Raw genomic sequence first — 72,089 nt, 5'->3', positions numbered from 1 at the left:
TGAACTAGTTCCGCTACGTCGAATTAGTTAGCCAGCATTATATGTGGCCATCGAAGTGGTATATTTTAGATGATTTTATTTTTCTCAAATCTATTTTCAAAAACTTAAGACAAATATCTGACTATTGTTTATTACTGAATACGCTGGCGAAATGTAGTGCAAATGATAACCATTTAACTACCACTTTAGCAGCCACAGCGAACTAGTTTTGTGTTCAAGTACTAATATGGCTAGTGTAAGGTTGTGACATGATAAGAGACCTTGTGAATTGACCAATTGTGTACAAGAACAGGGAAACTCACAAGATCCGGAGACCATATACAGTATTTACAATACATAACATGTGGAAAATGTTTTCAAAATTCAATCGTTCAAAAGAAGAACATTAACTACCCAATTTTATGTATACCAAACAAACAACTAAAATTTTGTGAAAATGAGCGAATTCACTTAATTGTGAATAAATTTTGTTGCTATTATCTATAGAATTGAAAAATTTAAAATAAATAAAGATGATGTAGTCGATGAGTGAAAATTTGAATTGATAAAATTATACCAAGATACACCCCAAGGAGAACATTTTGGAGTAAGAAAAGCTCTGTTAAAATTAAAACAAAAATACATGTGGAAAGGCATGGACAAAACTGTAAAAAAGTATTTATCGAAATGTGAATTGTGTCAGAAGAATAAACAAATCAGCCACACAAAAGAACCACTAAAGGTGACCCATACACCGACAAATAGTTTTAATACTATAGTGATTTACACTGTTGGTCCATTACGTCCAACAAATAACTTTAGCTATATACTAACAATGCAATGCGAATTAACAAAGTTTGTAGTTGCTTGTCCAATGGAGACAAAATCAATAGCAAAAGCATTAGTAGAAAACGTATGAAAAACAAAAATAAATTTTGATAATGTTTGCTATCCACATAAATATCACTTTGGTAGTTAAAGTAGAAAATAGGAAAAATAATGAACCTCGTCAAAACGGCTGGACATATTCTGATGAAATTTTTAGGGAATCTTCAGAATAGCCCATCGTGTAACACTGTACAGTTAACGGCCATTTTCACAATGTACGATTATTTCATTTTTAACGGAAAATTAACTAACTGTAGGTTTGTTTAACGGGGACCATTTAACCAACGGCTATCGATTTACGTTTCACCATCATTTGATTACTTAACGAAAGCATTCAGTAGAAAGTATGGCAATACTGCATGCATTTGTTTACGAAAAATAGTGTAATGAATGATTGAAATATAAAAATTTTCTAAAAAGGCGGCAGCCATAGCAGAACAAGCAAGGTACAATTATTAAAAAGTACGTTCTCAATTATACATTCCCTATAACGTCAAACAAAAGAAAATTAGAAAAAAACAAAACGAAATGTCTAAGACAAAAATAAATAAATTAATTAAACAAATTTTTGTGTATCTACTTTTTTTCGTGAAATATTCAATTCAAATTAAATTTTTTCCAAATAAATATGTGTTAGTTTTAATATAACGTGCAAAACATTGCGAAAACAAAATAAAAAGTGATGAGAGTAAATGCGTTATTTGACGTTGTAGGGGTAAATATTGAAAACTCTCCATAATAATTGTACCTGGTTGGTTCTACCATGGGCGGCATCAAAAAATAATAATTTGAGTTTTATTAGTTAGATAATAAAAACAAAGTTATAAAACTCAAAAATATTAAGGGGCCTAAATGTAAAATTTAAAGTACATATAAATATTGCGCATTTATAGCCAGAAACAAAAGCGGAGTTCACTATTAAGTGCGAATGGTCTTGCATCATTGCAAATGCAAAATTGTATGTTTTTGTGTGTATTTTGTTATTGGATTACGGTAAAATTTTGTATTTGCAAGACCATCATTCCCTCTTAATAGTGAACTCCGCTAAACTGAACAACAATTATTGAAAACCAACAAGGAAAAGTGCACATCTGTTGTTTGGTTTCGGGTGGTATCTGGATCACGACGTGCAAAATTTCTTTTTCTGCGCTTTACATTTTTAAAAATTATAAATATTACAAAAATACAATGTTGTTTTTCCATGTTATTTTATAATATTTCTTACAATTAGATGCTAACCGGCGAAGTTTGTTCGGTTATATTTAACAACAACTTTTTTGTTAAATAGTGTCAGTTAAGAATTAATCGTACATTGTGAAATTCAGATTAGCCTAACTTGCGGTTAAAGTTCGCGTTAACTTTGATGCGTACATTGTGAAAATGGCCGTAAGTCACCTTTTCGCCCAAAAACCAGCTATTTTTTGAATTTTTAAATTGAGAATCGTATATTTTTGGATCCATAATTGATATTGCTCTGAAAACTTTTGTATATTATTGGTAATTTAGTGTAAAATACCCAGCAGATAAATTTACCTCACAGGTAACTTGACATTAATTTCAAATCAATATCTACCGGTAAAAATTACCATATATTTTAACTCCATAAGTAACTAGGAACTGATAGATATCTATTTGTTGAAATTACGGGCATAAGTAACAAAAAATTTGTATCCATTCGGTCCAAAAGAGCGCAATATATTTTTAAAAAGCCGTACCAAGGTATGCCAAATTTAAAAATTTCAATGTTAAAATGCCATAGAATGAAAATGCACATTCGTAAACATGTCGAAGGCACCCTACTTTGAGCCCCCATAGCGCCGCCCCTTGAGCATTTGCTAGGAACATTTTAATAACCAGCCGTTTAGAAATGCCAGATTTATTTCCAAAACATTTTGATTCTGTAAAAAACAGAAATATTTATGATGACATAATAGATTCTCTACAACGTAAGTATGGTAAGAAATATACCGAAAGGAATTGGGTGGTAGAGTAAATAATGCCAATGAGGCGCTATAAGACTTTGCGACTGAAATTGAACGTTTGATGCAGCTGATCTAATAAATTGAGGCATTTGTGAATGGCTTTCGTGGCCCTGATGTAAAACATGCGGTCACACAGAAATTAACATTTGCGGAAACCGTTTTATTCGCGTTGGCACAAGAAAGGTAAGAAATGTCGAGATAATCGCCGAAAATCAGAGAAATATAGTCGACGATTTTAAAAAGGTTTTTGGAGACTGTTAGCGCCACAGTCAACTATGTATTACTAATTATCGATTATCGTTATTATTGTTTAGTTATTACTTATCGCCTAATCCCATTCGCAAATATTTGAATTGCATTATTTTATATTTCCACGCGGTATTGTAATGAATTCATTTTTAAATCGTATAAAAAGCCATTTTATTATAAAATACACATAGATCGTGTTTGTAATATCATAAAGAAGTTTTGCTCTTGGTTTCCATAGGAAAAGTTAGTACATAATAATTTGAATTATAGTTGTTTAATTTTATAAAATAAATTTTGTTAATTAATGTATAAAGAAATAAATAATAGAATTTGTTCCTAAAAATTCTTGTGCTTTTCGTTTACAATCTACAATTGGATACAAAGAGCTTGGGCGCTTCACCTAACAGAGACGTTTAATGACAAAGAAAGAAAAGTCAAAATTAAATGTTATAACTGCGGTATAGCCGGTCATAATCAGCGAAACTGTCGAGCACCAAGAAAATGTACCAGATCTGCTACGCCTCCAAGAGCTAGCACTATGGGGCAAGAGATAGCTCCCACATCTGAGGGACCCACAATCTCCATATCCGTATGCAGCAGTAAAATAGCAATCTTACTGCTTGTGGGTCAGAGATCAGCAATGAGTCACTTTTTTGCAATTCATACGCACTTATGAAATTATAAGTATAAGTGAGTAGACATCATTGAAATTAAACTACTCTGAAGTACTCATACTCACAATAAAATTGATTTATAAGGATGCGTAGCATTGAATATGAATCCGACGTCGACATCATACTCATACGAACTCATATCTGTTTGATTCATAAATAACCTCAGTCTGACTTATAATATTTTGGAAAATACCATAGAGAACACATAGAGCGGAAACTCTGCTGTCAAAGACCTAACTCAGTTGTCAAGAATGTATTAGTAAAAAAAACTATGTGAAAACAAAAACAACACTCGTATATGTAACTTTTTTGAGTAATTTTTTTGTTTGAGTTTTTTTCTAGTTTCCGCTCTTGTATATTTTCTCTATGGAAAATACTCATAAAACTTACTTACTTTGATTCAGCACATTCGACTCATGCATGTGTAATTTTAGTTTTATAACCCTAGGTCTCCACGTAGCAATATTTATTGCTGCAATTGTCAAATTTGATTGCGTCAATGAAATTTGCGAGTGTAGACCGCAAATTGCCATATGTAGCAATCCATTGCGCAATGATTGCTCTACTGATTGCCTGAGCAATTATTGCTAAGCAATAAGCTGTCAGATCAGTTGTCATTAATGTAAAATTTCTTCTTTCTATGATTCGATGCGATTAATTAAGGGGGTAAAGGTTGCAAACAGTGTTACCATAACTCTTTAAAATAAAGAAAAATATCATTTCAACTCGTTCATGTATTCTTAAAAGTTTAGTCATTAAACAGTTTGCAACTAGTATAAACTGTATAAAAATATACAAAAGCATAAAATTGTAAGTTTATGCAGAAACATTTCGGGTAAATCATGGCAGAATCAACCAGGTACAATTATTAGGGAGAGTTGTCAATATTTACCCCTACATCGTCAAACTCTTCATGTTATCATGTTATGTTATCATTTGATTTGTGTGCGTTTTTAGAAATTTTTTGCGTTAAATTTTTCATATTTTTATATCGTAAAATTAATTTTTTTTTCAGAAATAAACTTTTCAAATGGATTTTTTTGAACAAAACTGGAATTAATTTTATTTTTTTTAGACATTTATTTTGATATTTTTAATTTTCTTTTGTTTGACATTTTAGGGAAATTATAATTGAGAACGTACGTTCTAATAATTGTCCTTGTTGATTCTGGCATGGGGTAAATTCATTTTTTTTTATTATTTATCATTTTTATGAGCAGGTTGTGAAATGGATAGCATTAGTGAGATTGAGGAAAAAATAAATAGCAGAGTTTTTCAATTAGTGCAAAAACGTAAGGGTAAAAGCGCAATATGGGAAATTTTTGCTTTAACCTTCGCTTTACCAAAGGTTTTTTATGTTCATGGTTTACCAATACCCACCCGGGTGACACTACTCTTCTATAAATATATGCAACGAACGAAATTTTAAAAAATTTAAAAAACCTTATAAAAAGTTTAAAATGTTTCTATTAAATTCTATAGAACTCTAAAATTTGTTCAGTGAGTACAAATTTCATTTAAATCGAAACAAAATTAAAAAAAATATTAATCCAATAAAAACGATGTGGTCACCCGGGTGGGTATTGGTAAAGCGAAGGTTAATTCTAAAGGATGACGAAACAATTCTAGACGGGTTTGTATGCTGCCGCTCCTGTAAAAATATATTTAAGTATAATGGACGACAGTCATCCAATCTGAATCGTCATAAATGCCACATTTTTTTATTTTTTCCTACACACATTTTTATCAGCTATTTGTACTTTCGGATTTATTGCAGATATTAATCCGCAAATATTGGACGCTTAAACTAGCAAATAAAAAAAATCGGCAACCCAAAAAACAACATCCGCAGATTAAACTTAATTTAATCTCCAATCTTCTAGTCAGAACCCCGTCTGAGGCCACCATAATTACATTATGCCGTTTGCAAATAAGTTTAATAGCAAATGACGCAGTATGTATCCATTGAATCACCACTACTTTTTAACAAATTGTATAAAAAATTGTGTCAAAAAGAGATCAAAATTCGGTTTATGTTGTGAAAAGTAGTTTTTGCACTATTCAACCCATTTTGGCATAATTTATACATCAATTTGGCACTAAATATAAACTCATAATGAGTATTTTAATGTTCGTAATTCGACAACACTGAAACACACAACCTCATATGAGTATTTGAATGTTCGTATTCGAATCATACTTATTTTGCTTTGTCTATACAAATTGAGTTCAATAGAGTCGAAATCAAAAACGACATAAATGTTGTTAAAAGGGGGGTCAGACGGCATGTATTGCTTGTGTTTTGTGCCATGTATTGGGACATTTTTCCATATGTAAAAATATACATACCGTGTGATCCATATGAAACTTTATGTATGTAAAATACATGTGTATTACTCGTGACATTTTTGGCAATTAGAGCATGTTCTATTTTCGTGTGTATAACAGAGTTGTATTTTGAAATACAACACTGTGTGAGTGCAAAATAAAAAAAACAAAACAAAAAAGAGTAAAGAAAAATCATAACAAAATTAATTTCATTGCATTAAATATATATATTGTGATTTAAAAATGTTTTAAATAAATATATTGTTAAAAACAACAAACATATAAACTAATAGAGGTTATGTCACATGCAATTACATATGTACGTTTGAACGTGGAAATTATGAATCATATGTATAACGTGAATTTTGACATACACATGGAATTCCATATGTATCGAATACATGTCCCAATACACAAGCAATACATGCCGCCTGACCCCCCTATAAGTATGAGTATGATGATATGAGTCTCGACAACATTGTTATAAACATAGGGTAACATAGATACGAGACGTAATTGTCAAAAACCTATGTCTGTTGTCAAAAACCTAACTCTTGCAACAACAAAATACATGCTAGTCAATGTATTTTGTTATTGTATCAGGCAAATGATTTGTTGTATTTTTGTTTGACAAATCGGAGTGTCTCGTCTCTATGTATAATTCTCTATGGTTATAAATATGAATGCGTATAAGTACTAGAAATTTTGAGTCATGATTCGATTCTACTCATTTTTTCACTACTCATTGCTGATCTCTGTTGTGGGTACACCAACGGTCTATCGTCAGGCCAGATTTAGTCAATAATAAAATTGCACCATTATACGGGGTAAGTCTGAGCACTGCAACTGGGGAGCCTGTCACTATGGTAACTACGGTAAAGTAATTGTGAAAATAACCATTGCCAACATTGTTTACGAAGTAATCATTGGTGCAGATTTCATGATTAGTCACGGCATTAATCTGCATATGGGACAAAAGGTTAACCGCCCGTTGCCACATGAAAGTACAAGTTCGAATAACTCAATACACTTACAGTTTTTTACTAACACAATCACATTTTTCTTACTTGCAGCTCAACTTACAAGAGAATTAGATTGTATTTTTGCCACTTGTCGCAAGCAAAATAACAAATGAAGAAACAGTATCCAAGACTGAGTTGTATGTATATCAATTTACTTGAACTTAGTAAAAGAAAATAGCAAAAGAAATCTGTAACCAAGACCAATAGGACTTAAACGTACTTCATGAATTCCTACGCAGAAGAATTAAAATGACCAGTGACAAAATGGAAGCCAGATTTGATCGAGAAGCGAATTCTTTTGCTATTGTATAACCCACAACGAAAAAGAGGGATTGTCAATGTGATTAAGAAATTAAACGACGCACAGTGATGAGTTGATGAGTTATTATAAGCACATAAAAACACAACATTTTAGAAAAAACAAGTAAGAGTGCTATATTCGGCTATGCCGAATCTTATATACCCTTCACCTTTGTTGTGGATGCATTATTATTTTTTATAATTAGTATATGGGGCATTTCATGTCAAGTGAACCAACTTTTGAAATCGATGTCTTCCGATCGGGAAGAAATTTGCACCAAGGTTAGCTCTATTGGATAGTAACTCAGACACAATTTTTCAACAACATCGGTCGAGAACTCTCTGAGTTATAGGGGGTAAAATTTTGACAATTTGGTCAAACAGGGGTTTTTTCTTATCCATGTAACTTATTACCTATTGTTCTTAGCAAAATGTGTCCCAAATAGTATAGATAGCTATTTCTTCGATCTTTCGAAAAAAAATATTTAAAAAAAAAAATAAAAAATTTTTAATATTTTTTTTCCGAAATCAAAAACTTTTTTGACTTTTTTTTAAAATGGGTCCTTTTTTTTTTTTTTTTTTTTTTTTTTTCTTAAAATAAAGTTTAGATATTTGAGTTACAAAATATTTATTTTGATAGATATCCTACTCGCATCCCACTAAGGGACTAAAAATATCTTAAAGGAATGGACCTAAGCTTTCTTTTGACTACAAAAAAAATTTTAAAAAAAGGGCCCATTTGGAAAAAAAATCGTATTTGCAAAAAAAAAAGTCAAAAATTGTAAGTCTTGAGTTAAAAAATATTTATTTTGATAGATATCCCACTCGCATCCCACTAAGCGACCAAAAGGGTCTTCAAGGATAATATCTAAGCTTTTGTTTGACCTAAAAAAAAAGATTAAAAAAGGGTCCATTTTGAAAAAAAAAAGTCAACAAAGTTTTTGATTTTGCAAAAAAAGTCAAACATTTTATGTTTTGAGTTACAAAATATTTATTTTGATAGATATCCCACTCGCATCCCACTAAGCGACCAAGTAGGTGTTCAAGGAAAATATCTAAACTTTATTTTAAGAAAAAAAAAAAAAAAAAAAAAAAAAAGGGCGTATTTTAAAAAAAAGTCAAAAAAGTTTTTGATTTCGGAAAAAAAATATTAAAAATTTTTTATTTTTTTTTTTAAATATTTTTTTTGGAAAGATCGAAGAAATAGCTATCTATACTATTTGGGACACATTTTGCTAAGAACAATAGGTAATAAGTTACATGGATAAGAACAAACCCCTGTTTGACCAAATTGTCAAAATTTTACCCCCTATAACTCAGAGAGTTCTCGACCGATGTTGTTGAAAAATTGTGTCTGAGTTACTATCCAATAGAGCTAACCTTGGTGCAAATTTCATCCCGATCGGAAGACATCGATTTCAAAAGTTGGTTCACTTGACATGAAATGCCCCATATATATATGTACATTGCCCACTTTCAGCGTACAGCATCCTAAATTTATCAAGAACACAAAAAACAACAACAACGCGAAACGAAACAAAACACCAAAAGAAAAAACCAAAACAAAATACGCATGCCAATGAAACCAACACACATCCAAACATACGTTTTGTTGCTTTTTTGTCAAAACAAAACCACATACGCAAAGCAAAAAAACCAACACACAACCAAACATACGTTTAGTTGTATAAAAAACAACAACAACGCCAAAAGAAACAAAACACAAAAGAAAACAAAATACGCAAAGCATGCACACACATACGTTTGTTGCTTTTTTGTCAAAGCATGCAATACATTGTGTTTTTTGATGAAATTTTTATAGGTTGTCTCGGATTTTTGCTCATATCTCCGTTATTTATGGACGGACGAAAGTATGTCTGACAGAATTGTTGAAGATTTGGATCCCGGAGATATCTGGGGCCTTCAGAAAATTGATTTCAACAGACAGACAGACTTGGCTTAATCGACTCCGCTATCTATAAGGATACAGCATATATATACTTTATAGGGTCGGAAAATTATATTGTGGAAATAACAAACGGAATGACAAACTTATATATACCCTTCTCACGAAGGTGAATGGTATAAAAAGGTTAAAATAAAATTTTTTTTAACCTTTTAAGCGCATTATTGTTTTTTGGAAAAAAAGACCTTTGTTCACAATTTATGCTGTAACTTTGGAATGGAAAGCGATAAATTATTAAATAGAATTGGAAATTAAAACATGTTTAACGTGCTATTAAAAAATTCAAATTATAAATTTATTGTATGTATTTTTATTAATATAAATTTAATTTAAAATCCAATTTTTGTTTTACACAAAATTGTATAAATTTACAAATTTTTTCAAAAAAGTCACAAAGAGAATATTATAATTTTTTAGTAATGAATAATTATAAATACATAAAAACACAACATTTTAGAAAAAAAATTAAAAAAAAAAATTTTTTTAACCCGTTAAGTCCATTATTGTTTTTTTTAAAAAAAAAAGACCTTAGTTCACAATATATGCTATAACTTTGTAATCGAAAGCGATAAATTAATGAATAAAATTGGAAATTAAAGTGCATTATTGTTAAGTGCATTATTGTTTTTTGGAAAAAAAAACCTTAGCTCACAATTTATGCTATAACTTTGGAATGGAAAGCGATAAATTAATGAATAAAATTGGAAATTAAAGCATACTTAATGTGCTATTAAAAATATCAAATAATAAATTTATTATATGTATTTATATTAGTATCAATTTAATTTAATTAAAAATTTTTGTTTTTCACAAAATTATATAAATGTAAATTTTTTTTCAAAAAAGTCACACAAGAGAATATTATTAATTTTTGTAATCAAAAATCATAAATACATAAAAACACAGCTGTAAAAAAAGGGAAAACAAAATTTTACACAATGTGTTGAGAAATAAGACCATATGACGTTATTACCACCGAGGGAGTGAAATAAAGTAATTTTCAATTATTGGTCAAAGTGGAAATAAAGCCATATCAGTGTAAAATAGCTTGTTATAGTTATTTTCTCGTGACAGGCGACAAAAAAATATTTTATAATCATTTGCAGAAAAGGCTTTATTTAGCGAAGCCGCCTGCCGCGTTCCATGGAGGAGAAAGCCCCTAAGAGCGGCCGCAGGCCGCCAATAAAAAAAACCGAATAGTTGCATGCCATACTACTAAGTGCAAAAAACTTGTCTTCGCAAATACAGTTTTTCTGCGTTGCGGCCTACGGCCGCTCTTAGGGACTTTCACCTCCATGGAACGCGCAGGCGGCTTCGCTAAATAAAGCCTTTCTTGTAAATGAATGATTAAAAATACTTTTTTTTTGGAGTGGATGTTCTTTAATTTTTCATTGAACTTTTTTTTGTTAAATTAAATAATCATTTAAGTAAACATAAAATTGTCTAAGAGGCAATAATGCCACAATGGCTTTATTTCACTTCTACCATGGGAAATAAGGTCATATGGTCTTATTTTCCAACTAGTTGAGCAATAGAGCCATATGGCCTTATTGCCTATGGACTTATTTCACTGCACCATTAATGACAACCAGAGTTTTACACAAAAATTAAAATTAAAAAAAATGGCCGGGCATTGTCTGGACTTTTTTTTCTAAATATAAGCTGATATCCTATACTATTCTAAAATCTATAAAACTAATTTCAACTATTACTAACTTAATACTTGTCACCCATTAACTTCGGAAATTATCCCAATTTTGGACCTTTTTTAAAAAAATTTTGAAAAATATATACACATAATTTTTATAAAAAAAAAATTTACTATATACATAAATACCTGATGTTGAAGGTTCCATTATAAAAGATTTACAGTGAAAACAGTAATAATTTGCTAACTTTGACCGCTCAATGAAAAGAAAGTAAACAAGTTTGTTGATTTATTTTTACAGCTAGTGATGTAGAATTTTATCTACTTTTACCTTATATCAAAATTTATTATAAAAACTTTATTTCTAATTTTCAATTATTCGCCACTTTTATACCCAACGTGCGACGTGGTGTACAGAATACAGATAGAAAAGAGTCCGATATCTAAAATGAAGGTCGTACTTCTAGAACGATTAGCTGCCTACGGGAAAGGTTAATCTGTGCCTATGCAGGACAGTATTAGAAAATTGCACTATCAATTTGAATTTAACGGTCTGTAACGACTGCTTGCAATATTCATCATATTTATAAAGATGTCGATCAATAGAAGATTCTACTTATCAGCAATGTTGATAGCATGCAGTTATTAGCATTGTTTGTAAGAATTACAACACTAAATGTTTAAGCTGCTAACATTAACATTGAAACTGCTGAAAGTTCTAGAAATAATGCATGCTAGTTTCGTTCGTTAAGATAATTCATCAAGCTACTGGTAGGAAGATGGCGCTGTGTATAAATAGTTGCAGCAGTTGCAGTTAACATCAACTGCATTATTGTACATTGTAAAGTGTAATTTATTGTGAATTTTAAACGTGTATTTGTATAAAAACACATAGTGATTATTTAAACAGTTGTTTTGTAAATTTGAATAAATAAAGAGTTGCTGCAATTGTAATCTACTAAACTAATAACATTATGGTCTAATTTGGTCAGATAACATATGGTTAAAACGTTAATATGAACACACAAACGGCAACTCACTAACGTATTATAATACGTTATTGCAAGTACATAATATGTAAAATTAGGACAAATTGTTGCTATGGCGATCCTGCGTGTAATTTTAGGAGCTAGTTCACAAAACTTTGTCAGTTATCAACATAACTTAAGTATTTACTAAGCAATGATGCTATTAATATGGGTTTTTTGAATTATGACGTTGTTGCAGCAAATGAACGATACGTCCAAATTAATACTCTAAATGAAAAAGTTTCGCGAATAAATGTACGTGTTTAATTCATACAGTTTATATAGAAATTCATTCCAGATATGATTTTTTGATTTACTGTGAAGAAACATTTCTATTGAACAATTAATTGGAAAAAACATATTTTTGGGTTAGACTCTTTACTTACAAACAAACTCTTTATAAAAACAATAATTTTCTTACATAAATAAACATTGGTTTTACCGTTTTTTAAAGCGAGTTATTTTTGTTTTTGGTCTGTGCAAGTCTGTTTAGGAACTCTTATGTAAATTTGTACCTACATACGTTCTAGCACTTGTTAACATTAAACATTTAAAAAATGAGGTAATTTATGAATGCAAATTCCTTAAAGTCTGATTGATTTTCATTTCAAATGTCTTTAATAGAAAAATATGTATGTATGTATGTGTTTTATTAAAATCATCATTAGTATTCATCAAATGTTAATTTTTCGTATAAAACAATAGAAAGGCTGTTAGACAATATTCATTTAGATGCTAATGAGGGTCCAACATGCACGACAAAACACATTGATACTCCTTTGAGATGGATGCAGGCAACAAAACCACGGACGAAGTTTTAGAACAATTAAAAAACACACATTGCCACACGTGTAAATATATACATACATAGTATGCAGGTATTCCGACATAAACGAACGGAAGGAAGTATCTAGATCTAATAAAGGTGACCAAATAAATACAGGTTAAATGCTGTACGTACGTACATATGTATGTACTCGTAGATGGATAATTTCTCTATGCATTTCTGTTTGCTTATGTTGGTGTTTGTTTGTGTAAGTCAGTGTCACACAAATACAGATGTAAATTAGGAGTAGTGCTTCCAAACTACTTCATTTTTTTTTTTTAATTTCCGTTTGGATATACGACGGGGAGCACAAATGGGGAGCACTTCTTATGGAATAAAACTAATAAAGCAAATCCAAAAATTTTATCATTCATTTATTTTATGTTTAATATGTTACAAAATTAATTACAATTCAAAACAAAAAGCATCGAGTTCTAAGTAAAAAACTGACAAAACTAAAATAGCTCGCATGTACTCAATTTTTCATCCCTCAAAAAAAAGAATTGTATTTTTTATATTTTTTCAAAATCTGCTATTACGTAAATAAATTGTTACACGCTTTGGCATATTTTCTACCAATTTTTCATTTACTTCGTACAAATTGGTAGGAGTTAATCGTTATTGTTGCAACCGCCACTTCACGAATCACCACAAATTCTCAATAGGATTGTGCTCGGGACCAGTGTTGCCAGTTTAGCCTTTTTGAGGCTACATTTAGGCTTTTTATTTACTCTTTAGCCTCGAAATTTTTGTTTTGACTTTTTTCTAGCCTTTTTTTAATTTAAAAAATAATTTTAAAAAGGCTAAAACCAAAATTTCGAGACTAAATTTATATATGTGAGCCATTTTCATTTTGATTCATTACTGTTTTTATGTAGCTTTTCAACATACTCACGAATTGCGCAGTACTAAAAGTGCTTCAAAATTAAATAGAGTATTTTATATCTGAAAGCTAAAATGCCTAGCAAATTCTTTATCAAGACAAAATTGTTATTACACATTAGCTCTGTTCAATAACTAAAAGTTGTTACTAGTTAGCAGCGTTGCCGCTTTGGTCCAATTGGACCAAAATTGGTAGTTTGAAGTTAACAAATTGACTTTTGGTAGTTTGGTTGGTTTGTTCCGATATTTGTCGTATTTTGGTAGGCTACGATATTTCTGAATACATAAGTATTTTTAAGAACAAAATAATTAAAATAGTAACGAAAAAACTACTTATGTTAAGCCAAAATAATAAAACTACATATTTGCAAAATATGAAGATATCATTTTCTTAAATATTTACAGCCATATGCATAAACATTTACAAAAGGTTTATAAACCAATTATAGGAAAATGTTCATAAAGTTGTATTCATAAACGATTAATATCTTAAAATACCTTTATTAAACAATTGTTAAATGTACAAATTTTAAAGTAGGTTTGACCCTACTTTAAACCTACTATAAGGAATTCTTTTTACTTTTTATCTTAAAAAAGGGGATTTTAAAGATAAATTTGGAATAATTGACGATACTATTGCAATTGCTAAACACAATTTCCATTCCGCTGGTGAATAAGTTCCATTTTAATAGTATATGATTTTGTTTGATATTCCTCCGGCAGAGAACTACATGAGGTTCACAAGTAAGTTTGATTGGCATTTTTGTCATTTACTTTTAACCTGCAACGCCATATAGTAATAAAATGTGTAGACATTGTGGAAAAAGGTCCATATAATCTAATATTCCCACTCCGGAAATAAAACTATGTGTTTCCACATAGAAATTCATTAAATTTTGTTAAAATTTAACAAAATGTCAATAAAAATAAATTAATAAAACAAATTATAACACAGTGATGTTTATTTTATCACAGAATATTCGTCATTCGAATACTCTTAATAACAACTATATGAAAAGTTTGTACATTAATATATTATAGCTTAATATAAATTTAATAGAATCAGATATGTATACATTTTTTATCTAAAAATTAGTTGTTATCTTCAAAAATGTATTATTACTAAAAACAATCAATGAAAAAAAGAAAATTAACGAATATTTTATTCTAATTGAAAGCAACACTAACAACGAAAAAGGGAAAATAAATGAGAAGCATTGCCAGCTTAGACAAAAATCAGTACATTAGTTATTGTGCCTTTAACAAACGTTTATGAATAAAATACTTTTATAAATGATTTTTAATGCTAAAGTGTTTGTTAACTAAATTGTGTTTTTTTAATCTACAATAAGGTTTTTTTATGCATATAGCCGTTAGTTTAGTCAGGTAAATGTGTATTTATTTAGTAGTGTTAAGTTCAAAAAATGCCAAAGGGCTCTCAAAACTTTTATTTTCTAATAGTATGTGTTAAACACTGCTTCAATATTTCTGTTTCATCTGACACTTTAAGAGCTAGTTTCTTACTTGTCAGTTAAACTCAGCTTAACACGCTGTTATATTAATCCTGAAACATATTTTGCCGGAATTTAACCAATGATTGTGTTTCTCACTAGTGGATTAATTTTGTTAGCATAGCCATACTTTTCAGTCAAATCACATGTTTATTCTTCAAATTTTTTCATATAAATATGGCAATACTATACATTTTATAAGAAAAAGCAACCGCGTTACATAACTTTTTTTGTAAATTTTAACCTTCTAAAAGAAAAAGCGACATAAAAGTATATAAAATGTATATTAAAAATGATATTGATGTTAATAAAGCAAATAAAAACAAAGAGCTGCTGTGCTGAATTGTTTATTTTATTTTCCATCTGTTTGTGCTTTGGCATTTTATACTTAGGTTTAACTCACCAATGATGCTCAGTTAAACCTAGATTATATAGCGTATAAACAATAAGTGAGGAACACAATTTTTAGTTTAATTTAGGTTTAAGCGAAGAATGTAGATTATCTCTCTCCCAGAAACTAGCTCTAAATGTCCAATTATGGAAATTAGGACACGTAATTTATTTCTATATGAAACTTATTTGTGTTGAATTTTTTCGGGATACCAACACTTTTAGGAGTTTTATGCTCGTTTAAGTAATTTTCGGAAGAGGGCCTTATATGAAAGCTATGATCAATTATGAATTGAATTTTTTGGTGTAATTTATTTGTAAAAATGTTATTTAATATCTATATAAATCAAGCATTTATGACGGATAATGTCTTAGTTCTGGAGGACATTTATATGGGGGCTATGTGAAATACATGGACAACCAGCCAGACAGACGTACGGAAGGACATCGTTAAATCGACTCAAAAATAAAATCTCGAAAACTGAACGATTTTAATATATTTATGATTGTAGTGTTATTTACTTTCTTCCTCTGGGTAATTTTATAGCAGCAATATATAATTATATAGTTAACTATTAATTTTGAAACGAATCCATATAGCATTTCTCAAATATTTTAAATTTGGTAGATTTTGGTAGTTTTTAATTAGAAATTTGGTAGGAAAAATTTTTTATGAGTGGCAACGCTGCTAGTTAGTAGCAATTGTTACTGGAAAAGCGCTCATTAACTCAAAAAACTTGCAAGTAGAGAAAAAATCAAGATCGTATAAATTTTAGAGAGTGTTCTCTCGTTGCAAACTATTACAAGTTCTATTTGGAACTCGTAATAGTTAGCAGCTTATATTGCAAATGTTTTGTATTATTGTTTATTTATTTACAATTTTATTTTTGTTATGAAAAAATGTCAAAAAAAGAATTTTCAATAAAATTTAAGGAAAAGTGAGTATTTATACATTTTAAAAGGAATAAAATATGAAAATTGTGTGTATAAAACAATAGTTACTGGAAAAGCGTTCATTTACTTTTTACTATTATTGAGAATTTAAAAGAGTAATTTTGTAAATTTTGATTTTATTCTCTCGTTGCAAGTATTTACTGGGAAAGTAAATGAACAGACCTATTATATTTATCGTTATATAATGGACAAGAGCCCTTACAAACTCTCGATGGCTTTCAATAGCCGTTAAACGTATTGTGGATCTATGCTTCGAGTTAAAACCCATTTTGGTTTAATTTCGTCAAACCAGCAATGCTACAAAGCCATACATTTAAGTGACTAATATGCTGATTATAATTTGGCCTACCATCTTTTTTTAAAACCAGTATAGCACAAAGTACAAAAAGTAAGCAATTCAGTAAGCATCAGCTGTTTTCTGATTTAAAATTCCTTCTACATAGTTTGTGTTTTGTGAAATTGTAATACAATGTAACGAATTTCATCCATTATCGTCCCCAATTGAAAATTGCTTAATGTTTTCGCCACATTGTTCATACATGTTTGAACAATGAGAGATAAAATAAAGAACGGTTTAATTAGTGAAGATTATGAAAAAATAAAACAGCAAATTAAACTAATTGAGAAATTGCGACAAAGATTACCATATGAAAACTCTTCGCAAAATCGATTTTTTATCCGTTGATAATACACTTACTCCCATTAACACGAAGTCTGGTTATGCCTTAACTTATAGTTATACTGTCGGTTAAAATTATTTTTGTATGAAAACTGTCAGTATAACTATTAGTTAAAACATAACCAGACTTCGTGTTACTGGGGGTTAAAATAGTAAATATAATATCATATTGATAGTGAAAAATTAACCTGCTAATGAAATTTCGAAGCTTAAGGCTCAGGGGCAGAATGTTTTAAACTACAAATGGACAAATATAGAACCAACAATGTCCATTTTCAGACATGGTTAATCTAGTATTTAACTTTTTAGTACTTTTTGTAAGTAATGCAGAGATTGAACTACTTTTTAGTACAATGAAAATTGTAAAGTTAAAAAATGTTTAATGCGTTATTGAATATTAGATTATCATTAAAAAAATGACATAAATATTATTTATTGTATTTTATTTATATTTAGGCAAATTCTAGTTCTGATTCTTCCGATTATGATAAATAAGTTTGTTATTCCGTGTGTAACATTGAGAAATATTCATCTGAGACCCAACAAAGTATATATATTATTGATCCTTATGATATTCTAAGTCGATTGAGCCATGTTCGTCTCTCTGTGTAAAAAACGCTCACGTCCAAAATAGATATACAAAATTGGTAGACTTGCAAAAAAATGTTTATTGTTCTCCTAAGCAGTGTGGTATTGAAAATCAGCAAAATCAGTGGAACCAGAGTTATGAACCAAAATGTGATACAATCTAAAAAAATTGATAATTTTAAAATAGTTTTTATTATTTGTGCAAATATATTGCAGATAATACCATAAAATTTTACACACGTTGCTTTTATGTTTAAAGGACAAACTCTGGTAAAAATTATAAGAATCGGTCCATGATTTCTCCTAGCCCCCATACAAAAAAAATTGCAGCTTAAAAAAATCACAACACCAAATTTTTTGTGGATCGGCCCATATTTAACCATAGCCACCATATAAAGTTTACTTCCGAAAATCATTTAAATAAGCATAAATATCTTATAAATATCGCTATTAAGTTGAAATTCGTCATAAATAATACCCATATATACCAAAATCGCTGTACTTAATTATATGTAGATCGGCCCATAATTGGTTATAGGTCCCATATAAGGACCACTTCCGAAAAACACATTAACCTACATAAATATCTAAAAAATATCAATATCAAAACAAAATTTTACACAGATACGTAAATTATATTTATAAATCATACTACAGGATTTTTTGAATATCGGTCAATATTTGACCATAGCACCCATATAAGGTCCACTTCCGAAAATCAGTTATGTACTCAAAAATCATTTATAAATACCTTTATCATGCTAAAATTCGACACAAATAATACTCATATACATAGAAATCACTTTACCAAATTTTACGCAGATTGGCCGATAATTGGTCATAGCTCCCCTATAAGGCCCATTTCGAAAAAGATATTAACCTTAACAAATATTTAAAACAAATCGATATCAAAATGAAACTACGCACTAGGTATATAACTAAGTTGGCCAATGTTGTTTGTTTGCATTTGTAATCAAAAACATCACGCACCAACACCAATTTCTAAAATAAACCAAATTTTTTTTTCTCCGAAAAATTATATAAATAAATTCATAATTTTTTTTGCAAGTGTGAGGATACTTCCCTTTTTTAAAAATTATCTTTTGAAGTATGTCCGCAGTTATTATTAAAATAAAATATGTATATTGTTTTTCAACATAATTGAAAAAATTGAATAAAAAACTTTATTGCGATTGGTGCGTAAACTTTTTTAACAACCGCGAAAAAATAATAACGTGGTTTTTCTTATTTTTTAATGCTCTATCCGACTATGCAATGCCAATTTGCATATTTGCAATAATTGTCAATATATCCCTACTACGCACAGATCAGTAATTATTATCCAGCAATCATACTACTGGATTTTGTGAATATCGCTCCATATTTAACCATAGCTCCCATATAAGATCCACTCCCGAAAATTACTAAAATCCTTATAAATTTCTTACAAATATAGTTATCAGGTTGAAATTCGAAACAAATTTGTTCAATATATACAAAAATCGATATGCCAAATGTTACGATGATAGGCCCATAATTGGTCATAGCCTTCATATAAGTACCACTTCCGGAAAACACATTAACCTGCACAAATATCCAAAATAATCTGTACTGAACCAAAATTTTGCACCGATCAGTAATTTGAATCCAAGAATTGTACTACAAGATTTATTAAATATTGGTCCATAATTCGGCGTAGCTCCCATATAAGGTCCACTCTTGTTAATAGCGTTGTTTATATGAAATTCTACAAAAATAGCCCTCAAGGTCATAGCTACCATATATTGAACCTAAATAGTACACAGATCAGTAATTTGTATTCAAAATTCATACTACTGAATTTTATGAATATCGGACCATAATTGGCCACAGCTCTCATATTTTTAAAAAAAATCACGTTAAAATATTTTATTACAATCGAATAATAATAGGTCATAGCTCCCACATAAGTCCCACAACCCAATATTTTGAAATATGTCTAAATATATTTGTATACCCTTCATCTTCGTGAGAAGGGTATAATTTGTCATTCCGTTTGTAATTTCCACAATATAATTTTCCGACCCTATAAAGTATATATATTCTGGATCCTTATAGATAGCGGAGTCGATTAAGCCATGTTCGTCTGAAGACCCCAGATATCGCCAGGATCCAAATCCTCAATAATTCAGACATTCTTTCGAGAAGTTTCCTATTTAAAATCAGCACAATCGGTCCACAAATGGCTGAGATATGGGAAAAAAACAGGACAACCTCGATTTTTGACATATATCTGGATTACTAAATAACATGACAAAGTAAGAGTACTATATTCGGCCGTGCCGAATCTCAAATACCCTCCACCTAAATATGATGGTATAAAAATTGAAATAATATAACAATTGTTAGAAAGACTAGTTTACGCAGAAGGAGCTATGACCTATTATGATTTGATTGTCATAAAATATTTTAACGTGATTTTTATGGACTTATGTGGGTGCTGTGGCCAATTATGTACCGATATTCACAAAATTCAGTATTATGATTTTTGAATACAAATTACTGATCTGTGTACTATTTTGGTTCAATATATGAAGCTATGACCTATTATAATCCTAAGTATTTGAGGGCTATTTTTGTAGAATTTCATATAAACATCGCCGAATTTTGGCGATAATACAGTTTTTGGGTCATTTTGACCCAAAGGAGATGCAGGGTTAACTTCCAAAAAAAAAGTTTTTAATGTAATATTCATTAATATAAATAAATCTATACATTTCTAGAAAACAATGCAGAAAGTTAACGAGTTTCACCTATTTATTCCATATTAACAGTATAATTTTGCATATATCTGAACTTTGACCTCGATGCGCGTCCATAAATCGTTGACCGATTTGGCTCAAATTTTCAGCATTTAACTTTTAGGCCTAGTGTCACAATATTCCACCCGGCACTCTTCAAAATTTTAACAAAAAATTTTTTCCATACAACTGATTGTCACTCTAATGGTGGTGGAGGGTATAAAAAGCATAACCACTTTTTTTAACAAAAATTTGTTTGACGTGTTTACTCTTACAAGTGTTTTGTAAGATCAAACAGCATCAAATAAAATAAAACTAAATTTTTTATTTTGTTTCATCCTAAGTAAAATAGTTTTTGAAATAAATAAACGAATTCAAATATATTCTAGTTAGTGGTTACTTTTTTTTCGTCAAATATTTGTCATGTGTGACCCTATCTTAAGTCATTAATATAGACAATATGGATATCTAATGATAGATATTTCAAAGACCTTTGCAACGACGTATATAAGACCATAGTAGGTTGGACCCACAATGGGTCAAAATCGGAAAAAATATTTTTTAACTCTATTTAAAAAACAAAAAAAAATTAAAATTTAAAAAAAAATTGAATAACAATTCGAAAAAAAATCTTCCAAAAACACAAAAAACAACTTTGGAAAAAAATTGTTGTTTACCTAAAAATATTTAAAATTTGTATTTTGATGTATAATTTGGTGAAGGGTATATAAGATTCGATTCTCTTACTTGTTATACTCTGTTTCTTCACTTGATGTTAAAAAGGAAAAATGTTGATATATTATTAAATTTCATACGTTTTAATAGGAATTTCAATTATAAATTGCTGAATTAGATACAATTTTAGTACATTTGAAATAAAATATCTTCTGCGTAAACTAGTCTTTCTAACAATTATTTAGTATATTAATTCAGTTGTTATTACCATCATATTTAGGTGGAGGGTATTTTATTTACTTTTATTAATTTTATGAACATATTTTGTAATTTTTTATTCAAAAATAGTAAATGAATTCTAAATTCTTAATTTATATTTTAGCTTTTTTTGTCTTTTATTTAAAGCGGTTTAGTTTTTCCTTTTTTTTTGAAGTCAGTATTGCTTCTTTTTTTTGCCAGCTCCTGGCAACACTGCTCGGGACATTGACACTAAATCAGTAAGATATTATGCTCAGAACACCATTCTTTATTATTTTTGATGTGTATTTTGGGTCGCCATATCATAGTGAAATTACTTCTTCCCCAGGATAAGCCCTATTATCTACAATGTCAAAAATGATTCTAAGAAATACAAAGAAGATTACGTATTGAGGTCGGGTCTTCGTACTGGACACTATTTCGGTAGGAAATTTTGCTCGCTAAGCAATTTTTTACGGTTTTTTATGAGTGCTTTAATTTGCCGTCCTGCTGAAAAATAACTTCTTCGACAGGTTTGACGCTCATATCAAAAATATCGGGATGGTGAGTCTATAAATTCGGGATGAAGAATTTTAAAAATACGCAGATAGTCTTCTTAACTCATTATTTCGCCGATTGCTCAAAATTGGTGACACAGTATGGAAATAGTAAAATACTGTAATGGCATGGGGTTGCTTGATATGATGCCACCTTGGTCCAATGCAAAGAATCTTTGAAATAATGGGAAAAGAAAACCATCTGCGTATTTTGCAGACTCATCATACTGATTTTGTACTCTCATCATCACGATTTTGTATATAAAAGAGGCAATCCTGCAGAAGAAGTAATTTTTTAATGGGATGACGACCCAATGCACACGTCAAAAATCGTAAAGAATGGTGTCCCTAGCTAAATTTCTTATTGATGCAGTTACCAGCTCAATGTCCCGAGCTCAATCCTATTGAGAATTTGTGTTGAATCGTGAAGTATCGAGCTTTAGCAGCACGAAAGAGAGAGTATTCCAAATGAAGTAAATGAAAAATTGGTAGAAAATATGCCAAAGCTTGTAAAATATTATTTACGTAATGACGGATTTTGAAAAAATTCAATTCTTCCCTGAAGCACACCACAAATGCTTTTTGTTTTGAATTGTAATTCATTTTGTTACATATTAAACAAAATAAATGACTGAACAAATTTTTGGATTTGCTTTATTCCCAGTATGCAACATTTCGAGTCAGTTCTTTTTATCGAACTTATTTCGAATTAAAATCGAAAATATGAATCTATCTAATCTACATTTTTTAGAATATCGTATTTTAATATTTTATAGAAATGGCGAATAATGTTCGATTTTTTTTTTTAATTTCAAATTTTATTTTTGCACAAATTGACAAATTCATATAAATTGTCAATTTGTGAGAAAATAAAATTTTATTTCTTATCCTAACAATAACATATTCATAAAAATATAGTTTAATACGAAAAATGGATCAAAGACGTCTTAAAAGAAAAGCGCAGCCAATTATTGATGTCGTTTTTGACAATTCGAATCTCATAATCAGCAAACATCAGAAATATGTGCAGAGTTTATTGCATTTGAAAATGAAAACACATCTAACGCAACATTATTGGATAATAATAAAGGTATTGAATACACACAAAAAAATAATCGAGGCTATATTAACTAAGCTTAAATAGTTAATTTCTTTTTATATGAAAACTAAAAACTAAGTTTTATTATCTATGCCAATAGGTAATTCAAACAATACACTTTACCTAAAAACTATGTTAATATAACTATTGGAATTAGTTATTTGATATTTGGTATCTTTTTAGATGTTGTTTTTGTTTATTTCATTGTCAATTGAAAATATTTTTGGTGCAAAAGGGTATGTATGAAATTATCTAAAATTTTAGTTATATTTTAACTAAGAAACTTTGTAAATGCCATTCTACCCTTGCGCTTAGTTAAATTTATACTATATTCTTAGGAAATATAACCTATGGATTTGTTTGTGTGTATGCATTATTTCAAGAAGTATAAAGTATACGAAATTGTTCATATATTTAATCGAAATCGAATCTATTTAGAACATTTTTAATACCGAAAAAGGTATAGTATATCGATAAAAATTAGAATCAGAATAATAAATAATTTTCGACTCTTTATCGCTCTGCACTCTACTTAGGAAAACACGCACATTCTCGACATTATATCGAAGTCGATATCGATAAAATTTTACGAAAAAATTATTCATTTTCGACATAACTTCGAATCATTTTGCATACTGGGTTAGTTTTATTCCATAAGAAGTACACAAAGTACCAACGTGTACTGATTTGTGCTCCCCACTGTAGATTCGAATCGGTTACAATGTAACGGTAATGCCTATTTCCATTATTTCGGTAAAGATATTCAAATTATATCGATAATTTCTGTTTGACTTAAATTATTTATATAATTTACAAAAATTAGTTGCCGGTATTTTATTACATTTCAACTTATGTACACATATCGCACTCGTTCAACAATACAATACTGTATTAACTCAAAATTTTTAAAAATTCACTTTTTGCAAGTAATCAACTAACAACATCAATATCTATTTACTGCAATGATGTTCATTTCATTGTGCTTTCGCGCTGAGTAACAACACACATATTCTTGTTCTCTTTAAAAGAGCGTAACAAATGTCTCATTTTTTCAGAAATTCATTAAGCATTGTTGTTGGTTGGTTTTTGGACGAAGCAAAGCAAACACACGCGTTTCAATTACAAATGAACACAAAACAACAAAGTCAGAAATAAATAAAAAAATTTAGAGAATTTCGGTCGTATAATGTGTATTCTTTTATTTCCTTAAAATTTAAATTACATTCATTTAATAAATCGGTTATATCTGGCAAAAATTCTAAATCTAAACATTCTTTATTTTGTTCTTATTTTAAGTGTTTGACATTATGTTTGCTGGGTAGCTCTCTCACCAATACATCTTCATTTATATTTTTGAACATCACTGATTTACTGTAAAAATTTCAACGTATTCCGATTACTCTTTCAAATCGAAAACCACATTTGAGACCATTTTCTTGATAATTAGTGACTACCTTGTATCAACAAAAATGTATTAATTTGAGTTAATACAAAATTTTAAATAGAAATACATCGTATATTTTCATAAAAAAATTTATCATTTTGAATTAAGCCTTTATTCAAGTTAAAAATAATCAAATTGTTTTATATAAATTTGGTTGTATTTTGAGTTGATACTGTTTTGTTGATAAAATAATACAAAAAAAAATATCAAGAAGTTTCAGAGAAATGGTATTAACTCAAAATATAGATATATTTTGCAATAATTGCAAAAATTTTAAAGAAAAACAATGTAAATATATTTTCAAATGGAATTTGCTTAATATGATGTATTCGGATTTTCAAATTCTCTTAAAATGTAATCACAAACAGTTTTTGGCCTCTACTGAACATGTTAAAATTTTGAGTTAATACAGTATTGTTGAACGAGTGCGATATGTATTTCAAAAAACTTAATTATGAAAAACAAAACCGTGTATTTTCATAATTCAGAATTATTAAACGCAATCTTAAAATTATAATTATTAATGTTCAATTTGTTTTATCTATTTATTATATTATGTTTAATTTATATTAAGTGAAAATTTTACTCTAATTATTAATAACTTATCGGATTCTAATGCTGTAATTTATAAGATATTGTATCTTGTTGTATTAGAAAGGCACTTAATAAATACAAATACAAATTTATAAAATAACGGTAACGATACTTTAGAAACTGTATTTTAGAGGCAATGGAAGTCTTCTAGCTTTAAGAATATTTAATGTACCGTGTTGTCAAAACTAAATTAGGAAAAATGCTAGATTTTTTCAATAATTTTTTTTTTAATTTATTGCAAATATTCTTTGCTGATCAGAAAAGTTTGATATTGAAAATGTGAAATATCGGTCAAATAAAATCAGATTTATAGACTAAAATGTGATTCAACCTCCAAAAAAGTTGATATTTTAACTTTGTTCGGATAGCTATACTCATTTTGATTCCAATAACACATGAAAAACTAAAATTCATATCCAATTACTAAATTCATAAAGACATCTGAATATTTTATTGAATGGGACCTATCACAAAAATCTCAAATCAAACAATACAATTTTTATATCGTCACCTTAAAAGCAAACATATGTAACAACACTTTTATTATTTTACAGGAGAAGCAATCAATAATAATAAAGTCAAACGTCCGTTTGCATTTCATTAATAAAGTTGACATTTTTGACCGCAGGGATCTCAAAATTTGCGTGTATTTTGATAAAACTCGATTTTGAATTTTTGTATAGTTATAAATTTTCTTTTAAAATATTGAAATAACTTTCCCCAAACATAAAATTTCGTGTATATCAAAAATTAAAAATGATGCCAAATTTTTGTTTGCGATCCGATTTGAAAGATTTTTATATATATGGAATGTACTGGACGAGATCTACAAAATTAGATTATCTCTTATAGTTTACGAGTTATTCGCATTTGAAAAGTAAAATTTATTTTGTTTGCCTACCTTGGTCTGCCATTTTGCTAATAACGGATCCAATTCTTTCCCGATTTTCTTGAAGTATCTTTTTTTGAATTAACAACAAATTTATTAATAATCTTAAGAAAGAATTGTTAAAAAATATCTACTGAGTCAAAAGTTATGTGCATTCAAACTTAAAAAAAATAAAAAAGTAGTTTTTTCGCCATTTTTTTTCGAAAAAAGTACCTACATTAATTTTAGGTTAGGTTAGGTTACGTGGGTTGCTCGCAAGTTAGCGAGTTCACTCGGAGGCCTTGCGGCCCATTGTGGTACCCTTAGAAGTACTATTCCCTTATGCTGAAAATGTCACACATAAAGTGAGAATAGTTTCCCTCCCTAGTTTCGTCTATTATGTGATTTCTGTGGTCCCTATGGGAACCAGCCGGTACTTCTAATAAACCCAATCATATTCACTAGTGACACATCCCTGAGACAGTCCAGATCATGGAAAAGAGCTCTACCAAGATGTAGTAGTCTATGCTCTTGTAAGGCTGGGCATTCACATAGAAGGTGCTGTACCGATTCCTCCTCCTCTTCATCTAAACAACTTCTACAATAGCCATAACGTGGGTAACCCATACGTTCAGACATATGTCCAATCATGCAGTGCCCAGTAATTATACCCGTGAGAAGTCTAATCGAATTCCTACTATTCCTTAATTTTAAATTATACAGAAAATGAGAAAAAAATAAATAATGTGTTTATATTTTTCTGAAAGATAACATTTCGGGAAATTTATAAAAGCAAAAAAATATCAAAATTCGTATTATTGCGAGGTCCAGAGCCTTCCGAAGTAGACCTATTTTTAATGTAAATTTCAACTTTAGACAACATATTCTAAAATCGCATAGCTGCTTTCAAAAAATTAAGACCAGTTTTGTATGTCTTCAATATCATGCAAAGGAATTTCATAGCCCCGAGCTTGGTACCTTCAATAGATCCAAAAATCAAAAAAATCCCAATTTTGGGATTTTTGAAAAGTTTTTTGGGAATTGTGGGATTCTCAATAACAAATCTAAATCTAAATTTTCACTTTTGCATTCCGACAAAAAATGTCTATATAATTGTAAAATTTAATTAAAAACTATTCATAAACAAAAAAGTTATAGCAGTTTAAAAATTTAAATTTTCAACAAAAAATAAAAAAAAAAATTTATCTTTTTTTTTGCAAAAACTCTTCTATGAAGTTTTTAATTTTCAATATATTTAAACATTTTTGGAAAGAAGATGCAATTTCCAAAATATTGATGTATAATATGTCTACCTTATTTTGTCCACGTGTCACAGTAATGAACGAATGATTAACATGTCTAGTGAAATTTCATCACCAAGTTATTTTCTTCCATAACAACTTCAATGTTAGGTACTTATATAATACATAAGTACAAATATTAAGCGATTGCAACTCTTTTTTAACAATGAATCCCAGGTATAATATGAAATACCTGGGATATCCCTAAAACATATTTCATACATACTATTTTTTTACTTCAGGTAATAGAACAGGTAGATTTCATAGCATACATTTCATGTGAAATATTTGATAAATAAACAAAAACTAAAGAAACAAGTAATGTTTTTTTGGGAAAATATTTTTTATTTTTAAATTTATAATTAGCTTAATTAGGTAAAATAATCAGAAACAGAGCAATCCATATCTAAAAGATAAAGCAAATCTTTAAAGTCATGACTATTTTCAAACGTCAAACTTCTGTAGCAAATCCAACGTTTCCTCATAGATGAGTAGACTGGATCTGATGATAAAATTAGATTATTCAAAATGTCTTCATTTTGAGATTGTCGAGAACACTTTCTGGAGCTGAACTGCTGAACATATTTGAAGTCCCTATTTCTCGATTCTTGGGGTTCTTCTGTAAGTTCTCCTAAGGGCAAAATATTATGTTCAATTATGATTTTTCCATGACATAATACTTTATGTACTGTTGGTGTCATTTATTTCCAAGGGTACAACGATAATAGAAGTTTTGAAATTTCTGTGGAATACTCGCCAAATTTTGTTGCATTCACTTTGTGCTTACTATTTATTGCCATTAAAATAATATTGACTTTTTTCAGTAATTCCATATTAATTCCCGTTATATCTGAGGTTGTTTCAAAATCTTTGAAAAATCGTCTAGCTGTGTTTCCATCATTTGTGCTTCCATATCCTACGAGTGGTTTATCAATGTTTAATCCAATCTGCTTTTTGAATTCTTCTTTTCTCCGTGGCTCTCATTTCCATCAGTTCTTCATTTTTATTTACTGATTTATTGATATTTTCTGGTATGCTTCTATATTTTAAATCATATGCCAGATGTAGAAAATGTCAAGAAATCTTATACGGGCATGTAGAGGAGATATTCCGAATTTGAGCACTTCCTCGTTAATTGTTCTTTCCTTGGATATATTCGAAAATTCCGATTTTTTTTCACCACATATGGAACAGTTCCAAGTAGATGATGTTCCTGTTATGGCGTTGCTGACTTTTCCATCGATCATCGTTAGTTTCATATTAAAAGAAACGTTGAAGGAATATTGAGCTATTTGGAACCGGTACCAAGTCTTTAATTTCAGATTCAATTAAGTTGATCAAATCTTGTGTCGTAATCTTTGTTTCTTTTGTATATTCGAAACATATTGGCCTACAAAAGGCTTTCGATCCAGGAGTTGAATTAATCCATATATCCTCACATCCCCACTTACAGATTAGTTGCAGATCATAAGTATTTATTTTGTTTAGCTGTTCTATAGAAAAGTCGCAAGCAATCATTAATGCTGTATTTTCGAGTAGAGTGGAGAGTCCAATTCTAGCTTTCCGATCAGTAACTTCAATAGGTGATGGTATAATACTCTTTTTCTTTTCCTGAATTGAGCCATATGATGGTAACACTTCAACTCCTTTTCCCAACAATGCCTTTCTTAAAGTTATATAATTATCACGGCTTAGTCCCAGCTGCAACATAAGCGCAATAGCCTCTTCTTCGGTAAAAGCAGTATTAGATGATGGTGTAGGTATGCTCTTAACAATTCGTTTTAATCGTCTAGGCGATGCATTCGGAAGAATATTAGCGATTTTAACAGCTTCCAAAGGCTGTTTTTCTTGCTTTAACATAGCCTTAAATGTATCCGAAACTTCCTCAGTAGACAGGGTTGATAGTGAATCCGATAACAGCTTTTTCTTGGATTTTGGGCACAATTCCATGTATTCCTTACGGGGAGCACCAAAGGCAGACGTGGACACATAAAATTCTATATTTTCATCCAACCAATCACAATATTTGGATTCAAATTTCGTAGCAGAAAATTTTACGGTTTTCCATTTTATGTCAAAGGATTTAACAAACTTTTCGATTTTATATAATTCCGTTTTATCCACTTTATTATTATGCGTACTTTCGATAAATTTCAATATGAGGTTGACTTTATCTTGAAATTGATCAGTTTTATGTTTAAGTAAAATGGAGGACAAAGTTTTTTTTATGTGATCGTCATCTTTAGCTAATTATAACTAATGTCAATTGTGGATTGAGTATGATTATATATTAATTATTCTTCATGAGTTTCATATAATAGGTTACCTGTAGTCAACGTTTATATAAGTGAAGGTATATTTGGAAATTTACCTGTTCTATTACCTGTAGTAAAATAATAGTATTATGTATGAAATATGTTTAGGGATATCCCAGGTATTTCATATTATACCTGGGATTCATTGTTAAAAAAGAGTTGCAATCGCTTAATATTTGTACTTATGTATTATATAAGTACCTAACATTGAAGTTGTTATGGAAGAAAATAACTTGGTGATGAAATTTCACTAGACATGTTAATCATTCGTTCATTACTGTGACACGTGGACAAAATAAGGTAGACATATTATACATCAATATTTTGGAAATTGCATCTTCTTTCCAAAAATGTTTAAATATATTGATATTGAAGAACAGATTGGGACATACAAAACTGGTCTTAATTTTTTGAAAGCAGCTATGCGATTTTAGAATATGTTGTCTAAAGTTGAAATTTACATTAAAAATAGGTCTACTTCGGAAGGCTCTGGACCACGCAATAATACGAATTTTGATATTTTTTTGCTTTTATAATATTTCCCGAAATGTTATCTTTCAGAAAAATATAAACACATTATTTATTTTTTTCTCATTTTCTGTATAATTTAAAATTAATGTAGGTACTTTTTTCGAAAAAATGGCGAAAAAACTACTTTTTTATTTTTTTTAAGTTTGAATGCGGTCGTAAAGAAAAATTAAATTTGCTATATTATTTTAGACTTGAAGTAAAATTTTACAAAAATAATCCAAGTAATTAAATAATAAAGTGAAAAATGTTTATACAAATTGTTTTTTAAATAAATTAATTAACAACAAAAATTACCACGAAAAGAAAGATGTAAAAGAAACAAAAAAGCCGGTAAACAACAACAAAACAGTGGCTGAATAATATCTATGTATATCAAAACTGAATATAATGGACACGAAATTTCTGAAAATCTAAAATAACATTAACAATTGAATAAAGTGAAAAATTATGTTTTTGAAAAATTATTAAAAATTTTATGTTATTTTATAATAATATAATAATTTAATAACAAGACACACTACAAAGAAGAATATACATAGAAAAAAAATTAGTTAACAAAATATACCACAAAAAGAAAGAAGATGTAAATGAAACAAAAAAGCCGGTAACACACCAACAAAACAGTGGCTGAATAATAGCTATGTATACCAAAACTGAAAAATAATAGACACAAAATATTCAAAAATTGAAAATAACATTAAAAACTGAATAAAGTGAAATTAATTAGTAATCGTGTTTTTGAAAAATTATTTGATGTTCTTTTATAATAATTTAATAACACGACAGATACTACAAAGAAGAATATACATAAAAAAGTGGGCAACAACAAAACTTTAACTTAATTGCCTAATAAGAACAGAATTATTTAAACAAATCTATATAAAAAGAGAAAACCGTGCCAAAAACAATTTTTGAAAATAATATTTCATAATTAAATCACTAAAAATGTCACCAAAAACTATTCCTTTGCAATGCCCAGTTTGTGTAAACAATGTGACAAAAACTCAAACTAAGGTTGGATGCGGCATATGTGGCTTATATTACCACCCCACCTGCGCAGGTATCTCAACGAAAATGTTTGAAGTTCTAAATAAAACCCATGCAACATTTATATGCAAATCGTGTTCTAATCCAGTACCCTCTTCAAACACTGACGTCGACATTATAAAACGCATGGAAGAAATGAAGAATTCGATTGAAAGCAAGCTGGACAAGAATAAATCAGATATTGAAGAACGCATGAATAGTGGTTTTTTGAATTTGGAAGCAAAAGTTGATCGCCTCATCGGAAACTTCCGCAATGAGGTCAGTGAAGAATTATCTAAAATGAAGTCAGATGTAAGTCACTGCTATTCTGTTGTAAAAGAAGTAGATCGAGCAACAAACGCGAAAATGGAAGCATTAATGTCTAAGAACAATGTATTAGAAAGACGATTTAATCGATCTGATATTCTTATTAATGGACTACCGAATAAAATGGATAAAATTCATGATCATGTCATTCGAATAGCTCAGTTGGTTGGTGTTCATATTTCAGTCTCCGATATAAACCATTGCTGTTTTATTAAAAACCGTAAATGTATTCTTGTAAAATTTAATTCAGTTTACATACGAGACAACATCATGAGAAAATACTATAAATCTCATCCTATTTTGCTGAAAAACGTTGTGGAAGTGGTGTTGGGTGAAAGCGTTGTTGGTGGAGATGTGGCAGGTGAAGTTGAAAAAGATATGGCTGAAGATGGAGTTGGTGCAAATAATGGTAGTGGTAAAAGTGAGGCCCGTGTGTATTTAAGAGATAATCTGTCGCCAGCATCGCTTAAGCTGCAGTATATTTGCCGAAAATTATTATTGCAAAAAAAAATACAAAAATTTAATTTGAAAAATATGGACATTCCAAAGGCAAAAATACAAAAACCGGATGGATCTGTGGTTTATCTTAATATTCAACAATGTGTAGATCTTCTTGACGGTGGTATTGGCGATAAAGATGCATCTGGCGATATGAACAAATAGGTTTAATTAATTACTTGATTTTCGTAAATATTATAATTATTTTGCAAACATTACTTGGTAATTGTATGTAGTTACTTGTTTGTAGTTAAATATGGATTATTATGTTTCATTTTTTTTATAGTTTATATACCGAAAAGTTAAAAAAAAAAACAATTAACTGCACCACAATACCAATATATGATACAATTATAGTTTATTTAATTTTTCAATATGATCTCGATATAGGAAAAAAAAAATAATAATTAACAAATATAAATTAGTCTACTATGAAGAAACACCTATTATTTGCACAAAACTGAAATTTATTATTTATTATGAATTTGATTGATAACCTAGGTGATATAGCTCTTGATAGTGGAATTATCAATTCAACATTGGACCGAGGAAATTTTAATGTTCTGCATTTTAATGCACAGAGCTTAGTTCCTCGTGAAAATGGAACTAAATTTTATGAAATTAAGAATTTGATGGAAAATTGTTTAGTTGATGCTTTTGGTATTACAGAGACATGGTATAAAAATTATGTTACTGATAACGCTGTTCATATTTCAGGCTTTAAAGTTTATCGTAATGATCGTTTGTATTCAAGAGCGGGAGGAGTGTGTTTGTATATTCGTGAAGATCTAAGGGCTAGAGTTGTTTACAATAGTAATGCTCATATGCGTGATGGTGAGAATTCTGTGGAGGCTATATTTGTTGAGGTTTTCATGAATGGTGGGATGAGCATTTTATTAGGAGTTATTTACCTTCCCCATGGGAATATATTGGACTGTGAGGATTTGTTAATGGATTTGACATCTAGGTATACCAATGTACTTATAATGGGAGATTTTAATACGGATATTTTTTCTAGGGGAAATTTAGTGAGAGAATTATGTGGTCGTATTTCGCTCTCGATTGTTCATAACTCCAGACCGACACACTTCTGTACACGCAATCTGACTACATCACTTATAGATTACTTTTTTGTCTCGAACATAGACTTAGTCGGAAATTCGAATCAGTTTCAAGTTCCTGCACTTAATTCTTATCATTCTTTGATACAGATTTCTTATAATATATCAAGTGTTGTAAATTCTAGTGAGTTTCTCTATAGGGATTACAATAGTCTTGATATGGAAGTATGTTTTTCGCGAATGGGATCCATTGATTTTTCACCATTTTATTGCGATGTAACCGTGAATGGAAAGGCTAATTATTTTAATGCTGTTATGAAGAGTTTCTTTGAGGACAATGTTCCTTTACGCCGTTTTGTTCGACATGATGTCAATTCTTGGTTCAATGACTCTCGTATTGGGAGTGCAAAACGTGAGAGGAATGCGGCTTATCGTGCCTATATTATGAATAAAACGGTTGAAAGTTTCCAACACTTTCGTATTTGTCGCAACAGATTGAAATCGATCATAAGAAAAATTAGAAGGAGGGAGTGCATTAATTATTTTTCTAACTGTAATCAGAAACAATTGTGGACGAAATTAAGGTCTGTTGGGGTGCTTGAGGATAATGGGATTGATTTCCCACTTAATTTGGATGATTTCAATGACTTTTCATGTATGTCTCAACCAACGTCAACTGATTCTGCATTTGATCCCATGTCCCTGCACAACGTTGAAGGCTTTTCATTCAGTAATGTAACTGAGAATGAAATATATGCAGCAATTAACCAAATAAAATCTCATGCAATTGGGGCGGATGGAATTTCTCTTAAATTTTTAAAGTTAATGTTCCCAGCAATATCAAGACAATTTACACATCTCATTAATTTTATTATTACCACCTCTGTAGTACCTGACACTTGGAAAGTTGGTAGAGTTATACCAATTCCCAAGGTTAAATATCCAAAGGATATGACAGATTATAGACCAATAAGTATTCTCCCAGTATTCTCGAAAGTTTTGGAAGTTATTTTGAGGCAGCAGATGTTGGATTATTTGGATACATCAAGAAGGATAAATGACTATCAATCCGGATTTAGGAAAGGGTATAATACTACAGCAGTGTTACTTGATATAACTGAGACCGTTAGAATAAATTTGGATAATGGGAATGTGAGTGCTTTAATATTTCTTGATTTTCGGAGAGCATTTGACTCTGTCAATCATAATATTTTGGTAGGAAAACTTTTTAATCAATATGGTTTTAGCTCGTGTGGTTGCAAACTTATTTATTCTTTTTTATGTGGCCGTAATCAATTTGTGCAAGTAGGGACTTTAACTTCACAGTCTAAGTGCCTTAATAGAGGTATTCCACAAGGTTCTATATTGGGACCTTTGTTGTTCTTGTTGTATATTAATGACTTGTTTCAGAAATTATCTTTTTTAAATTGTTATACTTACGCTGATGATATTCAACTTTTGGCAACTTCACAAATTTCTGATTTGCAAATGTTTCAAAACCGTATTAATGAGGATCTTGGACATGTAGTGGAATGGTCTAGGGAAAATTATTTTGAATTGAACCCTGTGAAATGTAAAGTAATGATTTTTTCGAGAAATTTGGATGTGAACTTAAGAATAATGATCGATAATGTTCCTTTGGAGATTGTGTCCCAATATAAGACATTAGGTGTTATTTTGGACAACGATCTTTCATTTAATAAACATGTAAATCTTGTTATTAATAGAGTTTGTTTAACATTACGTGGCCTTTATAGTGTGGCTTGTTACTTGCCATTGGCTGTGAGACTTCGGGTTGCTGTTTCCACTTGTCTTCCACACTTTCTATATTGTTTGGAGGTTTACTCGGGCACTTCTGCCGCAAATATTTTAAGACTACGGAGATGTTTCAATAGGGTAATTCGATATATTTACAGTCTAAGTATTCGGGAACATGTTTCGGAATACCAAAAACTAATTTTGGGATGTAAATTTGACCAATTTATAAATATGAGAAAAATTTTATTTTTCTATAAGACAGTTAAATATGGAAATCCGTCATACCTGTTACAAAAATTTGTTTTTGGTAGTTCTAGTAGAACGCACACAATGATTATACCTAGACACTTCTCACTCGTTATGAGTCGTTCGTATTGTGTGACTATATCTAGATTATGGAATACAATGATTTCATATGAGGATCGTAGATTTTCACATAGTTTGTCAAATTTCAAAATGATTTTTCTATCTAATTTATGAAAGAATTTTGAATCGATATTTTTGCCAGTCGAAGCTGACTATGATACACTCAAACGGGTAAAACTATTAAAAGAGTCAATATTTAACAACACATCATTTTGTATTGCTCTAAAAAAATTTGTTTAAAAGTATTTAATTGAATACGCTCTTTTTATAATTTTAAATTGTTTATTTTACCATGGGCTATCAATCTTTTTTTTTAATAATATTTAAGTTTGTGCAAATAATAGGGAATTTCTTCATATTCTTTTTTTTTTCTTTCTTCTATTTCACTAATTTTGTAAGTCATATAAATGTTTGTATTAATACTTTTATTAATGTAATTAAATTGATTTAGTTGTAGTCCTGCTAATTTTGGCCCTAAGGGCTTGCGGCATTTTTGAAATATAAATAAAATAAAATAAATAAATAAAAATGCACATAACTTTTGACTCAGTAGATATTTTTTAACAATTCTTTCTTAAGATTATTAATAAATTTGTTGTTAATTCAAGAAAATCGGGAAAGAATTGGATCCGTTATTATCAAAATGGCAAAAAAAATAAAATTTTACTTTTCAAATGCGAATAACTCGTAAACTATAAGAGATAATATATGGCTAAAGCAATGTTTTTTGTAGATCTCGTCTAGTACATTCCATATATATAAAAATCTTTCAAATCGGAACGCAAACAAAAATTTGGCATCATTTTTAATTTTTGATATACCCGAGGTGCCCCACTTTGGGGCATTGTGGCTCGGCCCCCCCCCCCTTGGTTGTTTAAGCCCAAATTCAAAACTTAAACTTATCGACACCTCCTCTATAGCCATGGGAAATTTTATTAAAATCGGGATATTCGTTTAGAAGTTACAGATTTATTTCCACTTTTTTTTTCAGATCCCCCACTGTGCGACTATCACTTCTTGCACGACAACGACCCAAAAGACACTTCTAAGGTTTTGCGAGAATGACTCCTCTATAACGTTAAGGAAGTGGTGCCCCAGAGCCCAGATTTAAACCCCATAGAACATCTATGAGTTATTTTGGAGAAAAAAATTCGATAGCATAAAATAAATAATAAGGAAATGCGGAAAGATGTCATCGTCCAAGAATGGTGGAATATTGGTGCAGAAACTACAAAAAAACTGGCTTTATCGATATAAAAGCTCTTAAGAGACGTAATTGCTGTTAAAGGACACCACAGTCAATATTAAGGACATCACACATCATCATAATATGCATTTTATAAATAGATATGTAAATTTATTTATAGGATACGTACAATTTTTTGAGTTACTATTTTGAACTAGTTTTAATTTTTTTGTTAAAAATAAATGTAAACCTTTTTTATATTACTATTAATTGGTAATTTTTATAATCACTTGTTGGACCTTTAAAAAAAATTAACTTTATTCGAATCTGGTAAGTATTTTTCGAATTGTAATCAAATACATTTTGAGCTGCATGGGGTACGGACAATTGTTTGAGACAGTGTATATTACAGTCGTTGCCTATTAAAAATTGTATTTTTTCTCTTGCTTTCCAATTTTAGTAAAACTTTCAAGGTATATATAGAATTATCTGGACTATAATATTCTGAATAAGTTTTACTTAAAATTCATAACAGTAAGGAATTTGAGCTCATTCGGCAAATAATTAGTTTTTCTCGAAAATTTCAATATTTAAATCGTATGTACGGAAAAACTATAGGAGATATTTTCATAATTTCATATTTTTATTCCCTATTATATTCTCAATAAATCCCAATGAGATAATCAAAAAAATTCAAAAATTTGTTTAACAAAATTTGAAAATGAAGTTTTGAAACTGCCGTTAAAAAAAATTATTTTTGTGGTCATACCTGCGAATAGGTTAACGGTTTCTTGTTCTAGTGGCCTGAGACACATTAATGGCCTGTGGAATTTTTAATAACTTTAACATTTTTTAACCAATTTTTGTTTTGTATGTCCCATTAGAACGACAATTACGTACACATTTCTATGCTTTTAAATTAAATTGCAAAAGTAATTTTTTAATGCCAAATTTTTACAAAAACTGAAAATATTGCATTTTTCCCCTTGTAAATGCATCTCAAAATTTACCTAAAATTTTTTCAAGATGATTTTTTTTATCAATGTTCACCAAATTGGGGGGTGAGACTCGCAAAAATCCAACTTTCATTTATTAAGGGCCACCTGGAAGGAACTATAGGCTACTTTTTGTTTTGAATTATCAAGTGGGCGTGGTATGAATTACTTATTTAGGCCAAAAACGGGCAAACTAGCAATAGTGGGCGTGGCACGTCCCATAGATATTATGACAAATTATGTATAGGGAAAGCTATAGCAGCTATCAATATTAATGTTTATGACAGAAATACAACCAATATTACGTAAATGTTAAAATTTGTATACATTTGAAACCCTTATCTTCTATATATGGGGGATTTCATGTCAAGTGAACCAACTTTTGAAATTGATGTCTTCCGATCGGGAAATTTGCACCAAGGTTTGGTTATTGGATAGTAATTCAGACACAATTTTTCAACAAGATCGGTCCAGAACTCTCTGAGTTAGAGAGGGTCAAAATTTTAAATTCAAGCAGGTATTTTTTTTTATCCATGTAATTTATTACCTATTATTCTTAGCAAAATGTGTCCCAAATAGTTTAGATAGCTTTTTCTTCAATCTTTAGAAAAAAAATATAAAAAAAAAATTTAAAATTTTTAATAATTTTTTTTCCGAAATCAAAATCTTTTTTGAATTTTTTTTTCAAAATGGGCTCTTTTTTTCTTAAAAGAAAGCTTAGATATTTTCCTTGAAGGCCTGTTGGTCGCTTAGTGTGATGCGAGTTCGATATCTATCAAAATAAATGTTTTGTAACTCAAAACATACAATCTTTGACTTTTTTGCAAAATCAAAACCTTGTTGACTGTTTTTTTCTTTTTTCTTTGCTCAAAAGAAATCTTAGGTCTATTCCGATCGTAATGAAAAATCCACTGGAATAATTCATTTTTTGTATGTTTTCATAAACAATTTTTGTTAATATTTGTTTATCAGCTATCATATTAATTCACCAATATTGTCCGCTTAAACTAGCAAATAATACAAAATAATCGAGAAGACAATAACAACTTTCATAGATTAATTTTAATTTAAGCGCTCAATATTATAAGTATTTTATAGTTACATTCGATTGGCACAATCATCGATGGATTTGACAATACAATTAGTCGAAAGTAAAATTTGTGTCCAAATTTCCTCAATGGAATTCTGCAGAAACTTTATAATATAGTGTCAATATCACGTTTTCTTGTATTGAAAATAAAATGGAAATATGTGCGTACTTAACCTACTTTTGTTTACCTAACTCTTTACATATCCACATTTATTCTCATCTCTTGTCTCTTCAATTGTAAGTCATCTATAAATCCAAGTATGTACTCGTATTTGACTTTACATAACAGCCACTTGTTAATTGAATATTAAATGGTATTTTTATTTTTTAATCAGAGTTGTTATACACACATTTTACACCTCTTTATTCTTAATATTTTAACTCTTTCTTATTGATATTGCTGCATAAATAAATATGTTTATATGCCTGCAATAGGGTTGTCAAGAATTGTTAAAGGGCCAGAGTTTTCTATACATATCTTGTGCCAATCGATCATACATACATTTTCTTAAAATATATTGAACAGTAAGCTACAATAAAAACTGAATGCATGTATTCCCAATATTGAGATCAGTTTAACAGCGTAATTATATTTATAGATTGGCGGTATTTAAAATTCGAGACAGCCGAATATAGCGCTGTTGCTTGTTGATTACTCAATTCATCCAAAAAATCTATTGGAAAGATATAAAAAATATATATCTACATCTGTTTTATCTGCATTTTCCTAAATGTATATATCGATAATTTCATCCTTATGTTCAGATAATTTTAAAACCAACGTTTTAAAATTTTCCCCAAAACTTCGCGGAGTTATAACTTTTTGATCTCCAAATTTCCACTTAAATTTCCCTTAGACGTATAAATACCACTAAATCTAGGGAAAACTCATAACTTGGCAACACTGATCTGTATAACTGTAGAATGACTGAGCTTTGAAAATGGTAATAATTTCTTGAGCATGAATTACTTTTTTTTAAAAAACACAGCACCATCAAACAACAGACTTTTAGTTTGTTACGCGTTTTCACAAGTATCGCATCAGCAATTGAAATTAAGAGGGTTTTGATTATAATAAAAACAACGTCGTTAAAATCGATTAAAAAAAAAGGAAAACATAAAATCGAATAAAAAGAGAATTGAAACATAGAAAAACATAGAAAATATGAACGTTAAAAGTGGATCATTGAAATTAATTGTGACGTTTATTATTTTAATTGCATTCGAATATCGCAAGACAACAACTGATGCAACACGACTACTAAATGTAAGAAATACACATAAGTTGCAGTCCCGATCCCTATTATTTCCACCAACAGCACCAACTCGAGTGCAAGTAAGAATTAAACTATTACAAGAAAACGTTTGATAATATTAGTGCGTGATTTCAAAAATATTTCGTATAACGGCTATAGCCGCAAGCCTTTCAACTTTGATAATGTTTAGAATAAGTATGTATATTAGTTAAAATATGCAACGAATCGTTGTGATGATAAATAAACAATTTTGGAAATATTTGATGAACTTAGGATTTGTTGAAGGATGGTTATTATTAATTATCCCTAGTATTTATACCCTACACCACCATAGTGGGGAGGGTATATGAGATTCCCATAGTTAAGCTCTCATAAATATCTTAGTTACATAGATATCCATACTAAATTCAGCACAAACAAGTTTTATGTATATAAGAACCACCAAATTGAAGACTTTTGGAAAAACACACGATCATGACAGTATACGTTCGACTCTACTACCTATGGGTAATAAAACCCTATACTCAGTTTGTCCATTTTGGTGACCAATTTTTTTTATGGGCCCCCAAAGATTCTGAAAATCAGTGAGCCCTCAAAAAAAGGTGTCATCAGTTTTGGCCAACAGTTAATTCACACTTGGTGATACTGCTTAACTTTATATGGCAATAAAATAGCTAAGAGTCCACCAAAAAATTGTTATTAAAGCGCCATCTCACGACCAGAGGCGCTGCAACCTGCACTAATAACAAACATAACGCGCAATTGCAGAGTTGTCAATAACAGCTTTTCTCCTCCTTTCACCACATTTCATTCTACAATCTATTCCCTTTCCAAAGAAAGTAACACTATTAATATATAGGCATATTAATTACCTGAGTGTTACTTCTCTTGTTTTTTTTAAAAAAAAATAGCTCACAAAGATCACTGTCCCTTAAACATTTTCGTTTTTTACTATTTTTTTACGCTAAAACAAAGATTTGTTGTTAAAAAAAGTATGTTCAAGTGTACACTTCTCTATAGTGCTTCAATAACGAATAATGGCCAAATCATTATCAGTATGATCCGGGCCCATTACGTTACCCAAACTTGATCACGCAAGGCCGGCTTGATGCAAGATATAAATTTAAAATTTTTTTAAGTGGGCAAGGTTTGTGGTACTTCTGAAGAGTAAATATAAGTTTTTTATATTAGTTTTTGATATTGGTGGAAAGCTTGGGACTAGAAGATTGATATTTTAGTGAAATTAAATAATTTTATGTTTTTTTCGTACGTCATTTACTTAAAAACTAAAAAGATTATAGTATGGTGATTTTCCATCAATAAAAATAAAAGCTTTGAATTAATGTAAAATTTTAACGGTTATAGACATCACTATAAACCTATATGTTCTTAAGTCAATGGCATTACTATTGTTGCCATTCTTTGTTTTCAAACACCAAAATTCCTAAAACGGAGAAAATGTGTTCCAAAAACTGATTTTTTAATTTGGGCTCCAAATAAGTTTTATATATACAAACTTCATGTCACCAAATTTTGTTACGATCGGTCCATAATTAGTCATAGCTCCCATATAGACCCGCTTCCGAAAATCACTTTAACGTGCATAAATCGCTTAAAAATGTTGATATACTCACAAAATTCAATAGAGACATAAATCACACGACCTAATTTCATGGTGATCGGTCCATAATTGGTCATAGCCCCCATATAAGGCCCACTTCCGAAAATCACTCAAAAATATAAATTATTGAAATTTTAATATAAAAATGTTTTTGTTCTTTTACGAAAGTATGGTCGGTCAAGCCCGACCATACTTTCTTAATTTTTTTTTTTTAAAGTGCCTACTTTGACGTTGTTTTCACTGTGATAGTAAAAACGCTTTGTATGTATATAAACAACATATAGGGCTAAACAAATACATATGAAGAGTTTTTAGAATCGGCGTTATGTGTTATTAGAATTTTTACTCAAACTTAAAATTTTGTTGGGAGACAAAGTCCTCTTAAGTTAGTCAAATTTTACTTTACACGTTTTTGCATTAAGTTCTCTTTCCAGCTAATATAAAAATTGTGTATAGTCCCGCAGAAAATTTGTTTCTATAAAAGAAAAAAATATAGGGATTTTTTGGAAAAAACTTAAAAAATATACGCATACAAAGTTTAAAAATTTAAGAAGATGCTTAAAATTTGGATGATTGTAACTTTATATAGGGAAGAGATAATTGTTATCAGGTTGGTTTTATATTCTTTAGAATTTTATGGCAAATACACGCGATATTTAAAAAAAATGTCGACCCTCCGTATGCCCGTCATATATGAAATACGAAAAAAAAGATCGATCAAAAATAAAAAAAATAAACCTAAATATCTCTTGAACTAAAAAAGTTAACCTAAAGATATAAGTATATTTTTTGTAGACCTCCTCAAGGACTATCTATATTTTATGTAATTTCAGGGGACACCAACTGATCCCCATTCCGCCTACGAAGCTGAACAACTGTAAATTCTCACACCTTAGCCGAGTAAATACTACAGCTTTGTCAACTTTAAAATTTCGAAAAGCACCAAATTCACGAAAAAAACGCGTATTTCTCGTAAAAAAGCACTAATAAAAATAGTTTCCAGTTTTCAAAGAAAACGTGTATATGTTCCAGGAAAAATTTAAGAATTTATTCTAAATTAAGTAAATCTAGAACCGGTGTTAACAGATACAGTTTTGATTCCTGAACAGCAACCTTGGACCTAGTGATGTCACCATTACTTCTGAAACCTTTTCAATAAACATTGTTCTGATTCTATATTATTTATAATAAGGAGTTTTTAAGGAACTAGTTCTTTGGTAATTAGTTCCTCACTACATCAATAACAACGACATATAGGCCCATACTCATAGTCAAGCACTAAAGTCGGTTCTTTTTAGAAACAACTTTAAAATAAAAACCTGCTTTTAATTATTTTGCAACTATAGTCAAAATTAAAGTGTGTTTTAAATTGAACCGACTTTAACTGGGTGCCACCTCAAATGTAGAAAATGTTTTCATGCCACATACAACAAAATATACACAAGTTCCACCGTTGAACAGCTGACATAGAAAATTAAAAAAAAAAAACAAAAGGTAAACAATAAAAGTAACAGCGAAATCCAAAGAAAAAAAGCAAATTGTGGTGGAAAATGGAAAAAATAAGATTAATATCATAATTAGGATATTTTGGTTCTAATTTTCTTATTTTATTCAATAATTGAAAAATCTCAGCCAATATCTTGTAACATAAACATTTTTGATTTTTGTCGAACTTTTTTACTTGGTGAAGAACAGTTGATGCTGTTGTTAAATGAGTTAAAAAACAGCTTCAGCTAGTTTTATATTTACAGTCGACTTTAACGTCAAAAGTATATTTTATCTTGTCTATGGTAGACCTAAAGTCCACTCTTAAGTAAAGACGACTTTATTTCTCTTAAAATATACTTTATGTCTGACTATGATTATGGGCCATAGTATATGTATATTAGGGTGGCCCTTAATAAACGAAATTTGGATTTTGGCCATTCTCACCCTCCAGTTTGGTGAACATTAGTAAAAAAATCATCCTGAAAAAATTTTAGGTAAATCGGTTGGGGATAAGACGTGCCGCAAGCCCTCTGAAGTTTTGAGATGCATTTACAAGGGGAAAAAATGTATTTTTTTCAGTTTTTGTAAAAATTTTGCCATTAAAAAATTACTTTTGCAATTTAATTTAAAAGAATCGAAATGTGTACGTAATTATCGTTCTAATGAGACATAAAAAACAGAAATCGATCAAAAAATGTTAAAGTTATTAAAAATTCGCCAGGCCATTAACGTGTCTCAGGCTACTAGAACCAGTGTTTAAAAAACTAGACTACAAGTAGCAGTAGCAACGAAAATACACAAGTAGTCTAGTTAAAAAATTAATAAAAACTCGGAGTCAATAAATACTACTACTACTGCTACCTTCACATTTTGGTAGCAGTAGTTGTAGTAGTACTAATAAAAGAAAAATTTAAAAGTAGCAGAGTAATTTATTTTCTATTGCTACCTTAAAAAAGAAAAGGTTTTGATGTAGCAGTCATTAGTATTTTATTAATTCTGCTACTTTTAAAATTTAGTAGTAATAGAAGTAGCAGTTGAGGTAGTAGAAGAAGTAGCAGTTAAGTAGCAGTTGAGGTAGCAATAAAATAAATCAAAAATAAAAATCTTCAGCCAAAAAGTATATTATGTGTTGTTGTTATGAAAACAAAACTTCGGCTTTTTTGTTATACGCACAGAAAACACGATCTTTCTTTTAGCAACACGAACATCTGAGACGAGTAAAAACGAATAATTCTTTCAAATTCTCTCAAAACAAAAACAACACACAGTGTTTAATTCTGTAAATTTTGGTGTTATGGCTGCAGATTTTCTTTTTTGACTACTTTTATTGCTACCTTAGCTGCTGCATCAACTACTACTTAACTGCTACCTTAAAAATTAAAACTCGATATAGAGCAGTAGGAATGATTTGTATTTTTATGCTACTACTCCATTTACAATTCATGTTTTATTACTACTGCTCTGTTAAGAGTTTTATATTTTGAAGTTAGCAGTAGTTTTAAAAAAACAAGAAAACTAAAAAAGACAAATGCTTCTGCTACCGCTACATATACTTTTTTGAAGCAGTAGTTGTAGCAACAGTTAAAAATTTGTTAGTTATCGTAGCTTTTTAAACACTGACTAGAACATGAAATGTAGGAACAAAATTAACATATTTTGATAAATATTAAAATAAAAGCTAATTTTTACTTAAAATATGTCCATATATACTTGTATATGAGTTTTTGTCTTCGTAGGATACCGTTAACCTATTCTTAGGTATGAACAAAAAAATAAAAATTTTTTAACGGCAGTTTCAAAACTCCATTTTCAAATTTTTAAAAATTTTGTTAAACAAATTTCAGAATTTTTTGATCATCTCATTGGGATTTATTAAGAATATAATAGGGAATAAAAATGTGAAAAAATTATGAAAATATCTCTTATAGTTTTTCCCTACCTGCGATTTAAATTTTGAAATTTTCGAGAAAACCAATTATTTGGCAATTTTTAGGCCAATGAGCTGTATTTCCTTACTCTTATGAATTTTAAGCCAAACTTATTCAGAATATTATAGTCCAGATAATTCTAAATATACTCTGAAACTTCTACTAAAATCGGAAGACGTTAACAATTAAATCGTGAAGGTCAAAAGTCAAATTTTTCAATATTTCGAATTTTTCTTGGAAAGATTTCGAAATGTTCGAAATGTTGTATATTTTTGGGCCGATTTTGAACCAAAATCATCGATTAAAGAACATCGATCTAGAACGAACAACTCTATAACGATCTCACGGAAATAGTTTCGAATGTAATTATTTGTACGGACACATCCTTCCAAACTAGACTTAACTAATTGAAATTAAAAAAAAAAGTTTTCATCATAAAAAAAGACAAATTCAAGATTTTGGAACAGACAATATTAAACGTATTGATAAGATAATTTCTGATATAAGTAAATGTTTTAATAAATTACATTTACTTACTTAAAGTTACAGTTCCGATGTTAAATTTAGTGCCACGGACATTTTTAAAAGCACTAAAAACAGTGCATAAAGCACTAAGTGCAACGCTAATCATACTATTTTAACAAAAAATGCTTTGCAAAGGTACAAAGTGATCTTTGTGCATCATTTAGAGTGCCTAGACACGTTCAGATTACATCGATTCACAAGAGTTGTTCAGCTTTGCCGTAGATACAACTTTGCTAAATATTGTTAGTGAAAAATTAAGACTCCATGTAAGTTATTCTAAAAAAAGTGAAAAATGATTTTCTTCCTATATCTTTTCAAATAAAGTGCACGAAAAAGCTATTTTTTGGAAAAAAATGTTAACAAAATTAGGTTAAGCGGTATCACCAAGTCTGAATTAGCTGTTGGCCAAAAACTGATGACACCTTTTCTTGAAGGCCTACTGATTTTCAGAATCTTTGAGGGCCCATAAAACCAAATTGGTCACCAAAATGGACTAACTGAGTATAGGGTTTTACTACCCTTTGGTTGTAGAGTCGAACCTCTACTGTATTGATCGTGTGTTTTTTGGACTGTTGCACTGTGTAATTAGTAATAGCTCCCATATAAGGCCCACTTCCGAAAGTAATTACATATTAATATGTATATTAATTTGACAATGTTGTAAAAATCAGTTTTTTAAGAGACTTTCACGCATTCAATAAAAAAAATAACAGAGTGTTATTGTTCATCGAATTCAGCGTTACTTTGCTTTTTCGATTGTTTGGTCAGAAAATTTAGTCAACAATTTTCGATTTCAAAAAAATTTATACGAAACAAACATTTTTATCATAGTAATTTTTAATACCAACCACCACGGTGGTTAGTAAACTAACCACTTCACTCCCCCAAAAACTTGGAATGAGGTGTTTTTTATGTTTTGATTTAATTTTTCTTAGTTTTTATAATAAACTAACCTTGATTAGAGTAAAAATGCAATTGTTTTGATTTTAAACTTATACACAAAATTATAAATTAACCGGTTCGCAAACCGTAATTTCGAAGAAAAACTGGTTTTTCAGTTAACCAGTTCATAAGCATTAATGGTTTGAATATAAATAAGTGTGACATAGTTTTTGACAACTCTTTCCGATTTGCTAATTTTTTTTTGATTTTAACCCGTCATATCGAAAAGGCCATTAATTTAAACTTTATAGAATTAACTAAAAAATATATTTTAAATCGAAAAACTGGGGTATGGTAAAGAAAAGGTCGGAAAGCATTATATAAGAGTAAATAAGGGAAAACTGTGTATTTATTAATTAAAATAGTGATAATTTCTTAATAAGTCATGTAAATTTTTATATTCGTTCCTTGTTCCTATTCCCTTACGAGAATGACACTATGAATTCATATTTTTGATACAATCGCTCCTGCTATTTGATAATTTCTTTGCAGTTTATTGGTGGCATCGGTATACCGGTGGAGGATTTAAATTTTGAATCTGTTACGTCGGGTTATGTTCTGAAAGCAGAATATTTCCTACCGGAAACAGCTGATGAATTTCGACAAAAATTAAAACCACAAACGATCCATCGCCGGCGTAAAAGTATCAATGAAACGTACATGTACGACGACAATTTCGACAATGATTCATTATTGAATGAACTGAATAACAATATGTACAGCAACGAAACTTCTAATGTATCTGAAAATATTAAACATGAAGCCCAGAATAATCATCATCAACATTCGCCATCGGGCGATAATTCAAAAAGTCAACAAAAACATGGAGCTATTTATCGTTGGATTGTCTACAAAGCCATGGAGACGATATTAAATAAGTAAGTAAAATAAAATATCACACTTAGCTATGAAAACGTTTAGCAAATAAAAAAAAGCACCGTTTAAAAACAAGTACAAATATTCTTACTTTAAAATAATACAACTAAAATACGGACTAACGGACCAACTTTAATTCAACCAAAACAATGCAAATATTTTTTAAATTGTTAATTAGAAAGTAATAAGAATTCTCAATACATATGTGAGTACTACTTATACAATACCATGTGACAAAAGATATCTTAAAATAATTTATGTATATAAGTATTAGAGAAATCATTAGATAAAAAGTGTGAAAATACAATAGCTCTTAACACATACTTATGATAACCAAACAAATCATTTCTATAAATTTTGTTTGTCTTATGCAAACCTCTTACTAATATTAAGTATTTGTCACATTATATTCACATGATTTAATAAATATTCTATAACAAAGTTTTAATATGAGTAATAACTAGAGCATAAAAGCAATGAATGACTTGTTAATTTGGTTTAAGTATTAACCCTCTAACCGGCCAATTTTATTTGTTTGTTTGTATCACAGAAATATTTGAAAACTCACTCTAGTAATAAATAAATATTGTTTCGAAAACACTTCCTGGGTATCAATTGTTGTTGTGTGAAATGAAAAAAAACTTTTCGTTTTCATATTACACTGTGCTAGTTGAAAAAACTGTCTAATTCGAGTACACTGAGTTCAGGTTAGCTCTTGTTTTCGAGATATACCGTTATTTCGAAAATGGAGGAGGTTGCGCAACATATATTCGCGTAATAAACTGAAAAAACCGAAATTCCGCAATAAAATTACCTTTAACACAGAAAAAAGAAATTCATAATTGGAATGAATTTTGTAATAAATATTATTAATCGAACTTGACTTTTTTTTCCCAAACTTATTTCATTCAAAATAAGAACATGTTCATAAATATTATAAAATTTTACATGACGGAAATTTTTGTTTTTTTTACTTAATTTTTTTAATAAATTGCATTATAATTGTATTATATAATGAATTAGTGCAAGAATATTTGCATAATAGCCATATATTGGCCAATATTTTAAGATAAAAAGGAGAATATCTGAAACTTAAAAATTATCATTAAACATAATAAAACATTCATAAATATAAAAGCATGTCATCCTCTTAAATCAATTTAATCATTTTCGCGCTTTTTATATCATTTTGTAGCTGAAAATTTCCATGAAAAATTTCAAACATTTTTGAACAATTATTAAAAATAAAAATGAAATTGAAATTATATTTTTCAAGCCTTCTAGATTTTATTTCAAAACATAAAATATTAAAAAAATCATACTATTTAAGAAATTATTTATAAATGTTATGAATTGAAATCAATGAATTCGAATCATAATATTTATGTTGAAACTTTTTTCTGTGAAGACAGCCAATTGCGATTCCCGTTATTTTAATGAAAAATTGTTTCATTCCATTGTAGCCGTGAATATATGTATGTATGTTAATAAAATGTAAAAGTCAAATACAGATGTCGAAGCTTAGCAGTTTTAAACAATCTTTGGTGTAGACATTTTGTGTCGCTCTCATTTGGTTTAGGATATATATGCATTTAAAACCTTAACTGTAATATTAAATATCTCATCATACACACAATCAAGGCTTTCAAATGATGAATGTAATTTTTTTACCTGATCACGTATGATGGATTTTTTGTGAAGAAAGTCAGTATAAAAAAATATTTTTTTTTGTCTCTTACCCCCAGTAACATGAACTATTAACTAATAGTTAAACTGACAGTTTTCATACAAAAATATTTTTTTAACCGAAAGTACAACTATTAGTTAAGACATAACCAGGCTTCGTGTTAATGGGGGTTAATGTGTTAATTTATGGGGTCATATTATATCTCATTAGAAAGATATTTCGAAGCACTTTAAAATTATATATGTATATCAAATAAGCTTTCAAAGCTCTATTGCCAACATTTTTTTACAAAAACAAACCCTTTTGTATTTGTTATTCCATAGGATAATGACATAATATGTATGTATATCAAATGATGGCTTGTTAAGTTGTCTTTAGAATGGTTAGTAGTTAGACATACATTTATATCGGTGAGATTTTAAAGTATGGGCACTTTTACAAAAAAGTAATTTTTAAAAAACATATTTTGCATAATTGTCTCCCAATGGGTTAATTTATCACAATTTATATATCATTTTAGAGGTTTTTTGAGATTTGAAAACTGCTAAACTATAAGAGATCGACGAAAAAAATACATTGTTAGTTTTGCTCTTAAGAAATAAAAAGTGGTCGTTAACAATTTATGTACTTAATAACACTATGCAACAAATGAAGACTTTTGGATAAACACAAGATCATGACAGTATAGGTTCGACTCTATTACCAAAGGGTAGTAAAACCCTATACTCAGTTTGTCCATTTTGGTGACCGATTTGTTTTATGGGCCCCCAAAGTTTCTGAAAATCAGTGGGGCCTCTAAAAAAGGTTTCATCAGTTTTTGGTTAACAGCTAATTCAGACTTTGTGATACGGCTTAACTTTATATGGCAATAATATAGCTAAGAGTTCGCCAAATAATCTGAGCAACTCTTGTGAACATATCAATGCAATCCGAACATATCTAGGCATTCTAAATAGCTGTCAAAAATCTCTTTGTAGCATACAAATTTTAGTTTTTTACTATTTTTTGACTCTAAAACAAAAATTTTTTGTTAAAAATTTATATTCGAGTGTATACTTCTCTATTGTGCTGGAATAACGAAGAATGGGCAAATCATTATCGGTATGATCCGGGCGCATCACTTTATCCAATCTAGATCACGCAAGACCGGCTTGATGCAAGATATGAAAATACATTAAAATTTTTGAAAGTGGGCAAGGTTTGTGGAGCTTCTGATGAGTAAATATAAGCTTTTTATATAAGTTTTTGATATCTTTGGAAACCTTATGACTTGCAGATTGACATTTTAGTGAAATGAATTAATTTTGTGTTTTTTCGGACGTATTTTACCTTAAAAACATACAATATTATAAAATGGTGATTATCTATCAAGAAAAAAAAAACTTTGAATTAATGAAAAATTTGAACAGTTACAGATATCACAACAAAATTTGGAAGTAATGTAGATCTAAATGTTCTTAAGTCAATGGCATCACTAATGTTGCCATTCTTAGTTTTCAAACATCGAAATTCCTAAAACGGGGAAAATGTGTTCCAAAAACTGAGTTTTTTTTAGAAAATAGCACACTTTGACGTTATGTACAGTATGATACTAAAAACGTTTTGTATGTATATAAACAACATATAGGGCTTTACAAATATGACGAGTTTCTGAGGATCAGTGCTTTGCGTTTTTAGAATTTTTTACTCAAACCTAAAATTTTGTTTCAAAATTGGCCAAGTTTGGATAGGACTGGGGGGTACAATGTCCGCTTAAGTTAGTCAAATTTTACTTTATACGTTTTTGCGTTAAGTTCTCTTTCCAAATCATAAAAAAATGTTTATAGCCACGAAGAAAATTAGTTTTTTATAAAAGAAAAAATATGGGGACTTTTTTGGGAAAAAACTTAAAAAACACACGCATACAAAGTTGAAATATACAAAAAGAAGCTTCAACTTTGGATGCGTGTAACTTTTTATAGGGACGAAATAATTTTTATGAGGTTTGTTTTATTTTCTATAGAATGTTATCGCAAATATACGTCATATATAAAAAACAAATTTCGACCTTTCGTAGGCCCATCATATATAAAATACAAAAAAAAGATCGACCAAAATTTAAAAAAAAAAATTAAACCTAAATATCTCTTGAACTAAAAGAGACAAACTTCAGATAAGAGCATATTTTTGTAGACCTTCTCAAGGACTATCTATATTTTTAATTTCAGCTGATTCGGATCACAAATTTTGGTGATTTTTTTTAAATGTGTGACATTGAGGGTCCACTCACTGATCCCCATTCCGAACACATCAGCCGGGTAAATAATACAGCACAACATAGAAGTGTGGACTTGATCATACTATTTTAACAAAAAATCTTTGTTTTAGAGTCAAAAAATAGTAAAAACGAAAATTGTTAAGGTACAAAGTGATCTTTATGTGCTATTTAGACACGTTCAGAATGTATGGATATGTTCTCAAGAGTTGTTCAACTTTACCGTAGCTACAACTTTGCTAAATATTGTTAGTGAAAAATTAAGAGACCCTGGAAGTTATTCTAAAAAAAGTAAAAAAAAAATTTTTTCTTCCTATATTTTTTCAATAAAAGTGCACGAAAAAGCTATTTTTTGGAAAAAAATGTTAACAAAATTTATTTGCGGACTCTTAGCTCTATTATACTGATGTCACCTTTTTTAGAGGCCCCACTGATTTTCAGAAACTTTGGGGGCCCATAAAAAAAAAATCGGTCACCAAAATGGACAAACTGAGTATATAGTTTTACTACACTTTGGTAGTAGAGTAGAACCTATATAGTCATGATCGTGTGTTTTTTTCACTGTTGCACTGTGTAGTCGGTTAACATTACCTGATTGGCTCAACATTTTCCTTATTAATGGCAAGTGAAGAAAAAGTGTAGAGAAACAAATATATTTAGTCAAACTTCAAAAGTAAGTTTTGGTTCAGTTTTCCATATGGGCAATTCCACGAGAATGACTACCACGACCGAATACCCAAAAACCCTTGAAACTTTTTTTCAAGATGATTTGAATAGGAGAAAACACTAAAATAGTACTATCTGTAAGAATTTGGAGCTTATTACAACATTTTATTGGCAAACATAATAGTTTAAACTGGATATATTTGATTTTTTAATTTAATTGGCATGTTTTAGGCTAAAATTGCGGTTAAAACTAAGTTCCGAATTAGAATATAGTATGAAATGATTGAATTATTTATTTGCTATTATAAAATTGTTTATTGAAACCGTATGTATATTTTCCATTAATTTTTTTAGTTTTTGTATACTTATATTTAGAGAATATATACATTAGACCGTCTCACTTTTAATTTTTTTTCGAAATTCCTTCATGAACATCGATTTTCTTAATCTACTCTAAAAACCAAGAATTTTGGTGTATAACACTTAAATATGGATGATCGCTTTTTCGTTTTTTTAGGCAAAATTCATTTTTTCCAAAAAAATTAAAAAATCTTGCTTTAGTAATTTGCCTCTAATTTAAGCAGTTCATAACGGATTTGAACCTAATTACATGCATTAGAAAGCTAATTAAATTTCCTAAATGTTTCTTAAAGTAACATTGCCATTTTGTTCGATGGTTTTTTATTCATAGCATTACAAATTCAAATTTTCAAATACAAACTTATCATTTTTTTTAAATTTTTGCTTACATTTTCTTTTATAAAAATTGAACGAGGAAAAATTTTTATATTCTGGGAATGCAGTATGGTAGGAAATTTTAAAATGAAGATTTTGATGTAAATAACAGTAGCATTCCGTTAAGAAAAACTGCAGTTTTAGTTGAAATTATGAAATGACTAAAGTTGTTTATTTGTAAATTTGCTTAAATTAAAATTTTTTTAAATTTTAAAGAGATTGATGTTGGTTTTTTATTTTTTTAAATTTGATAAAATTGTACTTTTTTTGGACGAAATGGCTCCACTTTAAAAGTGTAATATTTTTGAAGGACGGACAATTCCTAAAAATTGGAGCGAAAATCCCAAAAATTGTATTTTTTACAATTTTGCCAATAGGGCCCCTCACATTTCCATCGGGGCTGGGAAAATACTTTATGGTTAAATAGGGAACACATCGAGGTTTCCAGGGCTGCTTTCCGTGATCCCAGCTTTGGGATTATAGAACATGAGGTCCAAATTTGAAATTTTGATAAAAAATAGGTCAAATTCCGAAGGGCGTAGGGACAGCATAGTCGAAAAATAGGACATGTTTTTTATATCAAAATGTTCTCCGTAAACATACTTTACAGAAACACAAACAATTGTTAATTGTTCTAAAAGAAATTTTTTTTTAACAAAAAAAGAGTTAAGTCACCTTTTCGCCCAAAAAACAGCAAAAATCTACTATTTTTTGAATTTTTAAATTGAAAATCGTTTATTTTTGGATCCATAACACAGTGCAACAGTGAAAAAAACACACGATCATGACAGTATAGATTCGACTCTACTACCAAAGGGTAGTAAAACCCTATACTCAGTTTGCCCATTTTGGTGACCGATTTTTTTTTATGGGCCCCCAAAGTTTCTGAAAATCAGTGGGGCCTCTAAAAAAGGTGCCATCAGGTTTTGGTTAACAGCTAATTCAGACTTTGTGCTACGGCTTAACTTTATATGGCAATAATATAGCTAAGAGTCCGCCAAATAAATTTTGTTAAAATTTGTTTCCAAAAAATAGCTTTTTCGTGCACTTTTGTTGAAAAAATATAGGAAGAAAATTTTTTTTTTTTACTTTTTTTAGAATAACTTCCAGGGACTCCTAATTTTTCAATAACAATATCTCGCAAAGTTGTAGCTACGGTAAATTTGAATAACTCTCGTGAACATATCAAAGCAATCCGAACATACCTAGGTATTCTAAATAGCTGTCAAAAATCACTTTGTAGCTTAAAATTTTTAGTTTTTTACTAATTTTTGACTCTAAAACAATAATTTTTTGTTAAAAATGTATGTTCGAGTGTATACTTCTCTATTGTGCTGGAATAATGAAGAATGGGCAAATCATTATCGGTATGATCCGGGCGCATAACTTTATCCAATCTTGATCATGCAAGACCGGCTTGATGCAAGATATGAAAAAACTTTAAAATTTTTGAAAGTGGGCAAGGTTTGTGGAACTTCTGAAGTGTAAATATAAGCTTTTTATATAAGTTTTTGATATCGGTGGAAACCTTATGACTTAAAGATTGACATTTTAGTGAAATGAATAATTTTGTGACGTCATTTACCTTAAAAACTAATAATATTTTAAAATGGTGATTTTCCATCAAGAAAAATAAAAACTTTGAATTAATGTAAAATTTGAACAATTACAGACATCACAATAAAATTTGGAAGTAATATAGACCTAAATATTCGTAAGTCAATGGCATCACTAATGTTGTCATCCTTTGTTTTTAAACACCGAAATTCCTAAAACGGCGAAAATTTGTTCCAAAAACTAAGTTTTTTTTAGAAAATAGCCCACTTTGACGTTATTTACAGCATGATAGTAAAAACGTTCTGTATGTATATAAACAACATATGGGGCTATATAAATGTGATGAGCCTTTGAGGTTCGGTGTTTTGCGTTTTTAGAATTTTTTACTCAAACCTAATTTTTTTTTTTTCAAAATTGCCCAAGTTTGGATAGGGCTGGGGGGTACAATGTCCGCTTCAGTTAGTCAAATTTTACCTTATATGTTTTTGCATTAAGTTCTCTTACCAGATCATAAAAAAATTTATATAGTCCCGAAGAAAATTAGTTTTTTATAAAAGAAAAAATATGGGGACTTTTTTGGGAAAAAACTTAAAAAACACACGCATACAAAGTTGAAATATATAAAAAAATGCTTCAACTTTGGATGCGTGTAACTTTTTATAGGGACGAAATAATTGTTATCAGATTTGTTTTATTTTCTTTAGAATTTTATCGCAAATATACGTCATATATAAAAAAACAAATTTCGACCTTTCGTAGGCCCATCAAATTGAAAATACGAAAAAAAGATCGGGCAAAATTTAAAAAAATATTAAACCCAAATATCTCTTGAACTAAAAGAGATAACTACAGATAAAATCATATTTTTTGTAGACCTTCTCAAGGTCTATCTATATTTGAAATTGCAGCTCATTCGAATCATAAATGACTTTTTGGCAATTTTTTTATAAATGTGTGACATTGAAGGTCCACCCACTGATCCCCATTCCGAACACCTCAGCCGAGTAAATAATACAGCACAACATAGAAGTGTGGACTTGATAATACTATTTTTACAAAAAAATCTTTGTTTTAGCGTCAAAAAATAGGAAAAACGAAAATTGTTAAGGTACAAAGTGATCTTTATGTGCTATGTAGAGTGACTAGACACATTCAGAATGCATTGATATGTTCACAAGAGTTATTCAAATTTACCGTATCTACAACTTTGCGAGATATTGTTATTGAAAAATTAGGAGTCCCTGGAAGTTATTCTAAAAAAAGTAAAAAAAAAAAATTTTCTTCCTATATTTTTTCAACAAAAGTGCACGAAAAAGCTATTTTTTGGAAACAAATTTTAACAAAATTTATTTGGCGGACTCTTAGCTATATTATTGCCATATAAAGTTAAGCCGTAGCACAAAGTCTGAATTAGCTGTTAACCAAAACCTGATGACACCTTTTTTAGAGGCCCCACTGATTTTCAGAAACTTTGGGGGCCCATAAAAAAAAATCGGTCACCAAAATGGGCAAACTGAGTATAGGGTTGTACTACCCTTTGGTAGTAGAGTCGAACCTATACTGTCATGATCTTGTGTTTTTCCAAAAGTCTCCATTTGTTGCATAGTGTAATTGATATTGCTCTAGCATCTTTTGTATATTATTGGCGATTTAGTTGTCTAACTAACAAAAAAAAATCGAGACCATTCGGTCCAAAAGTACGACCTATATTTTTAAAAAAGCTGAAAATTTCAATTTTGAAATGCCTATACTTCGGAAATTATAAAAGATAAATAGCACACGTAAACACGTTTTTCAAGATTTAGCCAAGCGCTTTCCAAAAATCAGATGGGAAACAAGAAATGCAACGTGTTTAAAAGTTTTACATGTCGATGGTACCCTACTTTGAGACCCCATAGCGCCGTCCCTGCCATTTGTAGGGCGCATTTTAAAACATTAAACTAGAATACTCCTTGGCTACCCTCATGTCAAATTTTATACCGATCGGACCAGCCGTTTAGAAATGCCAGATTTATTTCCAAAAAAATTTTGATTCTGCCCCACTGTGTAGTGATGGAAAACAGAGAGCAAAATGATTTGATTCAAGTCTTTTTAGCATTTTCCCAAAATTCATCCAAACTGCAACCAAAGTACAATTTTAACAAATTTGAAAAAATAAAAAACCAACATCAATCTCTTCTTACTTTATATTAATGTATTTATGAAATTGATGCAAATTTACAAATGAAAAACTTTAGTAATTTCATCATTTTAACTAAAACTGCAGTTTTTCTTCACCAAATGCTACTGTTATTTACATCAAAATCTTCATTTTAAAATTTCCTACCATACTGCATTTACAGAATATAAAAATGTTACCTTGTTCAATTTTTATATAAGAAAAGGTAAGCAAAAATTAAAAAAAAATGATAAGTTCTTAATTGAAAATCTGAATTTGTAATGCTATGAATAAAAAACCATCGAACAAAATGACAATTTGCTTTAAGAAACATTTAGGAAATTTAATTAGCTTTCTCATGAATGTAATTAGGTTCAAATCTGTTAAGAATTGCTTGAGTTAGAAGCAAATTACTAAATGAAGATTTTTTAATTTTTTGGAAAAAAATGCATTTTCTAAAAAAACGAAAAAGCGATTTGAGAGACCACTTCCCGTTCATCCATATGTAAGTGTTATACACCAAAATTCTTGGTTTTTAGAGTAGATTAAGAAAATCTAAATCTACATGAAGGAATTTCGAAAAAAGTATAAAAATTGAGACGGTCTAATATACATACATATATATTGTTTTATTATAAGAGAAAAATCTGTCACGTACGATATTAAATTTCATTTATTATAAAATCATTGTTTTTATTTAAATACTAGTTGACCGCCCCGGCTTCGCCCGTTAGCATTTACTAATGTTAGTTCTTCAAGTTTCTTCAACCCACATACACCTGTCCCCAAATTTATTTGCAAATAAAATATCTAAATTTGTACTGCATACTTTAGGGAGCTTTTTTATAACATTTGACTGGACTCAAAACAAAAAATGTCCGAGTTTTACCCGGAATTTCTGAATTTTTTTCTTTACAAACCATCTCCTGAAAATTTTGAATCGAATAAAAAAAATCAGCCAAATCGATCCAGCCGCTCTCACGTGATTCCATTACATGGACCATTTCATTTTTATATATATAGATGACGGATTGTAAAGGAAAAATATTTCGTTTAGTGTAAGAAATTAACCTTCGCTTTACCAAAGGTTTTTTTATGTACGTAGTTTACCAATACCCACCCGGTGGTACTGCACTTTTATACATATATGCGACCAACAAAATTTTAAGAAATCAAAAAAAACTTCATAAAAAGTTTAAAATGATTTTAATAAATTCTACAGAAGTCTAAAATTTGTTCAGTTAGTATTAATTTCATTTAAATCGAAACAATATTAAAAAAAATATTAAACTACTAAATCCGTAATGGTCACCCGGGTGGGTATTGGTATTTTTATGTATATGGAATTATGCATGATAGCGGTATATATAAGATATTTATATGTATTTAAGTGAATTTCGAAAGTGAACTTTATATGGGGGCTACGGTCAAATTGTGCTCGATCAAAAAATAAAATGGTCTTCCGATTTCTCTTTGACTCAGGAGACTCAGTTGTGCTGAATTTTGTATGGATACTACAATTCTATGAGCATTTACAATTTCGCCTAGCCACCACACAAATTTCTTCCCGAAATATGGTGCTATGGTTAGGAGAAATTATGGACCGATTCTTATCATTTTCAACAGAATTTGTCCTTTAACATATATAATGGGTGAAAAAAATTGGCGAAAGCTACGAAAAACATGTAAAATTATATAAATGTTTGAAGGTTGTCTTAAATTTTGGTCCACAACACAGGATCTACTCATTCGATTTTGCTGATTTTCAATACCATACTGCCTCTCTAAAACACGCTCACGTCCAAAATATATAATAAGGGTACTCATTTAAACGCTTAAGTTTGCCATTTGTTCAATTGTGCAAATTTGCACGACATGTTTCATGAAACCACCTTTTCAATTTTGTGCAAGTTTATACATTAAATTTCTCTCTATTTGATATAAATGTCAAATAAAAATAAATTCAACAAAAGCCTTAAACAAAATTTTCAAATTCTACAAATTTTAATTTTAAAAATGTTGAATGAAAGTTAAATCTTTGGAACAAACGGTGATATACATAGTTTGCAAGATTTTGTTTATGTTCTAGCTGTTGGTTAATGTTTTCATACACAATGCCATTTAATACAATCATTCTGTTCCAAAGTTACACAATTTTCACATGCACAACATTTTTATATTTTATTTGATTTTTATTTCTTATTAATAAAAGCAAACAAAAGCAGCTGATTCATCAAATGCACAATAAATTCAAGTTTGCGAGTCTAAATTGTCGCGCAAACTTATCGGAGTTGTGCAAACGAATTTCCATACATTTTTTGACAGTTCATTTGCGAGAGTGTAAAAATGCACAGAATGCACAGTTTGCGAGGCATTTAGGCGTTTACATGAGGACCCTTAATGAAATTTACACCAAAATGTTTATAAAATCGGGGTAGAAGAACCTGTGTTCTGGAGAAAAATGAGAGATAACCCTAAAAAAATTGATATCGTTATTTTTACGGCAAAAGGACAAACTCTGTTGACGCTATAGTAAGACCAAATTTTATGTGCATCGGTCCATATTTGGCAATAGTCCCCATAGGTATAAATATCATATACGAAAGTCTATTGAATACACATACATAAATACATATCATATTAATATCGTTATCAGGAAGAAATTCGATATAAAATTTATGTCGAATTTGAACTTGATATATTTTTATTACACAGTGATACAATTTTACATTTTTTTGTTGGACTTGAACGACACTATACACATATGAAACCTGAGATCATATATAGTAGAACTACGTTTTTCATTTAGTGATCTTTTCTCTTTTTTAAAGGACTTCAAAGTTTTAAGGATATAGAAATTTCTTAAAATTTATTTAAATAGTTCTGCTCATTAGTTTTTCTTTATATGGATATCAAATGAAAGGAGACAATTTCTAGAAGTAGATAATTTTTTTTTATTTTTACTTTTCAGGACGAAAAGTTGTAAAAAATTTCCTTTGAAAAATGTATCCTTTTATATCCTTGAGAATTTCCAATATATTTTTCTAAAAAAAATATATGTTGAAACCATGCATATACTTTAACACATGCTTAAATTTCGTTCCTATAGCTTTATAAGTTAAGCCTAAACAGAAAAAAACATATTAAGTTCATTAAAAAAAAATACTTTTATCGATACAGCAATTAAGATTACAAAAATATTAGATAGTACTTTTTGGACTTCAACAAGTCCACATACACATGAAACTGGAGATCGTATATAGTAAATCTGCGTACTCAGTTTTTAATTTTCTGATCCTTTCTTCTTTTTAAAGGACTTCAAAGTTTCAAGGATGTACAAATTTATAAAAAATTAAATAAATATTTTTATAAATGTTTGTCAAATAAAAGAAGACGGTCACCAGAAATGGAAACAATATTTTTTTAATTTTTCAGGACAACAAATTTCAAGGAAAATCCTTTAAACATTTTTTCTTTCATGTCCCAGATAATTTTCCTACTAATTTTAAAAAAGCGTTGAGTCTATTAAAAGTTAATTCGTTTTTATTTATCAGGATACATTGTATATAAAAAGTTAAATATCTTATGTAACATCAAGCATCTAGTAGTTTTGAATTGACACGTCAAAATTCTTATAAATAATTTTTAATAAGTTGTCATTTTTAAAAAGTAATATGGAATGTCCTAATAAAAACAAATTTTGTGGTGTTTGTGGTTTATTTGTACCTTTTAATAAAGGACAAAATGTAACAAAGGCTTTTGTGGATAAGTATGAACAATATTTTTTAATAAACATGGTTCCGAAGGCATGGTATATACCAGAAGTTGTCTGTAATTATTGTTACAAGGGGTTACTACGATATAAGCAGTTCCCAATAAAATATGTGTACCCAGTAATTTGGTTGAAGCGGAGTGAGCATTCGCGCGATTTGTGTTACTTTTGCCGAAATCAGCCGAATACCATCAGGCTGAAGAATCAGGCGCCTCTTTATAGATGGATCAACGAAGAGCCTCAAAGGTGTGTTGCTTCACGTAGGTAATGTGTATCCATCAGTGCCAATTATTTATGGTACAGATGTTAAAGAAAATTATGAAAATATAAGCGCTATTCTAAAATTAATAAATTATGACCGACATTGTTGGATGATTTGTTCTGACCTGAAAATAGTTGTCATTTTAATGGGTTTAAAAAAAGGGTTTGCCAAACACCAATGTTTTTTGTGTCTTTGGGAATGTCGGCGCAAAGATCTTCATTACACCGACCACAAATGGCAGCCTCGTATTGTTCATCAGCTTGGACAGGATAGAATTGAGAATATTCCGTCATCAAAAATAATACTTCCACCGCTACACATTAAATTGGGACTTATAAGAAATTTTGTTCGTGCACTCGACGTTGACAGTGCAGCTATGGTGCACTTGAAAATTTTTTTTCCCAAATTAAGCGAAGCAAAGATTGACGCCGGTAGGTTCGATTGCTAAATACTTATATTATTGTATTACCCTAAGTAATCTTTTATACTTTAAGGTGTTTTTAATGGACCCCAACTAAAAAAATTTTTAAATTGCAAGGAATTTCCAAACCTTCTATCACCTATTGAGAAAAATAGTTGGAGGAGTTTAGATGCCATAATAGAAAATTTCTTAGGTAATAGAAAATCTGAAAACTACGAAGAAATCGTCCGCAATCTCGTTCGCAACTTCGGTGAAATGGGTGTGAATATGTCACTGAAAATACACTTCTTAGATAGGCACCTAGATTTTTTCCCCGATAATTTGGGTCATTTTAGTGACGAACATGGGGAACGATTCCACCAGGACCTAGCAATTATTGCAAATCGCTTTAGAGGAAAGAGCACTTGTCGCATGCTCGCAAAATACTGTTGGTCGATATGTCGAGATTCACATAGTCCATACAAGCGACAGAGTAAACGTATTCATTTTTCTCCATAATATATTTTTATATTTCTTCTTTCTTTTATATCTTTATTTAGTATTTAGTATAGCTTAAATATTTTTTTTATTATATAAATTTAATTTTTTTATAATAATTGTTCCTGCTGGTACTAATTGGGAATTTGTTAGAATTATACTAAAATATGAAAGAATAAAATTTAAGTAAATCTTTTGTTTCATTTCCAATGATTGTCTTTTTTTATTTGATACACGTATTGACAAACATTTATAAAAATATTTATTTAATTTTTTATCAATTTGTACATCCTTGAAACTTTGAAGTCCTTTAAAAAGAAGAAAGGATCAGAAAATTAAAAACTGAGAACGCAGATTTACTATATACGATCTCCAGTTTCATGTGTATGTGGACTTGTTCAAGTGCAAAAAGTACTATCTAATATTTTTTGTAATCTTAATTGCTGATCGATAAAAGTATTTTTTTTAATGAACTTAATATGTAATATGTTTTTTTCTGTTTAGGCTTAACTTATAAAGCTATAAGAACGAAATTTAAGCATGTGTTAAAGTATATGCATGGTTTCAACATATATTTTTTTAGAAAAATATATTTTAAATTCTCAAGGATATAAAAGGATACATTTTTCAAAGGACATTTTTTACAACTTTTCGTCCTGAAAAGTAAAAATAAAAAAAATGATCTACTTCTAGAAATTGTCTCTTTTCATTTGATATCCATATAAAGAAAAGCTAATGAGCAGATCTATTTAAATAAATTTTAAGAAATTTCTATATCCTTAAAACTTTGAAGTCCTTTAAAAAAAAAAAAAAGATTCGACACAGCCCAATTTAGAGCTCTAACTTGTTTTGAATTCTTTTAAATTTAAAATTGTTTACCTTCTATTGTGTAGTTTTTGGCACTGAACAATCCGTAGTTAAAATTATTTTAAGTTTTTTTTTAAACAACAAAGTGTATTTAGGAGCAAATTTTCTTTCAATAAATGTATAGTAAACCTTATTATGGCTTTTTATTATAAGGTTTATGTGGGAAGACGAACGGGCGGAGATTTCTAGTTAATCCGTATAACAAATATACTGGAGAGAACTTATATAAAATAGTTGTAGTTTTGACATGTTGGATCGTTTTATTTGCCATTCATTCGGCGATACTTATATTTTTTTTTCTTACAGATCGGCATTAAATGGACATGTCTGTATGTTGCGAAGTATTTGTGAACATGCTGCCATACCACTGAATTACGAGGGAGGCTTATTAGCAGAGATCTTGCATATAATATTAACGTAAGATTTGAAATAAATCATTTTATTTTTATAACAATATTTACAAAAAATGTCCTTGTGTTTCCCACTTGGACATCTTTATTTTTTTGTCCCATATAATGAATGATACATATGTATATAATATATTTTACAGACCTTCAACGTCCAGAGATGAAGCAACAAAGCCAAATCATAAGGACTATCTTAGGGCGGAAATATTGGGACGATCTGGTGAAGATTGTGAAAAAGCTTTTTATCAGTGTACGAAGTCACCAATGGAAATAATATCAGCTGTATTTGAAACATGATAATCGTAAGACATTTGATTAGTTGACATGATTGTTATTTCATTATATGATTTCAAAATAAATATGACCTGAAAACACATACATACATATGTATTTTTTTATTTCTTAAGGTATGGTCACACATGGCAAATATTTGACGAAAAAGACGTAACCACTAAATAAAATATATTTGAATTCATTTATTTTTTTCTAAAAACTTTTTTACTTAGGATGATTCGAAACAAAACATTTAGTTTTATTTTATTTGACGCTGTTTGATCTTACAAAACACTTGTAAGAGTAAACACGTCAGTGTGGTTAAGTGGTTACGCTTTTTTGAGTAAATATTTGACATGTGTGACCCTACCTTTAGTTTATTTCGGTCATGGGATGTTTCTTATATGGATTTATTTGCAGTTATTTGACCTAACTTTGTACCGTAAAATTTGGATATATTGAATATATAAATGCTTTAAAATATCGGGATTACCCTTAAATTTTAATTTGCCATCACCTTAAAATATTTTTATTATTAGGTTTAAATTTGTTCCTAGCCATACACTAGGTTGTCATTCGAATAAAACATTTATAATGTTCAAGCAACATTTCAGACATGCACAATCGTCATTCAAGGTGTATCGGCTTCAATTCGTATGGTACCCAATTTCCCTGCTTTTGGATGAATACAGCTGTTCGCAAACGTTTTTGAGTAGTGCCTTCAATTCTCGGTCTTCAAACTTTTTTGGCTGACCTGGGCGATCTTTGTCTTCCGTATCAAAATCACCACTTCTGAACCGAACAGACCACCTCTCGCACGTTGAAACCGGTAGAACCAGGGCTGCCAGATGAATTTGGGAAAAAATCGTCAATATCCCGATAAAAAAGAAAAAAATCGTCATTTAGAATTTTAAAAATCGGAAAATTAAAAAGGTCAAGATTTGTAACAGGAATTTCAAATTTCTATTTAAAAAGTGAACGAAAACATAACGTATATCAAAAAAACATTTTCTAAAATTGAAGTTTATAAATAAGGGATCACTAAAATAAAAAAGTAAAGTTTTTTTAATTTTAAATAAAACACATAAAATAGAATTTAATGTCTAAATCTTTATCATGACCCGAAAGAACAATCTGACATTACTATTTAAAGATAATTTCATTAAAATATAGCACCACGCTGTAGGTGGTCCATTCGAAAGGTAATAATGCCTGAGATTAAAGAATAAATTAAAGATTGGCGGCTTTAATTGAATTAAATCGTCAAATCTGGCAGCTATGGGTAGAACACATTTGCCATAAGCTATGGTGAGCAATCGGTGTGCTTCCGCTGCACTTTTTTAAAATTAAAGAAGTAAAACATAACTTCCCATACAAAAAAAAACTTAGTCGTTTAACTGTTCAATAACAAAATGTGAATGAATAACCAATATGTACCCATCGAAATGACATATAAGTTATTAAATGACATAAGGATCAAAAGATCCACCATCTATTGTGAATCCCACATTATTAAATTATACACCTAATATTAAATACTTATTCACAAATATTTCTATTGGCATCTTTATTGACTATTTTGTTCCAAATAGTAAAATTATTTCATCATCAATAAGCCATTCCTTGTATGATATTAATTGGCATGTAAGTACATATAATTAATATGCGTTGTCGATTCGTACCCGTTTGTTTACAATTTATAAACGTACGGTGTCGAAAAAAAGTGACACCGTATGGTGCCAAAATGACACCAACCGTTGTCGATTTTGCAACGTCATTTTTCCCTCAGTGTAGGCATTCGGCACAGGTCTCAGCTGGTTGGCTACGATAACAAAATAAATATAGCATACAGAATAGTATTATTTTAGGACATTTTTTGCTTGAAAAGCAATAAAAACCATTTTGAAATATTAGGACAATATGACATGATAAGAGACCTTGTGAATTGAACAATTAAAACGCATAGAAATACACTGAGGGAGAAATGACGTTGCAAAATCGACAACGGTTGGTGTCATTTTGGCACCATACGGTGTCACTTTTTTTCGACACCGTACGTTTATAAATTGTAAACAAACGGGTACGAATCGACAACGCAATGTTGTTAAATTAAACGCCGACGCATCTCAACGTGAGTTGCTGACAAGTTATTGTCAAAGTGTTGCGGCGAAACTTTTTGCTCTGCTTTGTTTTTATAAGTGATTTTTAAATTTTATTTAGTCTGCTTTTACACAGGGCAAGTTTTCTTGCGCAAGTCTAGAGTTTATAGGAGAGAGAGGCAAGAAGAAAGAAGAGGGGTGCACACTTGCTTGTACTGGCAAGTCTCTTCAATTCTCTTTTGTTTTCTCATTTTCACTATGGCGTCTATTAGGTTTTGACATACAAAATTGAAAACAGACTTGCTGTGTGTAAACAGTCGAGCAAGTTTAAAAAGGAATCGAAGAGACTTGCTTCAAGTAAACTTGCTGTGTGTAAAAGCAGTCTTACATTAAAAAAGTGAAGTGAACTGGTGTCAAATCGTACACGAACGGTGTCAAATCGACAACGGATGGTGTGAATTCGACAACTGAATGGTGTAATTTTTTCGTTGACAAATTGACACCGTTCGTGTACAATTTGTGCACATATGGGGTTGATACACTATTGACACCGAATGGTGTCAAATCGTACACGGATGTGTTCATTTTTTCTCTGGGTGTAAGAAGAAAATAAGTTTTATTTATTAAAATAACAGTTATAAAAACAAAAACTGTTCATGGAAAAACATAACACATCAAAAAAGACATCACATAATTATGATAAACAATATACATTTATTCTAATAACAAACAAGTAAGAGAACTATATTCGGCTGAATCTTATATACCCTTCACCAAATTATACTTCAAAATATTTGTTTTTTTAAATTTTAATATTTTTGGTTTTTTAAATTTTTTTTGGTTTTTTTTTTCGATTTTGACCCATTGTAGGTCCAGCTTACTATGGTCTTATATACGTCGTCTTTGAAATATCTATCATTAGATATCCATATTATCTATATTAATGACTTAGTAATCCAGATATAGGCCAAAAATCGAGGTTATCCTCGTTTTTTCCTCATATCTCAGCCATTTGTGGACCTATTTTGCTGATTTTAAGTAGGAAACTTCTCGAAAGCATGTCTAACAGAATTATTGAAGATTTGGATCCCGAAGATATCTGGGATCATTAGAAAATTGATTTCAACAGACAGACAGACATGGCTATATAATATATAAGTCGATTGTTCGAACAATCGACTTTTTGCTTGGAAAAAAGTCGAACAATCGATTAGTGTTATCTCAAAAGTCGATAAAAGTTGAAAAAATACGAATTGTCGATAAAAGTCGACTTTTTAGATTGTTAAAAAAAATATTTAATTGCAACATTATACTAAAATTATTGGAAATTGGTGCACTTGCATTTTTTGTAGTGTATGCTAATATATGTAAATCTATATATATAAAAATAAAATGGTCCATGTATGTAATGGCATCACGTGAGAACGTGATTCGATTTTAATTTTCAATAATTGCCTCCTCTTCTCACTTCTCATTTTTCTTACTAAGAGAAATTATTTGGAGAAACTTGAAGAACTAACATTAGTTATTATCTACCGGGCGAAGCCGTGGCGTTCAGCTAGTAATAAATAAAATAAAGCTTTTTTCTACACAAAAGTCTTACAACATTCTTCTAACTATTATCGCCTTGATAAATTTCATTTTTATTGCTAAACATTACAGGGTTCAGCTATAGAACCCTAACCTGTAAGGATGCAGAATATATATTATTTATAGGGTCGGAAAATTATATTGTGGAAATTACAAACGGAAAGACAAACTTATACATATATACCCTTCTCACAAAGGTGAAGGGGATAAAAATAAGCCTTTTTAAAACGCCTCTTTTAACCTTCACAAAGTCTTCGGGTAAAATTTTACCCATTTTGAAATATAAATTGAGTTTATCTAAAAGTATTTTTTTGATATTTTAGGACTTTTATTTAATTTTAAATGTCAACAACTACTTTAGGTTTTTAGTAAAACAAATTGACCAAAAAATATCTATACAAAGACCTTAGGGTCATTTTTGATATGAAGCAAAAATCTTGAATTTTTGCTACGCTTTGGTAGAACTACAACATATCTTTGGTAGTACTAATATATGTATATCTATCTCTTTTCATCATACTTGCTGAAAATTATACTTGTATGAACTGGGATTCCCCCGGTAAATACCAAAGCTATGTTTTTCTTATCCAGGTCAAATTTGAGCCATTTTGAAAATAAAATAGAATTTTTTCTAAAATTCGATATTTTTGATATTTTATGACTTTTATTTAATTTCAAATGTCAACAACTACATTAGGTTTTTTTATGGGAGCTATGACTAATTATGGACCGATCGTAACAAAATTTGGTGACATGAATTTTGTATATATAAAACTTATTTGGAGCGGAATTTGTGGAGATACATATACAGTGGAGAGCTCAAATGAGTACATGTTTATATTTTGTGCACTTCTTATGGAATAAAAATAAAACTAATAAAGCAAATCCAAAAATTTTTTCTTTCATTTATTTGATGTTCAATATCCCAGCAAAAATTTTGTGAATTTTTGTAATGACAACTAGTTATTTCATGCATTCTTTTGTAAGGAGTGGTCGTTACCCAGCACATTATTTTATTTACTAGAATAAGTACTTATTTTTATACAGGCTGGTAATGAACTTTTGCATTTAGCACAGCTATGTAGTGTGTTTGACTGGAAAACGGGAGGTTAGTGGTTCGCCACCTGTCAAAGCCATTAATTTTTTTGTTCATATCATATTCATTTATATGTTGATGTTAAAACTATTGTTAACTTACAATAAAATAACTCGTACATGGAGCAGTGAGTTAGCAGCTTGACTATCAAACACAAGCAAATAATGTGACTGTTCGATTCCCACACAAGGCAATATTTTTTGTGTTTTTTTTAGCTACATATTCTTGTTATGAATTTACTACTTATTTCTCAACTGATTGTAAGTACATTTGTAAGCTTGACCCATGAATTTTTTAAAAATCTCGAACAAAGATAAGTAGTGTTTCAGTCCAATAATAAGTAGTTATGCCTTGGCTCCAATGTTACTTGCTGGCTGACTAAGTAAGTAAAGTTTTTGCTGGGATGTAACAAAATGAATTACAATTCAGAACAAAAAACATCCAGGTCTAAATAAAAAACAGACAAAACTAAAATAACTCGCATGTACTCAATTTTGCACCTCACAATAACTTTAGGGAAGAATTGCATATTTTAAAATTTTTTCAAAATCTGTTATTACGTAAATAAAATTTTACACGCATTGGTATATTTTCTACAAATTTGTCATTAACTTTATTTGAAATAATCGCTCTCTCGTGCTCAATCCGCTGTTAAAGCTCATACAAATTGGTAGGAGTTAATCATTATTGCTTCAACCGCCAATTCACGATTCACTAAAAATTCTCAATAGGATTGAACTCAGGACATTGAGCTGATAACTGCGATAATAAGAAATTCTAGGAACACCATTCTTTACAATTTTTGACGTGTGCATTGGGTCGCCATCCTATTGAAAAATTACTTCTTCTGCAGGATAAGCGTTATAATCTACAAAGTCAAAAGATGAATGTGAAAAATACAAAGATGATTACGTATTGAGGACGGGATATCGAACTGGACACTATATCAATCCTATTGAGAATTTTTAGTGAATCGTGAATTGGCGGTTGAAACAATACCGATTAACTCCTACCAATTTGTACGAGCTTTAACAGCGGATTGAGCACGAGAGAGCGAGTATTCCAAATAAAGTTAATGAAAAATTGGTAGAAAATATGCCAATGCGTGTAAAATTTTATTTACGTAATAACGGATTTTGAAAAAATTTTTAAAAAATGCAATTCTTCCCTAAAGTTAATGTGGGGTGCAAAATTGAGTACATGCGAGTTTTTTTAGTTTTGTCTGTTTTTTTATTTAGACCTGGATGTTTTTTTGTTTTGAATTGTAATTCATTTTGTTACATATTAAACCAAAGAATAATAACAAGAAGCATAGAATAAACCAGTGAAGTTAACCGTACGGTAATTACCGTATTGTACGGTAATTTTTTTGAATCAAATCAAATGCAATCATTAAAAACGTTGACGTAATAAATCCCCAATTTTTCGATACCAATATTTCTGTAATATTAAAATATCCTTTAGTTTTGCATTTCCCAGAAAATGTTCAAATGGATGAATTTAATGAAATTGATAAGGAATTTATGCTTATAAGGCAAATAAAAGATGTTGATAAAAATGGCATTCTGCTGTTTTACAAACTTGGTCCTATATTCAAAACCCTCTATCTTTGATATTCATGAAAATTACTTTTTGATGGTAAAATGTTCAGTAAAACACCCCTCATCTATGATGTGAATTTATTACAAGCATATTGTTTTTTGCTATTTTATTTGCATTTTTGTTATTTCTCTATGTTATACAATTAATTTTTTCCGAATGCAAAAGTCTCTATCTTTTCAAATAATTAATTTTCAAATATTTTTTTTGGAATAATTTCTTCTTGCAATTCATGTGTTCTTACTAATTTTTGAATGCTGAACATGAATTTTACATTTTTCAATCATTTAAAAAATTGATTTACCATGGAAATATTTTACCTTTTTGTTTTTGGAAAATATAATTTCCATGGCATAACAATTAATGGTTAAAGTTGGAGTTTGCTTAAAAAGTATCTACTTTTAAAGTGTTTTTTATCTTATGTTGTATTATTAGCCGTTATCTAAATAAATCACATTAAAAACTGACAGATGGCATAAATGAAATCAAAATAATTTAATTCTAAAATGCAATTTATCTTATCATTTTCATACATACACATTGAATATTTTGAGAAGAAAATATAAATAATGCAAAATTTTAAAAACAAATTATATGTGAGATTCAGTAGTCGCTTTAAAATCATAATTGTAGCATACCGAATTTTAATAACTCAAGTAATAAACCTGTTTCAATAAGAAAATATTATTATTTTTGTACAAAACTTTGCATCCGGTAATTTTACTTAAAAAACGGTAATTTTTTAGGGCTGTACGGTAATCGAAATTAAAAAGTTAACATCACTGGAATAAACACATAGAACGGAAGGAGAGAGAATATACATAGAGACGAGACACTCCGATTTGTCAAACAAAAATACAACAAATCATATGTCTGATACAAAAACAAAATACATTGACTAGCATGTATTTTGTTGTTGCCAGAGATAGGTTTTTGACAACAAACTTAGGTTTCTGACAATTACGTCTCGTCTCTATGTTACCCTATGGTAATATACAAAGAATAATAACAAGAAGTGAAACGCTGTCAAAAAAAACCTAAGTCGGTTGTCAAAAAAAACCTAACTATATGAATGTATTGGTAACATACTGTTTATATGTATTGGTGATAAAACCACTTTCACCACACTCCTCAAACACACATAGTTGTAAAAAAGCGACCTTAAAAATTATAACAAAATTATATTACAATTCAATTTAAAAATTTGAACAATTCTCAAATTATTTATTTTATATTTGACCTGGAAAGGTTTTATAAATAGATTTTTCATCTTTTTATTCAATAATTTCTGCAAAAATTAAACTTATTTGCATTTTGTATTAAGGGAAGCCTCTCAATTTTTCTACAACAACAACTTCTCTCTCTTCTCACATACGGGTAGTATGTGAATTCAACACACTTGAGAGAGAGATTTAACTTCAAAACTTTTTCTTGAAAATTGCAATAAAATTGCAATTCTAACACACTCTTTCATAAAAACATAATATTCTTTTATTTTTTACACAAATTCAAACCATTAAAGTAACCGAAACATGCATATTTTGCACAAACGAAAAATATTTTTTTTTAATTTTTTTGACATTAAATTTTTTGGGGGTTGAAATTAAAACTGAAAAAAAAAACATTTGTAAAATTTCGTATTGAAAATTAATAAAAAATTGTTTGCAGAAATTTTGGTATAATAAGCAAAAAAATCTATTTATAAAATATTTCCAGGTCAAATATAAATTAAATAATTTGAGATTTGTTTGAATTCTTAAATTTAATTGTAATAAAATTTTGTTATAATTTTTAAGGTCGCTTTTTTACAACTCTGTGTGTTTGAGGAGTGTGGTGAAAGTGGTTTAAAAACCAATACATATAAACAAAATGTTCCAATACATTCAAATAGTTTGGTTTTTTATGACAACCGACTTACGTTTTTTTTGACAGCGTTTCACTTCTTGTTATTATTCTTTGTCTGACATGCTTAAGGATTTTGACGTTTTCGTTAAAATAGTAACGTATTCTTTGAAGTTTGTGAAAAAATTAATACATAATTTTCATTAATTTGAAAAATTTTTACCCCAATTAATCAAATACCAATAGATGATGAAGAACAAATTGAGGCAAATAACTTTTGATCGTATTTTATACTTATGTATATTTATATGATTCTTTTTATAGATTACAGAATATCAAGAAACTGATCAGTTTTTGGACAATATTTATAAATTAAATGATATAGAATTTGACGGTTTGGAAAATTTTGCATGTTACATTATTTCAAAAATGGGTCTTACCGAATTTGGATTCAGAACATCGGAAGGAAAAGATGAAAATTATACATATACAAATTTATTGTCAGAGGGTGGATTATACAAACCAAACACCAGTTGTTTAAGCCTTTTGAAACGTTTAAATTCAACTTTTTTTTTAAAAAATTTAATGAAAATTCTTTGTCAGGTAGCCCAAATTATATGTTAAATTTTTTAAATTCAACTAATGTAAATTTGGATAAAAAAATTTTTACAAGGTTTTATCTTGGGAGAACATATTTTCGAATTCGGTTTTTAAACCGCCATTTAAAAGATACAAAATATGTTCATAGTAATAAAAAAATGAAAAAAATTCTTACTTAATATACCTATAAAAATAGTCAACGTGTTTTAATTATAAGTAAGCGAATGTTAGGAATTGAATCATTAACTTCCAACACAACATACTTAATACATTTTTATTTAAATACTAAATTATAAATTACACATTTTTTGTAAAAAATTTCTCTAAAATAAAAATCATTTTTAGGAATGTGGCAACGCTTTTTATAAGGAAACTTCAAAAAACCTTATTTGAAAAAAAAATTTTGATTGAAACTACCTTCTATATTTTTATCATGGTAATATATATTGGAAAATTACTCTCTTTTCACACATACGGGTGATACAATCA

General features: G+C 29.4%; 1 protein-coding gene across 2 annotated transcripts; it reads left to right on the top strand.

Moving 5' to 3' along the window:
- Window positions 1-39,725: 39,725 nt before the first annotated feature.
- LOC135957106 (uncharacterized) lies at window positions 39,726-62,885 on the top strand. Of its 2 annotated transcripts, none has more exons than XM_065507781.1 (4): window positions 39,726-39,869; window positions 46,855-47,240; window positions 62,401-62,511; window positions 62,645-62,885. In XM_065507781.1, the coding sequence occupies exons 1-4, from the start codon at window positions 39,768-39,770 to the stop codon at window positions 62,796-62,798; spliced, it is 753 nt and encodes a 250-aa protein (XP_065363853.1). In that variant the 5' UTR covers window positions 39,726-39,767; the 3' UTR covers window positions 62,799-62,885. The 2 variants fall into 2 exon arrangements, with proteins under 2 accessions (XP_065363853.1, XP_065363852.1); XM_065507780.1 differs by having other exon boundaries at window positions 39,726-39,938.
- Window positions 62,886-72,089: the final 9,204 nt, after the last annotated feature.

This window comes from Calliphora vicina, chromosome 4 (genome assembly GCF_958450345.1).
Source record: "Calliphora vicina chromosome 4, idCalVici1.1, whole genome shotgun sequence".
Classification (NCBI taxonomy): Eukaryota; Metazoa; Arthropoda; class Insecta; order Diptera; family Calliphoridae; genus Calliphora; species Calliphora vicina.
The sequence above is the reverse complement of the archived record's forward strand: the minus strand, read 5'-3'. Positions and strand labels throughout refer to the sequence as shown.

What these genes read in the sequence shown, in the direction of transcription:
- LOC135957106 (XM_065507780.1), top strand. Translation starts at nt 39,768, where the DNA reads ATGAACGTTAAAAGTGGATCATTGAAATTAATTGTGACGTTTATTATT. An exon ending in CAGCACCAACTCGAGTGCAA is followed by an intron (nt 39,939 to 46,854) that starts GTAAGAATTAAA and finishes ATTTCTTTGCAG; the next exon opens with TTTATTGGTGGCATCGGTAT. An exon ending in ATCTTGCATATAATATTAAC is followed by an intron (nt 62,512 to 62,644) that starts GTAAGATTTGAA and finishes TATATTTTACAG; the next exon opens with ACCTTCAACGTCCAGAGATG.